Below are 65,977 nucleotides of genomic sequence, written 5' to 3'. Positions count from 1 at the left end.
CCTAGGACCACAGAGTCTCCTTGATTGCTAGCACAGCAGTCTGAGATCAAACTGCAAGGCAGCAGCGAGGCTGGGGGAGGGGCGCCCGCCACTGCCCAGGCTTGCTTAGGTAAACAAAGCAGCCAGGAAGCTCCACCTGGGTGGAGCCCACCACAACTCAAGGAGGCCTGCCTGCCTCTGTAGGCTCCACCTCTGGGGGCAGGGCACAGAAAAACAAAAGCAGGAACCTCTGCAGTCTTAAATGGCCCTGTCTGGCAGCATTGAAGAGAGTAGTGTTCTCCCAGCACGCAGCTGGAGATCTGAGAATGGGCAGACTGCCTCCTAAAGTGGGTCCCTGACCCCTGAGCAGCCTAACTGGGAGGCACCCCCAAGTAGGGACAGACTGACACCTCACTTGGCCGGGTACTCCTCTGAGACAAAACTTCCAGAGGAACAATCAGACAGCTGAAGTTGTGGTCCACGAAAATCCACTGTTCTGCAGCCACTGCTGCTGACACCCAGCCAAACAGGGTCTGGAGTGGACCTCTAGCAAACTCCAACAGACCTGCAGCTGAGGGTCCTGTCTGGTAGAAGGAAAACTAACAAACAGAAAGGACATCCACACCAAAAACCCATCTGTACATCACCATCATCAAAGACCAAAGTAGATAAAACCACAAAGATGGGGAAAAAACAGAGCAGAAAAACTGGAAATTCTAAAAAGCAGAGCACCTCTCCTCCTCCGAAGGAATGCAGTTCCTCACCAGCAACGGAACAAAGCTGGATGGAGAATGACTTTGACGAGTTGAGAGAAGAAGGCTTCAGACGATTAAGCTACTCCGAGCTACGGGAGGAAATTCAAACCAATGGCAAAGAAGTTAAAAACTTTGAAAAAAAATAGATGAATGTGTAACTAAGATAACCAATATAAAGAAGGGCTTAAAGGAGCTGATGGAGCTGAAGGCCAAGTTTAAAGAACTACATGAAGATTGCAGAAGCCTCGGTAGCCGATGCGATCAACTAGAAGAAAGGGTATCAGCGATGGAAGATGAAATGAATGAAATGAAGTGAGAAGAGAAGTTTAGAGAAAAAAGAATAAAACGAAATGAACAAAGCCTCCAAGAAATATGGGACTATGTGAAAAGACCAAACCTACATCTGATTGGTGTACCTGAAAGTGACGGGGAGAATGGAACCAAGCTGGAAAACACTCTGCAAGATATTACCCAGGAGAATTCCCCAACCTAGCAAGGCAGGCCAACATTCAGATTCAGGAAATGCAGAGAACGCCACAAAGATACTCGTCAAGAAGAGCAACTCCAAGACACATAATTGTCAGATTCACCAAAGTTGAAATGAAGGAAACAATGTTAAGGGCGGCCAGAGAGAAAGGTCGGGTTACCCACAAAGGGAAGCCCATCAGACTAACAGCTGATCTCTCGGCAGAAACTCTACAAGCCAGAAGAGAGTGGGGGCCAATATTCAACATTCTTAAAGAAAAGAATTTTCAACCCAGAATCTCATATCCAGCCAAACTAAGCTTCATAAGTGAAGGAGAAATAAAATACTTTACAGACAAGCAAATGCTGAGAGATTTTGTCACCACCAGGCCTGCCCTAAAAGAACTCCTGAAGGAAGCACTAAATATGGAAAGGAACAACTGGTACCAGCCACTGCAAAAACATGCCAAATTGTAAAGACCATCGAGGCTAGGAAGAAATTGCATCGACTAACGAGCAAAATAACCAACTAACATCACAATGACAGGATCAAATTCACACATAACAATATTAAATTTAAATGTAAATGGGCTAAATGCTCCAATTAAAAGACACAGACTGGCAAATTGGATAAAGAGTCAAGACCCATCAGTGTGCTGTATTCAGGAAACCCATCTCACGTGCAGAGACACACATAGACTCAAAATAAAGGGATGGAGGAAGATCTACCAAGCAAATGGAAAACAAAAAAAGGCAGGGGTTGCAATCCTAGTCTCTGATAAAATAGACTTTAAACCAACAAAGATCAAAAGTGACAAAGAAGGCCATTACATAATGGTAATGGGATCAATTCAACAAGAAGAGCTAACTATCCTAAATATATATGCACCCAACACAGGAGCACCCAGATTCATAAAGCAAGTCCTGAGCGACCTACAAAGAGACTTAAACTCCCACACAATAATAATGGGAGATTTTAACACCCCACTGTCAATATTAGACAGATCAATGAGACAGAAAGTTAACAAGGATACCCAGGAATTGAACTCAGCTCTGCACCAAGCGGACCTAATAGATATCTACAGAACTCTCCACCCCAAATCAACAGAATATACATTTTTTTCAGCACCACACCACACCTGTTCCAAAACTGACCACATAGTTGGAAGTAAAGCTCTCCTCAGCAAATGTAAAAGAAGAGAAATTATAACAAACTGTCTCTCAGACCACAGTGCAATCAAAGTAGAACTCAGGATCAGGAAACTCACTCAAAACTGCTCAATTACATGGAAACTGAACAACCTGCTCCTGAATGACTACTGGGTACATAACGAAATGAAGGCAGAAATAAAGATGTTCTTTGAAACCAACGAGAACAAAGACACAACATACCAGAATCTCTGGGACACATTCAAAGCAGTGTGTAGAGGGAAATTTATAGCACTAAATGCCCACAAGAGAAAGCAGGAAAGATCCAAAATTGACACCCTAACATCACAATTGAAAGAACTAGAAAAGCAAGAGCAAACACATTCAAAAGCTAGCAGAAGGCTAGAAATAACTAAAATTAGAGCAGAACTGAAGGAAATAGAGACACAAAAAACCCTTCAAAAAATTAATGAATCCAGGAGCTGGTTTTTTGAAAAGATTAACAAAACTGATAGACCGCTAGCAAGACTAATAAAGAAGAAAAGAGAGAAGAATCAAATAGATGCAATAAAACATGATAAAGGGGCTATCACCACCGATCCCACAGAAATACAATCTACCATCAGAGAATACTACAAACACCTCTACGCAAATAAACTAGAAAATCTAGAAGAAATGGATAAGTTCCTCGACACATACACCCTCCCAAGACTAAACCAGGAAGAAGTTGAATCTCTGAATAGACCAATAACAGGCTCTGAAATTGTGGCAATAATCAATAGCTTACCAACCAAAAAGAGTCCAGGACCTGATGCATTCACAGCTGAATTCTACCAGAGGTACAAGGAGGAACTGGTACCATTCTTTCTGAAACTATTCCCATTGATAGAAAAAGAGGGAATCCTCCCTAACTCATTTTATGAGGCCAGCATCATCCTGATACCAAAGCCCAGCAGAGACACAACCAAAAAAGAGAATTTCAGACCAATATCCTTGATGAACATTGATGCAAAAATCCTCAATAAAATACTGGCACACCAAATCCAGCAGCACATCAAAAAGCTTATACACCATGATCAAGTGGGCTTCATCCCTGGGATGCAAGGCTGGTTCAACATACGCAAATCAATAAATGTAATCCAGCATATAAACAGAACCAAAGACAAAAACCACATGATTATCTCAATAGATGCAGAAAAGGCCTTTGACAAAATTCAACAACCCTTCATGCTAAAAACTCTCAATAAATTAGGTATTGATGGGACATATCTCAAAATAATAAGAGCTATCTATGACAAACCCACAGCCAATATCATACTGAATGGGCAAAAACTGGAACCATTCCCTTTGAAAACTGGCACAAGATAGGGATGCCCTCTCTAACCACTCCTATTAAACATAGTGCTGGAAGTTCTGGCCAGGGCAATCAGGCAGGAGAAGGAAATAAATGGTATTCAATTAGGAAAAGAGGAAGTCAAATTGTCCCTGTTTGCAGATGATATGATTGTATATCTAGAAAACCCCATTGTCTCAGCCCGAAATCTCCTTAAGCTTATAAGCAACTTCAGCAAAGTCTCAGGATACAAAATCAATGTACAAAAATCACAAGCATTCTTGTACACCAATCACAGACAAACAGAGAGCCAAATCATGAGTGAACTCCCATTCACAATCGCTTCAAAGAGAATAAAATACCTAGGAATCCAACTTACAAGGGATGTGAAGGACCTCTTCAAGGAGAACTACAAACCACTGCTCAATGAAATAAAAGAGGAAACAAACAAATGGAAGAACATTCCATGCTCATGGGTTGGAAGAATCAATATCGTGAAAATGGCCATACTGCCCAAGGTAATTTATAGATTCAATGCTATCCCCATCAAGCTACCAATGACTTTTTTCACAGAATTGGAAAAAACTACTTTAAAGTTCATATGGAGCCAAAAAAGAGCCTGCATCGCCAAGTCAATCCTCAGCCAAAAGAACAAAGCTGGAGGCATCACGCTACCTGACTTCAAACTATATTACAAGGCTACAGTAACCAAAACAGCATGGTACTGGTACCACAACAGAGACATAGATCAATGGATCAGAACAGAGCCCTCAGAAATAATGCTGCATATCTACAACTATCTGATCTTTGACAAACCTGACAAAAACAAGCAAAGGGAAAAGGATTCCCTATTTAATAAATGGTGCTGGGAAAACTGGCTAGCCATATGTAGAAAGTTGAAACTGGATCCCTTCCTTACACCTTATACAAAAATTAATTCAAGATGGATTAAAGACTTACATGTTAGACCTAAAACCATAAAAACCCTAGAAGAAAACCTAGGCAATACCATTCAGGACATAGTCATGGGCAAAGACTTCATGTCTAAAACACCAAAAGCAATGGCAACAAAAGCCAAAATTGACAAATGGGATCTAATTAATCTAAAGAGCTTCTGCACAGCAAAAGAAACTACCATCAGAGTGAACAGGCAACCTACAAAATGGAAGTAAATTTTCCCAACTACTCATCTGACAAAGGGCTGATATCCAGAATCTACAATGAACTCAAACAAATTTACAAGAAAAAAACAAACAACCCCATCAAAAAGTGGGCAAAGGACATGAACAGACACTTCTCAAAGAAGACATTTATGCAGCCAAAAAACACATGAAAAAATGCTCATCATCACTGGCCATCAGAGAAATGCAAATCAAAACCACAATGAGATACCATCTCACACCAATTAGAATGGCGATCATTAAAAAGTCATGAAACAACAGGTGCTGGAGAGGATGTGGTGAAATAGGAACACTTTTGCACTGTTGGTGGGACTGTAAACTAGTTCAACCATTGTGGAAGTCAGTGTGGCGATTCTTCAGAGATCTAGAACTAGAAATACCATTTGACGCAGCCATCCCATTACTGGGTGTATACCCAAAGGACTATAAATCATGCTGCTATAAAGACACATGCACACGTATGTTTATTACGGCACTATTCACAATAGCAAAGACTTGGAACCAACCCAAATGTCCAACAATGATAGACTGGATTAAGAAAATGTGGCACATATACACCATGGAATACTATGCAGCTATAAAAAATGATTTCATGTCCTTTGTAGGGACATGGATGAAACTGGAAACCATCATTCTCAGTAAACTATCACAAGGACAAAAAACCAAACACCGCATGTTCTCACTCATAGGTGGGAATTGAACAATGAGAACTCATGGGCACAGGAAGGGGAACATCACACTCAGGGGACTGTTGTGGGGTGGGGGGAGGGGGGAGGAAGAGCATTAGGAGATATACCTAATGCTAAATGACGAGTTAATAGGTGCAGCACACCAACATGGCACATGGATACATATGTAACAAACCTGCACATTGTGCACATGTACCCTAAAACTTAAAGTATAATAATAATAATAATAAATTTTAAAAAAAGGTAAATGGAATAAACACTGCAATAAAAAGTTAGAGGTTGAGAGATGGACAAAAAAAAAAAAGATCCACCTCTCTGCTGTCTACAGACACTCTTTACATTCAAAGACACAAATAGGTTGAAAATAAAAGGGCATACCATGTAAACAGTAACTAGAAGAAAGCTGGGGTGGCTATACTGATATCAGACAAAACAGATTTTATTTGAAGCCCTTCAAGGTAAAGAAGAAGCATGAAATATAATTCCTGAGCTATTGATCACTTCATTCTACAGTAGTAGTTTAGAGACCAAGGAGCATCTGCCACCAATTCCTGTCTCTTGATTATTGTCCCTTCTTTTGCTGTCGCCTTGGAAACAGAGGCTTCATAAACAGGTAAAATTGATTATACATTCTGTCTAAAATGTAGTTGTGTTTATTTTATCTTTAAATAAAATTTGATTATATTTTAGAATAAATTGATCTTATTAAACACTTACGTACACAAAATAATACAAAACAAATGTAAGCTCAATTAAAAAGTGTTACACACTCATGTAACCAACATTCAGGTTAAGAAATGGAACATTATCAGCATTCCAGGACCTACATTCTTATCCTCTCTTTCAGTCATTTTTTCCCTCAAAGGATAACCACTACCCACCCAAATGCAATCGGTAACTTTCGTCTGTTTCTAGGTATCACATAATGTAATTGTATAGTACGTGCTTCTTTGTGTCTGGCTTCTTTCATTTGATTACATGTTTATACAGTACAACCATATTGAGGCTGTAGTTCTAGTTTGCTCATCCTTATTGATGTATAGAATTCCATTATGTGATTATACCATAATGTATTTATTAGTTCTACAATTGATAGACATTTGGTGGTTTCCAGATCGAGGCTATTATTAGTAATCCTGCTATGAATATTTTTGTAGATATCTTTTGGTGGATAGATGTACACATTTTTCTTGAATATCTTTTGGTGGATATATGTACACATTTTTCTTGAATATCTGACTAGGTTTAAAACCATCGGGTCATAGGATATACAAATGTTCGACTTTAATTAATACTGTCAAATATTTCCCAACGTAGCAATATACGACAGTTAATTGCTCTATTTGCTCACTGATATTTCATTGTCTGTTTATCATTTTAGCCATTCTTATGGGCATGTAGTAGTATCAAATTATGATTTTTCATTTTCATTTCTCTAATGACTGACAAAGTTGGACACCTTATCGTATGTTTACTAATCATTTCGAGATCTTCTTTTCTGGATGCTCATTTTTACATTTGGATTTTCTGCCTTTTACTTATTGATTTGCAAATATTTTTCCCAGTCTGTAGGTTGACTTTTGTTTTCCAAATGGTCTTCTTTGGTGAACGGATATTCTTAAAATGGTAACAGTTATCATTCTTTTTCTTTTGTGGTCATTGATTCTGGTATTTCTTTAAGAAATATTTGCCTAATCAAGGATCTTTAATATATTCTTCTATATTTCTTCTAAAAGACTTATTGTTTTGCCTTTTACACAAGTCAGCATTTCATTTAGAATTTTTTTATGTGTAATAAGTGATATGTGTAGAGACCTATATTTAGATAAATATCCAATTGACCAAGCACCAATTATAAAATGGTCATCTTTTCCCCCTTGACTTCTAGTAACACTTTTGTTGTTTAATTTCTTTGTCCTCTTTTATTTGGTCAACTCTAGTTCTAGAGAAGTTATCTCGTAAGCATGGATGTATAGAAAGCCAGGAGTCTAGTGCAAGAAAAAAAAAAATCATGTAATTATTTCTACCATTTCTGAGCGCTTTATAGTCTATCCATGCTTAATAAATGTTTTCCTTTTCTCATGTTTCCTCTTTTACCTTTGCCAAATAACACGTTACTGGTAGAATAAGTAATATTGTTCATAGAATTTTTAAAAATTGTAGCATACAGAAAATAAGAATAACCCACAATGTCACCACCCAAATGAAAACTACTAAAAAGTTTTGATGAGATTTCTTCTCAGTCCTTTTCCTAACAAGCCTATTCTTAATTCAAAATCTCTAAGTACATGAAAGCAAAGGGTTTGTAATGAAAACCTAAAAGATGACTTCTGGCTTATCAAAATATGTATTCAAGAACATTTAAAAATGCAGAAGAAAAACATCTGATATGAACAAGATGGTGCAGATTCTTCTTTCTCTGTTTCTCCCCAACTAAGTACAATTACAAACCCTGACAATTACATAGAGCAACCATAGAATGACACAGAAAAATGATAAAAGAAAGGTGAACTGGCTAGAGGCCCCACGAATGAAGGAAAAACACAACAGCCTGGCATCTTCTGAACACCACACCCTTCATTCCATTTGCAGAAGGAGAACCCAGGCCCAACATCCTCTGACCTAAACCTGTGGCAGAATGTTGTCCAAGTAAGTAGATTCCATCCCCCACTCCCTGCAGATTAAATAAGAGTCTCCAACAATAAGCAGCCTCGGAAATTGTTCTCTGCTTCCATGGTCAAGACTCTCCTTCTTCCCTCTCCCTGACCCCCCATTAGAGACACCAGGCAATCATGTCAGGTAGAAATTAAATGGGTACCCTACCAACAACAGAAGTCCTATGAAACTGCATCAAACCCATGACCGGGGGTCTCCTTCTCCTTGCTTAAAGACTCTAGGTGGCCTGGCCTGGTGGCCAGCACAAAGAGAATCTCAGGAGGCCCAGTAGCACCAAGCAAACCAAGGAGACCAAAATTGACTATTAAGGCTCAAAAAGCTAAGTCGGGAGAGTAACTGTAGCCCACAAAATGTAGGCTAGGGCCTGTCACTTATAGAGGATGACTGCTTAATATAGCATAAAAGTTAAATAGGATCCAGAGTATTCTAACATAACCACCAAAATATGCAGGATATAATTTAAAATCACCTGCAATACTAAGCAATAGCAACAGGAAAATCATGACTTGAATGAGAAACGACAGCAGTTGACAACATTGAGAAAAGTAGGATATTGGAATTAACTAACAATAATTTTCTCATAGTCATCATAAAGGTTATTCAGCAAACAACAATGAATACCCTTGAAGCAAATGAAAAAAACAGAGTATCTAACTAAAAATCAAAAGACTAAAAGGAAATTATAGAACTAAAACTACAAAAACTGAAATAAAAATTTCACTGGCAGTGCTCAGAAGCAGAATAAGCATGACAGAGGAAAGAATAAGTAAATTTGAAGATGGAACAACAAATTATTCAATCCAAACAACAGAGAGAACACTAACATATACACACTTACACACATACAAGACTTCAGCCTTCTGTGGGACAATAATAAAAGATCCAGTACTCACGTCATCAGCACCTCATAAGAGAAGAAAGAGTGGAATGAAAAAAATATGTGAATAAATAATAGCTAAAAATTTTTAAAATTTTGTGTAAAACATCTATCAACAATTTCAAGAAGCTAAGAAAAACTCAAGCAGAATAAACTCAAAGCACTCCACACCAAGACACATATAATTGAAGTTCTGAAAACTAAAAACAAAGAAAAAATCTTGAAAGCAGCTAGAGAGAAACAGCACATTACCTATAGTGGAGCAATTAGAATGACAGCTTTCTCATCTGAAACCATGGAGACCAGGAAGAAGTCTGATATTTTTCAAGTGCCTAAAGGAAAGAACTGTCAACCCCAAATATATCCTTCAAGAATGAATGGGGAAATACACACATTCTCAGAAAAAGTCAATCTAAGAAAAGTTATCATCAGCAGACTTATCCTTAAAGAATGGCTAAAGGAAGTTCTCCAAACAGAAGGGAAATGATAACAAAGTAAGATTTGGAACTCCAGAAAGGAAGGACAAAAAATGCAATGGGTAAAAATAAAAGTAGACCAGCCTCCTCATGAGTTTTAAAAATAGTATTTGATAATTGAAGCAAAAATTCAATTAATAAAGAGAAAATATTCAAGTTAATTGTATTTCCAACGTGGGAGGCTAAAGAGACCTAAGTGGAAATAAGGTTTCTATACTTCACTGGAAGTAGTAACATGTCAATACCAGTGGTCTGGGTTAAGTTTTATATGCAGATTATAATATTTAGAGCAACCACTAAGAAAACTATACATTGGCTGAATGCAGTGGCTCACGCCTGTAATCCCAGCAGTTTGGGAGGCCAAGATGGGAGGACTGCTTGAGCTCAAAAGTACGTGACAAGCCTCAGCAACATGGCGATACCCCATCTCTACAAAAAATACAAAAATTAGATGGGAGAGGTGGTGTGCACCTTTAGTCCCAGCTACTCAGGAAGCTGAGGTGGGAGGATGGCTTGAGCCTGGGAGGCAGAGGTTTCAGTGAGTTGTGATCATGCCACTGCACTCCAGCCTGGGCAATAGAGCCAGACCATGAGAAACTTTAAGGAGAAAAAAAAGACGAAGAAGAAGAAAGAAAGAAAAACTATACAAAGAAATATTGTATTAATCAGCTGAGGATGCCATAACAAAATATCATAGACTAGGTGGCTTAAACAACATGAATTTATTTCTTACAGTTCTGGAAACTGGGAAATGCAAGATCAAGGTGCCAGCAAGGTGATTCCATTCTGAGGTTTCACTCTTCTCTTGGTTTGTAGGCAGTGATCATCTTGCTGTGTATTAATGTGACCTCTTATTTGTGCAAGAGGTGAGAGACAGAAAGACAGCTTTCTCTCTTCCCCTTGTAGAAGGGCACTAATCCCATCATGAGTTTGTTGTCACCTTTATGACCTTCTCTAAATCTAATAACTTCCCCAAAGTCCCATCTCCAAATACCATCACATTGAAGGCCGGAGCTTCAATATATAAATTGGAGAGGACTCAATTCAATCCATAGCAAATCTACTCAAAATCTTAGATAAATCAAAATGAAATCCTCCCAAAATGGCAAACTAACTCACAGGAAGGCAAGAAAAGGGAGACACAGGGATGAGAAACATATGGAATAGAAAACAAACAAACAAACAAACAAACAGTATGGCAGACTTAAGCCCTATCATATTGCCTATAGTGTAAATAATTTAAATATACAATATAGTAACAGAGATTGGCAGAATGAATAAAACATAGGACTCAACTAGATGCTATCTACAAGAAACTCAGTTCAAAAACAACATATGTAGGTTGAAAGTAAAAGAATAGAAAGAGATGCACCATTCAGGCGTGAATTTTCAAGAGCTCAGAAGGAACTTTTTGATCCCTTACACACTCATGATGCTCAAATACTTCTTTAATAGACAGTGAGTCTCAGTCTTCATGAAATTAATAATTACTGTTTGTCAGACTTTCTTAGCTCTTCCTGAACCAGATTATTCAAATATTAATGGAAGATCTTAACAATATATTTTTAAAGGAATAATAGCTAGACAATCATCTAGATAAGCACCCTGAGAGAGGGACATTGCCGATTGGAAGAGCAGCCAAAGCTAAAGAAAACATGTAGGCAAGATCAGTTATTTGAATGACGGTCCTGCTTCGTATTTTGCATTTAGAAGAAAAAAATTCATACATTACAAAAATAGCAATAGAGAAAGGATAAGTGGAAAGATAATTTTTTATCTTTAGTTCTATGGTGTGGCATGTGGTTCTGCTCTTTTTAACATCTGTCAGCCTCCATCAATATATGCCTGCATAAGAATTCAGGCAATTATCATTTGAAAGGTTAAAAAATTGTCCACACAGTGAAATTCACCTTCCAAGTTGTAGTTTGACAGCTACATTGATAAGCTAAATCCAAATAAAATTAGCCTTCGTTAGACGCTCTCATGTTACTGTAATAAACTTCCTGGGACATACAGTGTCCTTTGGAGGACCAGGAACCTTGCCCAAACAGACTTGAAAAACTGTTGAGCAGACTTGACAGCATGCAGTCCACAGAAGTGCCTGAAGCCCCGGGGGCAGGGTGGTGGGAACAAAAAACAAAGCCATTTTTATCTTTTGCATTCTCCCTTTCTCCTCTAGGCCATTGTTGAAAAGGTTAGCTTTTTTTTTTTTTTTAACATAAAAAGAAATATACTATACTTTCCATATTTTGGGCAATTTTAGGATGTTTTGTGGAATCTAGAACCAACCAGTTACCCTGAATGTACTGGAAAAACTTTTGATTGCTCCCAACTTACTTGTAAACCTCTGTGTAAAAGTGCCATAAATACAAACCTATAGATGGCCCTGAACTAGACCCTCTATAATATGATAACAGGAGCCACAAGAGAGCTCAGTGTGACATAGTGTGGAAATAAGATATGACCCTCCCTCATATATCCCTTCCACGATCTTGCATGATCCATCATCATTATCATGAGAAATACTAATTTAGATGTTTAATCTGACTGCATCCTTTTTTCTCTCAGCCACATTCTCTCTGTAGCCAGATGCAGTAAAAGGACATTCGCTATGAACAGACTGATAAGGAAATTGACTTCATATTTCTAACACTAGATTATACAATGACCTTGCAGTGGTTTAGGGTGGGGGTAGCAAAGGATGGGCTTGGATAATCTTTCTCAGCATTATTAATATTCTTCTTTTAATTCAGTTCAATTCTATTCAATTCAACAAACATTTATTAGACACTTGGCATAACAGGCATTCCACAGTGCCAATAAACCAGGGGAAGACTATAAGTAGCTGTCAATCTTATAAAGGAATATATTAAATGCAATAATGACAATATCACAAGATAAATCCCGTTCTCCTCCCTTCTTTCCTCCTTTTCTCTTCCTTTCCTACTTTCTTTCTTATTTTTGTTCTTTTCTTTTGTTCCTGAGGGATCATATTCTTCAATGTGACATTAACAAATTCAAACAAAGGTTGACTTCAACCTGTCATTTCTATAGCACATTTCATTTACCAATCTAAGACATCATACAGAAGATACTAGAAAAGCAGTCACTTCCTTTGCAGAGACCTAGACAGCTAAGAGGACTTTCTCAAGGTCACGCTTCACTTTTCTGATGCACACAAAACAAGCACTAGCACCTTTGCTCTTTGGTTAAAAGCATCTCTCACACTGCAGTTTTCTGTCGCCGACTATAATGCACTACTGGTGATTTTCATCTACCTCTATATGAACACAAGACAGAGTGCGCCTCTTCCCTGGGTTATTTCCATAGCTACTGTATTTATTATATTAATGTTTATCACTTGGATGTCATTTAATGAATGTCGGCAGGGGGGAGGGAGAAGATGGAATGTTCAGGGAAAGAAGCTGTGCTATTAATTCAAATGGATGGTAAAGACAAGCATGTACATTCACATTGCCATATGGGGGCTGTTTTAGGGCACTGAAGCAGTTAATTTTGTTTTAAAGACACAAGCTTAGATAAAATAGATCTTTTTGACTTTGTTGAGAATTGAAATTATAAAGCATGCAAGGTTTCAGATCAAAATGCTATATTATTCTCTCCTCCCCACCTTATCTGAGGAGTGTAATGCCCTTACAATAGCCCACTTCTTGAACTCTTTCCAATTTCAGATATTTCCTATCTCTTTTAATACCTCGTTGCTTTTGCATCAATTACAGCCTGACCTAAAGCTGCACTGGAAGTGGAAGTGATATATAGTGGAATCCATTTAAATGAATTTCTGATGAAAGAATAAAACTGTTAAAAGAATAAATTTACTGCACACAAATTTATACAAATCCCATATATGCTGTGAAATCCCCTGAAATGAAAAGCTGATGAAAGATTAAAACGTTAAATGAATTAAAATCCACCATCCCAGTGAAATATAATGATGATTTGACCTACTAAATGAATGGCCTAAATGAAGATATAAATTTGAAGTGCTCCAATGTATGTCAATTTTAAATGTGCGGTAAGCCAGCATAACACAAAAATATGGCTCTCACTATTAAAGGAACACATTTTTTGTGGAACCAGCCATTATTTAGAAACATCTGTGTTGGTGCTTTACATGATAAGAAAGGCAAAATATTCTGTTGCTCATACAAGGTAACATTATGTATTAACCTTTCCCTCTTTCCTAATCCTTTATCTCTTGATCTCTTCAGATTATATTTGTATATACTGCCTTAGGGATGGGTAAGAATTGGGACACTCCTATGGCAATTTCTACCTTTCAGCAGGGGTCCTTCCTAAACTCAGTTTATATCATGCCTGCAGAATATAGAAAAATAATATTAGGATATACATTTTTAGTGAAACATAGGAAGTTAGCCAAGTAATTTTTATTAGCAATTACTACCCTGCCCATCTAATTCCCAATTTAACGTTAAAAAAATAAAAACTTTGTGGAAAAGCTCCTAGCCGTTAAAATAAGTTTGCAAACTAGTTTATTGCCCAGGCGAATTGTAGGTTCTAACTCAGGTTAGGGCATAGGTGATGTGTGTTTTGTTGATAATAAATTTAAGTTTCAGTCACTGAAAAATCATATTCTCTAATTAGGCACAACTAGAAGATTTTCATCATTGGCAGGAAAAATAAAAAAGCAATTGCACTATGGAGAACTGCACCCAATGATTCTCTGACCTCTAGTAAGATTATGGTATTACAGTGATTTGCAACTGGAAGCTATGGCCAGGATAGAGGTCATTATCCTTACTGGCACCTCTGGCAGTGTCCAAATTTTAGAGCATATGGCCAAACGCACATGGTCATTAATTCGCATGGATCCACTGACCAACATGAAATGATATATAACTTGCCTTGATGGACCAAAGCAGGAGGAGTTTCTATGCTAATTAAGTCTGTCCAGTCCTGAACGTATTTCTCTCTCTCTCTCTCTCTTTTTTTTTTAATATATACGATTTTATTTTACTTTAAGTTCTGGGACACATGCAGAACGCGCAGGTTTGTAACATAGGTACACATGTGCCATGGTGGTTTGCTGCACCTATCAAGCCATCATCTAGGTTTTAAGCCCTACATGCATTAAGTATTTATCCAGATGGTATCCCTCCCCTTGCCTCCCACCCCCCAACAGGCCCTGGTGTGTGATGTTTCCCTCCCTGTGTCCACATGTTCTCATTGTACAACTCCCACTTATGAGTGAGAACATGTGGTGTTTGGTTTTCTGTTCTTGTGTTAGTTTGCTGAGAATGATAGTTTCCAGCTTTATCCGTGTCCATGCAGAGGACATGAACTCGTTCTTTTTTTACGGCTGCATAGTATTCCATGGTGTATATGTGCCACATTTTCTTTATCCACTCTATCATTGATGGGCATTTGGGTTGGTTCCAAGTCTTTGCTATTGTAAATAGTGCTGCAATAAACATATGTGTGCATGTGTCTTTATAGTAGAATGATTTATAATCCTTTGGGCATATACCAAGTAATGGGATTGCTGGGTCAAATGGTATTTCTGTCCTAAACCGATTTCTTTTTTTTTTTTTGAGACGGAATCTCACTCTGTCGCCCAAGCTGGAGTGCAGCGGCGCAATCTCGGCTCACTGAAAGCTCCGCCTCCTGGGTTCACGCCATTCTCTTGCCTCAGCCTCTCCGAGTAGCTGGGACTACAGGCGCCCGCCACCACGCCCGGCTAATTTTTTGTATTTTTTTTAGTAGAGACGGGGTTTCACCGTGGTCTCGATCTCCTGACCTCGTGATCCACCCGCCTCGGCCTCCCAAAGTGCTGGGATTACAAGCGTGAGCCACTGCGCCCGGCCCTAAACTGATTTCTAAGGAGAAATAAAGTTGCTACTGAACTTACAGCTTCTTAAATTTTTATCAACTCCACATATTTTTTGGTAGAAAACTGCCCAAGCTTTATTGGAATTCCTAAAGAGGAAGGATTCCTAGGGTACAGCTGTAAATGGCCCAGGATAGTCTGCAATGATAATTGGTGTAGCCTTGAAATAAATATCTTGGGTGCTGCAACACCCCTTAAACCTTAAACTCGTCTAAAAGGCCACGTGTTTTGCCTTTAGGGGATAACTTTGTTGTGGTTGATCACCTGCAGGAGTTTCCATACCAGTGTCTAAATTCTTCAAGAGGAAGCACTTAGTCTTAGTTATCTTTGCAATTCTAAAGAAACCCACAGCACTCAGTGTTTGATGAATTAAACTGAAACAGTAGAGAGCAATTTTACTCTGGCTACAGTTATAAGTAAACAAGACTTGGGGTTTTAGCACCCCATGGGGATGCCATAGTTGGCTCCCCTTACCTTTCTTTATGTATTCCAGAATACTTTTGGAGTGCCTCTTCTGAAGTGTTAGGTACCAGGAATGGGTTTCCTATCCTCAGGAGGCTTACTAGCTGTCAGAGATGCTCAGGTGCCTTGGCTGATTGTTATCTGGTTATTATTTATCAAGGAACAATTACTACCAAGGCCTGTAGGAGGCATAGATTTACGTAGAAAACAAGGTGTAGTTTCAGTGTGAGGTAGAACTGATGGGTAAAGAAGCAGTTAAAATTGAATACAAGAAGTTACCTAAAGGGGTAAGCAGGGAATGGGAAGGAGGAAGTCATATCTAAACTGGAACCTGAGGCCAGGTGCGGTGGCTCATGCCTGTAATCTCAGCACTTTGAGAGGCCGAGGCAGGCAGGTCACTTGAAATCAGGAGTTTGAGACCAGCCTGGTCAACATGGCAAAACCCCATCTCTACTAAAAATACAAAAATTAGCTGGTCATGGTGGTGCACACCTGTAATCCCAGCTACTCTGGAGGCTGAGGCAGGAGAATTGCTTGAACCTCGGAGGCAGAGATTGCAGTGAAATGTGATTAAATACTTACTGGCATTACTCTTATCCCTAATATCACCTTAAAACTTAAGGACTGTCAATACTTGTTAGAGTCAGAGTGAAAAAGAATTCTGACATCACTGAGTTAAACATAGTGGAAATTAAGTTGTTGAAAATAAAAAAATGTACATTCTTTAAATGATAACTAAAAATATGCATACATACCCTTATTAGTTTTTAGGGGTATTCATTGAAAATGAGGATTTATCTTCACTCAATTTTAACATAAAATCTAAAGATTACTTAGAATTATAAAACATAATTTAAATAAAATAAAAATTATATATAAAATAAACATTAAAATCAACATAAAAGGCAACTAGGAAAGTTTAACAATTAATTTCTAACATTTCAAAGACTTCTTTTTTCCCTTATTGTTTTTTCCTTATTGTTTGTCAATTTCTAATTTAAATACATTAAGAATTAGGGCCAGGCGTGCTGACTCATGCCTGTAATCCCAGCACTTTGGGAGGCCGTCACGGGCGGATCACGAGGTCAAGAGATCGAGACCACCCCAGACAACATGGTTAAACCCCGTCTCTACTGAAAATATAAAAAATTAGCTGGGTGTGATGGCACACACCTGTAGTCCCAGCTACTCGGGAGGCTGAAGCAGGAGAATCACTTGAACCCAGGAGGTGGAGGTTGCAATGAGCTGAGATTGCGTCACTGCACTCCAGCCTGGGCCACAAGAGAGAGACTCTGTCTCAAAAAAAAAAAATTAGAAAATCACACACATCTCAAATTCTACATTACAGATCAAACTGTCTTTCAATAATTCTTTGGTTTATCTTTATCTTAGTCAATAATTCCTCTTTTATCTATTGTTATTAAATTCCATTTGATTTTCTTATCTTTTGTATCCAATAGAATTCGCTTCTGTTGTATATAATATACTAACAAAAAGTAGCACAGCTTAAACAAAATAGTAGTATATCTCCCTGCAATGTGAAAAAATCCACATGTAGCTAGTCGTTATCTGCTTAGAGAGGGTACAAAAAATTATCAGAGTTCCTGATGACTTCTGTCTCACAGCTCTGTCAATTTTATATTTGCTTTTCAAGATAGCTTCCAGGACTCTGACAGATGTGAATATTCTGTTGACTGTATAGCTACAAAATAGAAAGTTTCCTAAGAGTTGTAAAAATATAGTAATTTGTACGTTCCTGGTGCTGTATGCCCTAAGGTCAAAAAGACTTTTCTTTTTATTTACTTATTTTTATTTTTTTATTTTTAATTTTTGTGGGTACATAATATGTGTATATATTTATGGGGCACATGATATATTTTGGTACAGGCATGAAAAACAGCTTTCGTCAAAACAATTTATAACCTATTTCTATATGCATATCATTGCTAATATTATATTGCTCTTCTTAGATTGCTTTCTGGGTAATGCAGGATAAAGCAAAGAGACTAATTGGTTTTTGCTTGTGGTAGTTTGATTTTGCTCATGGTATTTTGATTATAGTATCTGTAACATACCTAAGAACTAGGATTCTCTGTGCGGGATAAAGAAAATATATAGTTCAGATGGAATAGGTTACATATAAACTGATAATTGTGAATTTGAATTAGAATTAAAAGTACAAATTCTTAATGTGTTTTGTGTTTAAAATACATATATTATAATATATAATACATAGATATGTATTAAAAATACATATATATTTAATAACTCTGAAACTGCCTAGAAAAAAATGTCCCACCTGGTAGCAATAACTACCTCTACTGGGCCAGGCATGGTGGCTCATGACTGTAATTTCAGCACTTTGGGAGGCTGAGGCAGGAGGATCACTTGAGGTCAGATGTTCGAGATGAGCCTGAGCAACATAGCAAGATCCCATCTCTACAAAAAATTAAAAAATAATTAAAATCACCTCTATCATGGTCTACAGATACCATTTCCTACAGGCTGATTCCAGACCTAGGGCAGAAAACGTACAAGATGAGCCTGGATACTGTATCATACCATAGAACAAGAACACTATTATATATGACTACGGTCTCATCAAGAGGATTTAGGAGCTGACTTAAAAGGGCTCCCACTGACCAAAGATTGTTATGTAAAAGAATAAAAACTGCAAATGATTCAAATACATTATATATATTTGTTCATGAGTTCATAATGATGCAAAAATACATACATACACGTGCACAGAGAGAGAGAGAGAACCAGAGGGAGGGAGGATAGAAAACATCTATTGTGTCATCCTTACCGGATTCTAGGGAAATAATTTATTATTTTGAGAACCAGTAAATAAAGAAAAGAAACAAGGCATTTGTTTGCCTTGTCTACATAAACTATACCACTGGATAATCTAATAAAAGATCAGGAGATGTTTTTCTTTATACAGATATTCTAACTAATAAATAACAAATGAATGATAGATTAGAAATTCGCAATTCACCAAAAAATGCATTTATGACTTTTATGAGACTACTGAGAATTTGAACACTGGATATTTGATTATGTTAAGAAATTATTAATTTTAGGTGAGATACTAATATTTTGGCTATATTAAGGGAGTCATTATTAAAGAATCACAATAAATATTTATGGACGAGATAATATGGTCTTTGCAACTCACTTCAGGATAATCGGAGGGAGAAAATGGAAGAAAGTATAGAGGGGCAACATTGGCCTTAGCCTCATATTTCTTGGAGCTGAGTGATGGAACTTCATTATATTAGGTTGATGTGAAAGTGATGGTGTTTGCCATTAAAGTAGACAAAAACCACAATTACCTTTGCACCAACACAATACTATGCTATCTCCTTTTGTATGTGATTAAAAGTCTCTATGTTAAAGGAAAATGTTAAGAGAGAGTATAATCATGACTTTTATAAAACTATTAAATGAACCTAGGTCAAAGATTGTTTGTAGTTTATTAATTTATAAGGAAACCAATAAGATGTTACTATTAATTTTTAAGGAGATTATATAGTTTATAGGAGATGTCAAAGAAGTAAATCTTTGTAAGCATTAAGTGTGCAGAAATGAATTTACAAAACTCGCTTATTCTATGAAACGTGTGGTTGTGGTGGTGGTAACAGGAAAGGAATTGTATTTCCTCTGGACAAAATATGTTTACATGTCTATAGTCAGGAATCCTTTGTTGGTATCACTTATTTGTAATTTACAGAGTGGGTAAAAAGCTTAAAGGCAACAAAAGTTGTAGAAACACCATAGAATCAGATGACCTGAAAGAATATGTTTAGGCAGCACTTACTTTTCATTCTTTCTCACTTTTCAGTGATCTTTTCGGTCTTTCTCACTCTTTCCTATGGTCTCTGTGCTAGGCAGAATAATGCCCACTCCCCACAACCCCCAGAGCCTGTGAATATGTTAATTTACATGGCAAATGAGACTACGCCGTTGTGATTAAAGAGGATCTGGAGGTTGGGAGATTATCCTGGATTATCTGGATAGGCCCAATGTAATCACAGGAATCCTTATATTGAAAGAAAACACAGGAAAGTCAGAGTAAAAGACGGACATGTGATAATGGAAGGAGAGATTGAATTTATGCAATTGCTGACTTTGAAAATGGAGGAGGTAGGCCATGAGTGCAGGAAGGCAGGTAGCTTCTAGAAACTGCAAAAGTCAAGGAAACCAATTATTCTCTAGGGCTTCCAGAAGAATGCAGCTCTGCATTCTGCAAAATGGGTCTCAGTGAGACCCATTTCTGATTTCTGACCTCAGAACTGCAGGATAATACATTCACGTTGTTTTTAGCCATTAAGTTTGTAGTAATTTTTTACAGCAGCATAAGAAATTAATACAGTCTCCAACCACGCTGAACTTTAAGATCATATTTATCTCAAACAATGAGTATTCTTGATCACCAAAATACTTGGTCCCACCCACGATTTTTAGCCTGATTGATTGCTAATAAGATGCAGCAAGAGTGTTGACAAATCTCTTTGAGACTGTTTTGAGAATCTAGAGCTATGCAATGTGGAACAACCAGTGAGAACACAAACTTAACTTCTGTCTGTAAGTTTCCAGAAGAAATAATTTCTTTCTCAACATTTCCAGCCTCATGCAAGTACCAACATTTGTCTCATTATATCTGGATTATTTAACATACGACTAATTTCTGTATTTCTCTGTATCAACTATTGTATTTGTGCATTTAGAAACATCTCATATTCGTTCTAAGACTAGAAAATCAAGCCCAAGCAAATACCTATATCACATTTCATCTGTATAATTTACAAATCTGAGGGAATTCCTCTCTTCTAGGGGTCCGTCAAATTTTTTAAAGCTTTCGCTCTATAAAGAAGTGACCGTCTTGCCATCTGTAAGACCAAAACCCTGTAAGCCAATACTTCTGGGTGGGCTTGGTAGGCATTAGCTCCACACATAAAATCAACATTAGTTCCTTAAAAGTGACTTATCCTATCTAATTACATTTGTATTATTTTCAAAGATGATATTCACCTTGGTTACACAGTTGATTTGTCTAAACATAACCTGGTAAAACAGAGAACAGATTCTACTGAATCTTTTCACGTTAACTATGTTACTATGAAAAGTAATGATGCTTAGTAAAAGCTTTGAAATACAAAAGTCATTATAAATCAGCTACCATTTACAAATTTTTTTTCAGTTTACAAAAGCAGTTTATTAAACTTCTGTGGGTTGTTAATGGCTTAAGAAAAGATAGGACTTCCTCATATATTCAAAAAATTGAAAAACAGAACAACACTATTTCAAACAAACAAATTACTACAATAAAAAATTCCTCATTAGCTCATTTAGATCTATTTAATTAATTCTTGTGCTGCTGAATCTTGCGTTACCAGTTTCACAAAGCGGTCTAGTTTCCAACCTAAAATAATATGAGAAACCCAGCCCCATCCACTGGTAGAATCTGAGAGCAAATTATCTCTGTAAAATCTCAGATAGTAACTATTTTAGAATTTGCAGGTCAGGCCAGGAGCAATGGCTCACATCTGTAATAATGGTGCTTTGGGAGGCTGAAGTGGGAGAGCACCTTGAGCTCAAGTTCGAGACTTGCTTGAGTTCGAAACTAGCCTGGACAACAAAGCAAGATTCAGTCTCTACAAAAAATTAAAAATTAGCCGAGCATGATGGCATGTGCCTACAATCCTGGCTACTCAGGAGGCTGAGGCAGGAGGATCTCTTGAGACCAGGAGTTCAAGGCTGCAGTGAGCTGTGACTGCACTGCAGCATGGGCAAGAGAAAAAGAAAAAATAATAATTGGCAGGCCAGATTCTCTCTGTCACAACTGCTAAGCTCTGCCATTTTAGCAAAAGGAAAGTCACAAAAGACGATACAAATATAAGTGGACATGTTGTGTTTCAATAAAACATTTACAAAAACAGGCAGTGTCTTCCTGGGGAAGCAGGCCATCCTTTGCTGATCCCTGCTCTAATCAATACCAGATCCTCTTTGATAAGTCAACGGGTTGCAGTACAAGCCTTTTCCTGAAGGCTCCAAAGCTCTCGTTCTTGGCTGAACTCACAAAATCTTCCCTGTAGCTTATAGCAGAGACTCCATGCGATCATCAGAGTGAAACAAATACTATCTGAAGATAGAAGAGAATTAATGGCTGTAGTTAATTTATTACTAATAATTTTCAAATGTGAACATTTTATGAGTTTTTCTGTATAGTATAAAACAACTGTAGAGTTGAATAATGCAGTTGACAGGAGTATATGATCATTTCAGTGACATGAAAAACAAAGATAATAAAACCATTCCAAAAAAAAGTTCCTGAGAAAAATCATCAAATCTATTTTCAGAAACATCACTGAATGCCACACCTGATTTACAAAATTGGATGAATGGCTTTAATGAGAAAAAATCTTGAAATATAGCATGTAATATACACAATAAGCCAAGAATGTCAAGTAAAGAGATTCGGTAAGTCTGGTGTGGGGCCTAAGCATGTAGGAAACTCCTTGGGCAATCCAGTGTGCACCTCCAATATAGAACCACTAGCCTAGAAGACTCTAGCTTTTGTTGGGTGTGGGAATTGATTTTACTCTTCTTAGAAACCACTAAGATAGCTCTAAGATATGCTCTTACTGTTTCTTGGGTACTAACAGAAGACATGAGACTCTAGATGAGAGACAGAGGACTTTATTACTTACATCACAGCAAGCAACACAAACGCATATAGTTGCATTTAGTTTCTCTTGTACCTAAGTCCCACGGGGTGACAGAGAGGGTGCAGATAGATGCTGTGCATGCATAGGGTGTATGTCACAGTCTGAAGAACACTGAGTTTGAGGAAATCCATCACTTCTGTAGTAAGCAGTAAGCAAACCTAATCTCTGCCTCAAATGGAAGTTTTATTTCATCCCTCAAAGAAACTTATGAGAACACAGCCTTGGAAACTGGCCCAGGTAAACGAGCAACCAGGGCCTTGAAATCTCGGCAAGGAGTATGAGAATCCCATGAACAGCTATGTCTCCCAACAGATTCAAATGAAAAAAGTAAGGCTGTAGACAAGTGAGCATTTGAAGTAAAACCTGAAATTATAACAGGTAAGTATATATTGTTATTGCTTAATGTCATCACATAAAGCACAATAGGACTCTGATAAATATTCAAAAATCCGACAGAACTAGTTCATAATAATCTTGATCAGGGTTTCACCAGAGTTGAAATATATTATGGAAAGCAAGGCACTGACAAATCTCCAAGGACTTCACATAATGCATACAATTTCTGAAATATTTGGATTAATAACATTAACCTTTACAAACTTAACCTGGAGAAAAGTGTGTCTTTCCAAATTTGACCATTTTTCCCATGCAGTTGTTATAATAGTAGCAAATCAAACAAAACTCAGTATTTCTAGTGCCTCTTTTTATGAGCAAAAGAACACATTTTTGTGATTGTTTTCCAGGAGGCCTCTGGGAAACCTCAAAGATAGTTTATGTGTAAATGATAGTCTGAATTTTTATTTTATTTTTTCCATACTTAGGACCTGAATTTGAGAAGGCTAAATCACAATGTCTTCAGAGATTTGGAACCAAGATTGAGACAAGATGGTGGGTGCCTGAGAAATAATAATTAGTTACCTATTTAAGTAAAACGACAATAAAACAAAAATAAACATTTAAATTAGCAGGGTGGTGAAAACCTTAGTTCTAGGCTGGGCATGGTGGCTCATGCCTGTAATGCCAGGACTTTGGGAGGTCAAGGAAGGTGGATCACCTTAGGTCAGAAGTTCGAGACCAGCCAGCCTGATCAACGTGGTAAAACCCTGTGTCTACTAAAAATACAAGAATTAGTTGAGCGTGGTGGTGTGCTCCTGCAGTCCCAGCTACTTGGGAAGCTGAGACAAGAGAATGACTTGAACCTGGGAGGCAGAGGTTGCAGTGAGCTGAGATCATGCCACTGCACTCCAGCTTGGGTGACAGAGCAAGATTCCATCTCAAAAAACAAAACAAAACAAGCAAAAAAAACAAAAAACAAAACCTTAGTTTTATTAAAGTGAGGAAGCTTTCTTCTTTTTTTTTATATTACAGAATTAAGAAATTTAGTCAACAAAAAGCACATAAAATAATGCTGGTAAAATAGAGAATCTCTGCTGCTATCCACATGGATTACACAGAAGGTAAAAAAGAACCTGTCAAATTGTTGGCAAAGATAATCAGTAACCTAAAAAAGGAAACTCATCAAGATTTGGTATATTTTGTTAAAATTTCAACACTTTTAATAGCTTGTTTTACACTCAAGTATTATGAACCATAAGGAAAAAAATCACTTTTCTTTTTTTCGTTTGTTTGTTTGTTTTTGAGACAGAGTCTTACTTTGTTGCCCAGGCTGGAGTGCAGTGGTGAGATCTCGGCTCACTGCAAGCTTTGCATCCCAGGTTCATGCCATTCTCCTGCCTCAGCCCCCCAAGTAGCTGGGACTACAGGCTCCCGCCACCATGCCTGGCTAATTTTTTTGTATTTTTAGTAGAGACGGGGTTTCACCGTGTTAACCAGGATGGTCTTGATCTCCTGACCTCATGATCCGCCCGCCTCGGCCTCCCAGAAGTACTGGGATTACAGGCGTGAGCCACTGCACTCAGCCTAAAAAAAAATCACTTTTAAAATTTCGATCTTCTTTATATTCTTTCACATTCTGGAATAAATTGGCATTTTACTTTAGGACAGATCTCAGGAGGCTCATGAGTAAAAACTTACTTCACAATAACGCTAAGATATTTATGTTAGCATGCAATGTATTCATCATGACTATATTTAAATAAATCCATAAGTCTTTAAAACTTATTTAAATTTTGAATATGATAAATATTGATATGTATAGCTCACAGAAGCAAAAGCTGAGTTCCTCAATAGGTTCCAAAAGCCTGAGAATTGTTACCTTAAAACAAAAGTACTTTTTTTCTTCCAAAATACATACACAGTTCATTTTTGGGTCATCATGCTCCAAGGGTAGTTTCTATTACTCGTGTTAATTTTAACATTTAATAAACTCTCACAGAGAAAACTAGAGTAGCCGAGTGTCTGTCATACAAAAGTATTTTAGCCAATTAGCAAAGCTCATGGACACACAGAAAATATCTTTCAACAGCCACACAAATACATTTTATACTTTCCTTTCTTTTCTTTTCTTTTTTTTTTTTCTGGAGACAGGGTCTTGCTCTGTCACCCAAGCTGGAGTGCAGTGGTACGTGGCTCAATCATGGCTCACGGTAGCCTCGACCTCCCGGGCTCAAGCAATCCTTCCATCTGAGCCTCCTAAGTAGCTGGGACCACATGCATGCACCACCAAGCACAACTAATTTTTTAATTTTTGTAGAGATGGAGTCTACCTATGTTGCCCAGGCTCGTCGCAAATTCCTGGACTCAAATGATCCTCCTGTCTTAGCCTTCAAAGTGCTGGGATTATAGACATGAGCCACCTCACCCAGTTTACTTTCTTAATTAGGCAAAAATGAATACATCCATCAACAGGGACAAAGATAATAGCCTTTCTGTAGCATTAAAAAGGAATGCACATACAGTCAGGCTTGGTAACCATTATTTCAATACTCCACATTACCTCAAAATTTCTGGGTATCCAAAGATTATCCACGCAAATCAATCCAATTTAATCAATTTAATGCAATCCACTCAGTCCATGAGCTTGGAAATTGTCTTCCAGCTGGCACATTATAACACAATTACTGTTCAAACAAAACTTTGTTAGAATAATTAAATTTATACAAATGTGTCCTTTTTACAATATTAAACATTATATAATAGTAATGTTAGCTTATTTGATCAATAAACTTGGGTAAGTTTAAGAAAAACAAACGTAAACAGAATAAAATGCATGCTTATATATTAGCCTTGATAAAAAGGAGAAGACTGCTGTTGCTAGTAAACTAAAATTATAGATCTAGCTTCATTTACCAAAGATTTACCTTTATTATAGAAATTAGAGTTCTTAAACCATTTCCAAGTTAACTCATGTAAGAATGTTTTCATTCAAGCACATTAAAAGTATTAAAAGTTTATTTTTATTATTTTTCTGGACATTTTAGTAATATTCATTTTTATGTATTTTTAATCTACTCAGAATACAGCTCCTATAACTTTAGAGGCTTTGTAGTCTAATTAAATATCATCTAAAGATAGGAAGATCTTTTTTTTTTTTCGAGACGGAATCTCGCTCTGTCTCCCAGGCTGGAGTGCAGTGGCGCGATCTCAGCTCACTGCAAGCTCTGCCCCCCGGGTTCACACCATTCTCCTGCCTCAGCCTCTCCGAGTAGCTGGGACTACAGGCACCTGCCACCACGCCCGGCTAATTTTTTGTATTTTTAGTAGAGATGGGGTTTCACCGTGTTAGCCAGGATGGTCTTGATCTCCTGACCTTGTGATCTGCCCGCCTTGGCCTCCCAAAGTGCTGGGATTACAGGCGTGAGCCACCGCGCCCGGCCAGGAAGATATTTTACATTAGCACAAAGAGGCAACATTTTTTCTGAATTATAGAAATATAAACATACGGAGTCACTGAGAGTGTATAGTTTCAGATTCAAAACTTGAGCCACAGGTTAACTGTAAACAGAGAAACACAAAAATCTCAGTCCAGATCAAATAGCTGCACTCCTTTCTAGTAAGCACAAAATTCTTAAGTATTCTAAGCACAAAAATAAACAAATTAACAAATAAGCAAAAACATTAGTAAACTAGTTTACCTCTTGTCTGTTACCCAACAGAGAATATATCTCTATCTACCATCTACAGAGATCACAAATAATCAGACCATAAAAACAAATTTCCAATTATTGCTACCACCAGTGCATAACTCATTGGCCATGCACAAACCAGAAACAAAAACAAAACACAGGATCATTAGAAAGGAAAAAAAATTACAGAAACAGAGGTTAAGTAAATTTATAGTTCTATTGCTGCTTGTGATTCACTTCTGGGAGTCAAGAAGAGAGGTGTCTGGGCTTAGGCTGCCTACGAGGTGCCCTTCTCCAGCAATGTGGCTTACCAGGCTATGTCACATGAATTCATTGGGCATCTTGGTGGAAACTTCAAAACTATTAAAGGGTAATTTTTAAAAGAGGACATAATCATCACTCTCATACAAATATCAAGTGAACAGATGCTCAGCCAGTGGAGCCAAGAGTCTTGATGACATTTGAGTACCAGGTTTTCATTATTCCTGGTCCCAGATAAATTTCTGTTCTTGGGGTCTGTGAGTCACTGTGTATCTTGACAACTTCTTTTTTTTTTTTTTTTTTAATATAGTTTGAGTCAGGTTTCAGTTACTTCATTTAGGAAGCATTTTTACAGGGGCCGTAATGCAGCGCTACTCTAGGAGGTGCTGTCCAATACAGCAGCCATCAGCCACATGTAGCTATTTAAACTTAAATTAATAAAAATTAAATAATATTTAAAATGTACTCACATTAGTCATATTCCAAATGCTCAATAGCCACATGGGGCTGGTGGCTACTATGTTAGATACCACAGACCCACAGGGACCTTCTCATCCCCAAGCCATATTGTAAAGCAGAGTCCACAGCAAATAGTTGCTGAATTTACATCTCAGTTCAGTAGACTGAGCAAGAAACATTCTAAGAAATGTAGAACAAACTGTGTTCAAAAGATGGTTACTTTAGTAATAATGTAAAAGAGAGTTTCTATATAAAAGTGGATGCAAACAAAATCATATGTCAAGTACAACCAAGATTTTTATTAGATCAAAATCATGGAGATACTATCAGATTTAGTGTCTGTGAGGTTATTTAAATTATTTTCTTACATTGCAATGGAAAGAAATAGATTGTATGAACCAAGTGTCTAGTATAAGAAATTGTTACAGGTTGAATTGTGTCCCCCAAAAAGTATGTCGAAGTCCTAACCTCCAGCACCCTCAGAAAGTGACCTTATTTGGGAATAGTGCCATTGCAGATGTCATTAGTTAAGACGAGATCTTGCTGGAGTAGAGTGGGCCCTTAATCCAATATAAATAGTGCATTTAAGAGAAGAGACACAAACAGGGAGAAAATGGCCCTATGATGATGGAGGCAGAGAATGATTGGAATGATGCATCTATAAGCCAAGGACAACCAGCAAATAGCAGAAGCTAGAAGCAAGGGAAGATTCTTTAGGTTTCAAAAGGAACTTGGCCCTGCCAACATCTTGATTTCAGAATTCTAGCCTCCAGAACTGTGAAAAAAAAAATTTCTGTTGTTTAATCCATCCAATACAATAAAATAAACATATCTGAAAGATTTTATTTAATTCATCAATTAATGAGGAAACCTCTACAACGTCACAAGCCGTTCAAAGACTAAATCAAAGTATTACACATGTAAAAACAACAATGCTTAAATAAATGTATAAGTGAATTCAAAAATGGCTTATTTTGTGGGAGTGAGAAAAGGATTTGGAGAAGGAGATTAATTGTATTTCCAATGGAAAAAATTTACTTGTATGGCTATGGATAAGAATCATTTGCATTGCTGTTAGTCATAGACAATTGAAAGAGTTGTAAAGTAGCTCAAAGACAACAAAAGGTACAGACAATCCATGGACAGTCGTGGAATAGGAGAACCCAGAATGTACCAGTAGACATAACCTTTTTGGCACATTTTAAAGTCTTTCATCATTTCTTCCTTTATCCATAACAAAACATTTTTAAAACTAACATTCATTTTGAACTTTATATTCTATTTTAGAGGCCAAAATGATATAGAAACTTCAAAAAATTATTTACGAAGGAGTAGTCTAAATTATAAGAAACTATAAGTTTTCTGAGAAACAGAAATTAAAACTCAGGGGAGTGGGAAGGTCTCGTTTCTTAAATTAAATCCATTTTCCATTTTTCTTAAATTTCACTTATGATGTATTTCAATTCAAATGTAGGAAGACCCAGTTAAAATTATAATAGCTAAATGAATTTACAGATAGTCTAAGACAAAAATATGAGTTTGAATGAAGTTTATTTGATTACTATATTAAGATAGAAATGTTAGCTGCTCTAACAAACATCTGTATCTCAGTTTTAATAAAATAACATTTTATTTCTTGCTCATAGAAAGTCCAAACGTATTGGGCAGCTTCCTTAGATGTCTCTCCTTCAAAGGATAACTCAGGAATCTAAGTTCCTTTCATTATATGGTTCTGCCATTTGGGAGCCTTTCACTTCCACACACACAGAGCGAGCAAATGAAAAACCTCATGAGAGATATTAGGTACTAAGCCTGGGGTTGACTTTCAGTTCTTGTCTGAACTAGGCACATGGCCCTAACTCAACTGCAAAGAATTCTAAGAAATATATTCATCCTGAGTGCACTGAAAAAGACAACAGTTTTCTCAGCAGCTAGCCTATTACTTCCATTATCATTCTTACTTATATAATTAATTGCCAGTTAAAACTCTTCCTCGTAAACCATGATAATTGATTTGACTTATCTTTTTTAAATTCTTTTAATTTATCTCTATTAATTTATAGGCAATGGAAAGTTACCCAACTTTCTGACTTTGTCACTCTGAAGACCCAGTATGGAAGGTTCTTAACAGCAAAAGCTGTATCACATTCAGAAGAGGACAACCACATGGAAATAAATGAGCAGTGAAGCTGACACGGGTATCAATGTGTCTTTCAATGCTTCGTGCATCATCAGCTGTTTATTTCAATATTTTGTATGTCATCAGCACTTTGTCTGACAGCTCCATTTGTTCACTTTTCATACTTCTTTTGAGTAAACAGCATGTATAAGAGCTCCATTTTGGAACAGCACATTAATCTTCCCTAGTTAAGGGATGACTTGTTCTCACACTTATCATTGCACCTCTCTTGTGATAAGACATCACCCCCTCATTTGCTGAGATAAATGCCAAACAAAAACATCAGACTGGCATCTGAATTTCTACATTGTCTATTTGATTTGTATCACAACTTTGAAATATAAGGAAAGGAGGACACTAGTCATTAATGAAGCTACTTTTTTTTCTTGGCACTTTTATATTTTCTACAAGATTTGTACTTACTATTGAGAAACTCAGACAGTCCTAAGCCAATTCTGTGGCTTGCCCAGTAGGCTAAATCAAGCTGTGCCTGAAAACCCAGACGTATACCCATCTCCCACACAATGGAGTGGCAACCAGCCTCCCTTGTCCTTCGGCACCCATGGGAAGCTTGTCCTCTAGAGCACTGAGTTATATAAGCCATGAGCCAATGGCTGCATTTAAAACAATTCTGGAAGGTTTCCTTATAGAAAAAGACCTGTGAAAGTTGTAATTCATTTACAAATAACTCATGAGTTCAGTCCTGTCCAGAAGGTGATGCTGAAATACTGTACAATAACAATGTTTGTTTGCCTAAAAAGGACATTCAGCAGGGGTGGTTCTCTACAGGTTAGGCACCATATTTCAATTCCTAATCAAATTCTATTTGGACCTTTCATTTCCTGAAATGACCCTGAAAATATTATCTCTACTCTAGCTGTCACCCTTCCTGTTTGTGATCTCAGCTTGAAATCTAAGTATTGGAAACTGTAGAAGACTGTGACTGGATTTGGCATTATTCCAGTTCACTATGAAGACATATTTAAACTGAAAAGCCTACAGTAAACTAAATGAGATGAACTGATCTCCATAACAGGAGAAGGTAATACGATGATGGCTTATAATTTGGAATAAAAATCATGTAGTGTCTTTAATATCTTTCACCCACAAGACATTATGGGTATAAAGACTTAGAAAATTACAAAATTACGGGAAAACATCCAAATGTCCACGAGCAAGAGAATAAATAAATAAATTATGCTATGCTCAAATAATGAAATAATATGTGGCAGAGAAAAGCAGTAAACTACAGGCATGACTGACAATGTGTAGGATTCCTATGAACAAAAACGTTGGAAGAAAATGTCAAATGAACACAGAACAATATGGTGTAAGATTTTGTATACAAACTTTTAAAACGTACAGAAGGATATTATACACAGCTAAGAGTACCTGCAATTATTGTACTAAAAACACAGGGGAAGATAAATACTGGTGGCTCCCTCTAGAGGCAAGGAAGAAATGAGACGTGATCAGAGAGGAATACTTAACGGCACTTCAAATGTGCAGGCTGTGTTTTATTTGCTAAGCTGGTGTTCACTTTATTTTTCTTTATACTTTCCTTGTATGTGTAAATATTTGCAAAATAAAATGTAATAAAACCATGTAGGTGGCGATTCCTGCCCTTAGAAATTAAAAAATCTTATTATGGAGAAAAGACACTTGCACATTTTTTCAACTTTACATATATTTTATTGTTGCAATAATATAGACTACAAGAAATTAGATTAAGTAAAATCTACCTTCATTTATATACATATATATACATATATATATGTATATATATATATATAATACTTTGAGTTCTGGAGCACGTGTGAAGAACGTGCAGGTTTGTTACATAGGTATATGTGTGCCATGGTGGTTTGTTGCACCCATCAACCCTTCATCTACATTAGGTATTTCTCCTAATGCTATCCCTCCCCTAGCCCCCCACCCCCCAACAGGCCCCGGTGTGTGATGTTCCCCTCCCTGTGTCCATGTGTTCTTATTGTTCCACTCCTATTTATGAGTGAGGACATGCAGTGTTTGGTTTTCTGTTCTTATATTAGTTTGCTGAGAATGATGGTTTCCAGCTTCATCCATGTCCATTCAAAGGACATGAAATCATCCTTTTTTATGGCTGCATAGTATTCTATTGTGTATATGTGCCACATTTTCTTTATCCAGTCTATCACTGATGGGCATTTGGGTTGATTCCAAGTCTTTGCTATTGTGAATAGTGCTGCAATAAACATACGTGGACACCTGCACATTTTTAAAAAGGTAGATGACAACACAAGGTGACAAATGTGTAAATTCCAAATGAATCTTACTGATAACCTGATAATATTCCTGGAGTCCTCAGGGAAATTTTATTTGTGGAAATAAAATGTCTTATTATCAAAGAAGCAGATGGAAACAGGGAGAGGACTAAGAAGAATATGATCCATGTCCATACAATTATAATGTATATCTTCTTACTGGAATGTTATCTCCATGAAGGCAGGATCATCTGTTGTGTTCAGTGCTGAATGTTGAGTCCCTGGTATATCCTAGGTAAAACCTACATACAATAACTTTCATGGAGAGAAGACTGGCATTCTCTAATACCAGTAGTCTTGAGATAGAAAACACGTAGAAATTCTGACAGGTTAGTAATATACAGTGTTTTACACAGCAGTTCTCAACCTCATAGAACTCCTTTTTCCAGAGAAAACATATGGTAGATATTTTAGGTTTAACATTTGTGGCTGATAGATCATAGAGAATGTAAGGGTGTATCTGATAAAGGAACTAGTTTGATCCTTTAACCTGAACCATGATGCTCCTGTAGCAAATAAAAATTAAAGTGGAACAATAACAACTAAATCTAGGACACTTCAACCATTGATGTCAAAAATACTGAATTGAGAATTAGTACACGTAAAATAAAAGTTACTCTATTGTTTGCACTTGATCTAGAGGTTGTATGAAAAAAAAAAAACAGAAACAGAAAATAGTGATGGGTTTTAAATAGTTCTTTGTGTCCTTAAAAGCCAACCAAACAACAACCAAAAATGTAGATCTCAGCGGCCTTTGCAGGCTGTACATTTCAAGATCAGATAAAAGGTGAGAGGTCTCAAGTGACAGACCAAGGTGGGTCACAGGATGCCTGAGAAACCACATGATTAGGTGCAGTCAGACGAACAACTGTAGAGTCAGTGAAAAATCAATCTGGTAGTGGCAGAAGCCTGTGAGTGAAGTGTCTTTTCCATATTTTTTAGCTATCACTCTGTCAATACACGCACTTGAAATTGGATTCACTTGAGAGTTAAAAGATATTAGATCTATAAAGCATTAGAACCGTGTCTACTAGGTACTAATGTCTCAATAAATACTGTCTACTTTGCTGAAGTAATAAGTATATTAATAACAAAATTTTTTAATATTGAATACAATTTTTTTATTGTATATACAGAAGCTTCTTCAATGCTATCTTTTATTTTCACCATGGCTTCACATTACCCTATCACAAAATTCTACTCCTTACCTACGATCTCATTTAGGGGTTCTTGCACTAGGATGTACTAAGAACACCAAAGAATCTAAAGAACTCATGGTTATGGCAATTTCTAAAATGAAGATAAACAGGGATTGTGCAATTTGGTTGACATTCAGGTCCCCAGTATATACTCTTTCGCCTTTCATGGTCATACTATGTGCTGCTGTGCTTCTATTTATATCATCTTCATCAAATAACAGGCCTAGTAGGAGAATTGGAGGCAGGGGTGAAGGAAAAAACAAAATGTATGAAACCTTCAACCAAACACATCAACTTTATATTACCAGTACTGTTGGGAGATTTGTTATAGGACTAAAAAAATGCAGAAGAATTCATATAAGAATCAGGGGATCCAAGGCCTACTCTAATTTGCCACTAACTATCTGGGTCACCATGGGACTAATTCCTTAACATCTGTGAGTACAATACTATACTCAAATTAGAATATCTTCCAGATCCCTCCCATTCCATATTTATGATTTGTTGATGTTGCACCTTCCCAGATAACCAAGAATCACCTATAAATAGGAAGGGGCAGGCATTTCGCCTTTCTCATCACATTCTCTTTTCCAATAGGTGTTACTACCCTCTAATTTTTTTTTTAATAAAATCCTCTAGCAAAGGCAGTGATTCCTTTATTACTCATCATGAACAAAAGGGCCAGATATGTTTCCTGAGTCATAGAAATATCTAAATAAACACGTGGTGCAGTGTCAAAAGCCCTGGACATGGAAGATCTGGGGCTAACCTCTGATTTACTACTTACTAGCAGTTTTACTTCAGAAGTGATATAGAAATTATAATATTGGTGGCTACTGTCTTGGAGATTTTGTCTTTGATTTCACTCACTTTAGAGAAGAGCAAACACCCTCAGTGAGACCGAGGATAGATACTGCCAGAGACATCGTGGGAACCTAGCGATTTTTCCCCCAAGACTTTGAAAACAATTTTTTGGTTTCAAAGACTGAAAAAAATGTTATTAATTATAACAAAAAATTCTTCAAGTAAAGGCCCATGTGCGACTTTAATATATTATCAGCTCGAAATGATATCGTTGTGGTGAAGAGAAGAAGCAAGAACCTTAGGTACTTTCACCTGACTTCTCCCACCTCCCTTCCCAGCCCCACAAGGCAAGAAAAACTCTGACTCCTAGGGCTCTTCCAAAGCTCCTCCTCAAAGTGGCCATTTGCATCACCTGAGAGCATGAAAGCCTTGAAAAATCTCAGGCCCCATTCCAGGTTCAGTGAATCAGACTCTACCATGTGACAAGATCCCCAGGTGGTATGTGTACACAGTGAACTTGAGAAGCACTGATCTAGAATACAATTTTAAAACTACCAAATTACCCCATGCTGTTCTTCCTAATTAAAATCTCTGGCTTAGCTTTCCCAATGCCTACTTCGCAGTGTTGTTAAAACCAAGAGTGTGAACTCATTTTGTAAAGTACACATTCTATAAACAAAAGGTACTCTTATTCGTTCCAAGTCCTGGAAATTTCTGCTACCTCTCTGCTTGTGTTCTAGCATAAAATCTTGAAATTTCCATTAAAATAATTCTATATGATAATGCTATCCCCATGTCTTAGCAGATATTCACTAGGAAAACAATCCTTGTTTGATTTGCTTATAGAATTTCTGTGTAACAAATTCCATATGAGTTGTTTCTCTGATCTCTGCTTATCTAAGTCACTTTCTACGATTGAAATATTTAATTGTGTGTTACTTGCACTGTGTACTGGGTGAGCTGTATTTGATAAGTCAAGTGCTTTATCCAGTAATCACCCTTAAATCCCCTTCCCAATTAGTACACCCTACCTTAAATATTTCAAATAATGAAGTAAAGTCCATTTTAAAAAATTAATACAGCTAAACAACATATGAACCAATAGGTTATTAATAAATGATGGACACTCAAATAAATTGAATGAATGAATTAAAAATTTGAAGAAATAAATTTCAAGGAGGTTCAGCAAATTCCTCACCAACTATTGTATTTAATCCTTTGTTTTTATCTGAAAATTCATTTCAACGAGGCTACTCTGTAATGCTAGTTTTTTCCAACTTATAATGTGATACATAAAAACTTATTTTGGCAAGTTTCCAAAAAGCTCAAAACTATGCAGCTAACCTAAGTTTGTGATGAAAAGATTTGACTTATTGAGCTTTTTGTGTGTACCCTCCCTGGTTAATTAATTTAAGAAGAAGTCTCACTTACGTAACTGAGATGTTAAATGGCTGGATGATCTCATGATTCCCATTTCAGTACATTGACTTTAAAAAAAAAAAACTTAATTATAAGAGTTGTCATTAGATTACTTAGAAACAAGAATATTAGAGTGTGGATTGATTCCTCTCTCTGTTTTCTTTCTATAAAAACTGTACAGATAGATGCATCTCCTGGAAGGAAAAGAAATAAAATTAACCCCATATTTATGTTTAATTGTCTTAATGTGAAATATATGATATTTTCAACCACCAGTAGATTGTATATTCAATCATGTCATTTTATAGCTGGATCTTAGAGATTACTATTACATATCTCACACTCATGCCCTATTTTCTCTCCAAACTGGTTGCATTTCCTTCCCTGTTTCTGTATATTTTATTTTATTTTTTGCTTTCTTGCTCTCTTTTTACAGTACTTTGGAATTTTGAAAACGAACATTAAGGTAGCACTAAGGTTATGAATTTAAAATGCTGGAGGTGAGCATAGGCAAAGGGTAAGTTTCTTCAAGTAACACTATATATGATTAAAAATAAACTATGTGCTTTCAAAAATGCATGCCATAAGGAAGAAATAAGGGGTGGGATGCTCACTGTTATATTGAATGAAAAGAACACATTAAAAAAGAGTCATATAATTTGTTTTCTAGGATATAGAACCATGAAAAAGGTATACTTAAACTCTTAAATGCAGTACATGATTCTTCCCTATCAAATACTTTAGTAAAATTTAATCCAAATATCCAAAAAATATTTAGTTTATTAAGATTGTAAGTGGCTAATAGCATCAGACTCAGAGGGAACGAAGGGGTAGAGGGACAGCCTTTCATAGGCAGCTAACATTTAAGTGTCCCATTGTCATCCTTCGTGTCAGGAGAGCTAGGACTTTTAGGTTACAGAGGATTTTCCAAGTAAATAATACTGAGTAACTCTGCCAGCTGAAGTCTACACGATCTGAAGGAGAAAATAACACAGAAGTCCCCCTTTAGGTTTAGTTTTAAATACAACATCCACTGAGATGATAAGGAACTACCAGTGTTCGAGAAGTGTAGAGCCTAGAGCAGCTCGATGCTGTCTCACGATAAACTGACAGAGTTCATCTGGAGGAATTCAAAATTGTCTCAGAAAAATTTCTGAATCTACTAATTTTTTTCAAAGACTATAACTTGTGATTCTAGCATAAAAGATAAAAGACAAAAATATCAAAAATAACTATAGCTACAACAATTTGTTAATGGATTTATAAAATTAAAAGATGTAAGGTGTGACATAAATAGCATAAAATATGGTGGGGGTGCAGAGTGAAAATGTAAAGACTTTGTATGCAATTGAAGTTAAGCTGTTATTAGCTTAAAATAGGATGTTATAACCATAAAATGTTATGTATAAACTCCATGGTAACCACCAAGAAAAAACTTCTAGAAGATACAGAAAAGATAAAAAGAAAGGAATCAAAGCATAACACTATAAAAATTCAACAAATCACAAAGGAAGACAGCAAGATTGGTAGAAGGGAACAAAGGAAATAGCAGTAATAAAATGGCAACAATAAGTTCTTGCATGTCAATAATTATCTTAAATGTAAATGGATTAAATTCTCAATCAAAAGACACAGTTGTTAAATGGAGTAAAATTTTGTATAAGTCCATTTTCACGCTACCTGGCCAGGCACAGTGGCTCACGCCTGTAATCCCAGCACTTTGGAAGGCCAAGGCAGGCAGATCGTGAGGTCAGGAGATCAAGACCATCCTGGCTAACACGTTGAAACCCCATCTCTACTAACAATATAAAAAAATTAGCTGGGTGTGGTGGCATGCACCTGTAGTCCCAGCTACTCAGGAGGCTGAGGCAGGAGAATCGCTTGAATCCTGTAGGCAGAGGTTTCAGTGAGCCAAGATCACACCACTGTACTCCAGCCTGGGCAACAGAGTGAGACTCCATCTCAAAAAAACAAAACAAAACAAAACACCTACCTGAGACTGGGCAATTTATAAAGGAAAGAGCAGTTCTGCAGGCTGTACAGGAAGCATGGCTGGAAAACCTTAGGAAACTTACAATCATGGCAGAAGGCAAAGGGGAAGCAAGCACATCTTACCATGGCAGAGCAGAAGAGAGAGAGAGAGAGAGAGAAGAGAGCTCAGGGGGTAGTGCTACACACTTTTATACAAACAGATCTTATGAGAACTCCCTCACTATCATGAGATCAGCAAGGGGAAATTCTGCCCCCGTGATCCAATCACCTCCCACTAGGTCTCTCCCCCAACACTGGAGATTTCAATTCAACATGAGGTTTGAGTGGGGGTACAGAAACAAACCATATTATTTCACTCATGGCCCCTCCCAAATATCATGACCTTCTTACATTTCAAAACCAATCATGCCTTCCCAGCAGTCCCCCAGAGTCTTAGCTCATCCCAGCATTAACTCAAAAGTCCAAGTCCAAAGTCTCATCTGAGACAACCCTTCTACCTATGAGCCTATGAAGTGAAAAACAAGTTACTTCCAAGATACAATGGGAGTACAGGCTTTGGGTAAATGTTCCTGCTCTAAATGGGAGAAATTGGCCAAAACAAAGGGGCTACAAGCCCCACACAAATCTGAAACCCAGTAGGGCAGTCATTAAATCTTAAAGCTCCCAAATAACCTCCTTTGCCTCCATGTCTCTCATCTAGGCCGTATGGATGCAAGGGGTGGGCTCCCAAGGCCTTGGGCAGCTCTGGCCCTGTGACTCTGCAGTGTCTAGCCCCTGTGGCTGCTTTCTCAAGCTGGCATAGAGTGCCTGTGGCTTTTCCAGATTTGTGGTGCAAGCTGTCATTGGATCTACCATTCTGGGGTCTGGAGGACAGTGGCCTTCTTCCCACAGCTCCACTAGGCTGTGCCCCAGTGGGGACTCTGTGTAATGGCTCCAACCGCACATTTCCACTTTGCACTGCCCTAGTAGAGGTTCTCCATGAGGGCTCTGCCCCTGCAGCAAACTTCTGACTAGACATCCAGGAATTTCTGTACATCCTCTAAAATCCAGGTGGAGGCTCCCAAACCTCAACTCTTGCCTTCTGTACACCCGCAGGTCCAACAACACAGGAAGCAATGACCCAAGCTGTACCTTCACCCCTTTTAGCCATGGCTGGAGCTGGAGCAGCTGGGATACAGGGTACCATGTCCAGAGGCTGCATAGACCAGCAGGGCCCTGTGCCTGGCCCATGAAACCTTTTTTCCCTCCTAAACCTCCAGGCCTGTGATGGAAGAGGCTGCCACAAAGTCTCTGAAATATCTTGAAGACATTTTCCCCACTGTCTTGGCAATTAACATTTTGTTCCTCTTTACTTATGCAACTTCTGTAGCAGGCTTGAATTTCCCCCCAGAAAATTGATTTTTCTTTTCTACCACGTGGTAAGGCTGCAGATTTTCCAAAGTTTTATGCTCCTCTTCCATTTTAAATATAAGTTCTCTTTGCTTATGCAAATGGCCATAGGATTTTAGAGGCAGCCAGGTAAACTCTTAAATGCTTTGCTGCTTAGAAATTTCCTCTGCCCAATAACCCAAATCACCTCTCTCAAGCTGAAAGTTCCATAGATCTCTAGGGCAGCGGCAAAATGCTGCCAGTCTCTTTGCTAAAGCATAGCAAGGGTGACCTTTGTTCCAGTTCCCAATAAGTTCCTCATCTCCATCTGAGACCACTTTAAGCTGGACTTCATTGTCCATGTCACAATATGTGTTTTGGTCAAAACTACCAACAAATCTCTAGGAAGTTCTGAACTTCCCTCATCCTCCTGTCTTCTCCTGATCCCTCCAAATTGTTCCAACCTCTGCCCATTATCCAGTTTCAAAGTCACTTCCACATTTTCAGGGATCTTTATAGCAATGCCCAACTCCTCTAGTACAAAGTTTTTATATTAGTTCATTTTCTTTTCTTTTTTTTTTTTTTTTTTTTGAGATGGAGTCTTGCTCTGTCGCCCCGGCTGGAGTGCAGTGGCACGATCTCGGCTCACTGCAAGCTCCTCTTCCTGGGTTCATGCCATTCTGCTGCCTCAGCCTCTCTGAGTAGCTGAAACTACAGGCGCCCACCACCACGCCCGGCTAATTTTTTGTATTTTTAGTAGAGACGGGGTTTCACCACGGTCTTGATCTCCTGACCTCGTGATCTGCCCGCCTTGGCCTCCCAAAGTGCTGGGATTACAAGCTTGAGCCACTGTGCCCGGCCATATAAGTTCATTTTCACACTGCTATAAAGAACTATGTGAGACTGAGTAATTTATAAAGAAAAGAGGTTTAATTGACTCACAGCTCAATATGCTGTACAGGAAGCATGGCTGGGAGGCCTCAAGAAACTTACAATCAGGGTGGAAAGTGAAGGGGAAGCAAGCATGTCTTACCATGTCAGAGCAGGAGACAGAGAGAGAGTGAGCAAACAGGGAAGTGCTACACACTTTTAAACAACCAGATCTCCTGAGAACTCACTCACTATAGTGAGAACAGCAAGGGGAAAATCCACCCCCTGATCCAATTACCTTCCACTGGGTCCATCCCCCAACAATGGGGATTACAATTTAACATGAGATTTGGGTGGGGACACAGAGCCAAACCATATCACCTTTTAAGGATTTATTTTTAGAAGTAAGATCAAAGGGTATAAACATTCTTATGACAGAGGGCATGACATAAGAATTTAGAAAACAGAGAATTTAGAAAATAGTCTAGAATTGCTGTCCAGAAAATATTAACTATTGAAAAGAAAATAAGCATTTGAGATAGAAATATAAAGTTAAGCATAAAAGTATTAACATCTAATTATTGTAAACTTTCTGTAATTGAACTGGAACTGTTAGGACAATTTTTAAAGGCAGTGTAGTGGTTCAGCACTGCTTTGAAGCCATCCTTTATGGGTTTAATTCCATTCTGCTATTTGCTCGATGGGTATTGTATAATTTTGCTATGGTTAACATAACAGAATACCACAGATTTGGTGGCATAAACAACAGGATTTTATTTTCACAACTCTGAAGGCTGGAAGTCCATGATCATGGTGCAGGGTTGGGTTCTAATGAGGCCTCTCCTCTTAGTTTGCAGATGGCCGTCTTCTTGCCGCACCCTCACATGGTCTTCTTTTCTGTGCATGTGCATGCCTGGTGGGTCTTCCTCTTCTTAGAAAGTCATGGGTCCTATTGGATTATGGCCTCACACTTCTGACCTCATTTAACCTTATTAAGCTCCTTAAAAACTCTATCGCCAAATATAGTCACATCAGAGGTTAGTGATTCAACACATGAATATTGGGAGGACACAATTCGATCCATAACAGGTATGCTTGGCCAAGTTACTCGATGTCTGCATATCTGAGTTATCTCATCTGTAAAATCAAGGTAATAATACTTTATTGGCTATGATGGGATTAAATATGCTTTTATGCACAAAGCATTCAAGAACAGTGCCTAGCACATGGTAAGTATTCAATAGACAAATAGTGTCACATTTAAAAATTGAAAGTGTACATGGACATGGTATGCATTAATCACAATACACTATAAAAATATCTTCCATAGCAGGATTTCTAAATTGGATACAATAATAATTCTTATAATTATTAGGAGTAATTAGTATTAATGGAGAAGAAATAGAAACATTAAGCAAGTAATCCAAAATCATATAATGAATTGACAGCGTGATTAAGAATAAGTACAAATGTTTCAAGAAAAGTTATATCCTTTTAATTCCTTTTAAATTAAAATAACTGTCATAAAGAAGACAAGTCATCTTCTATAGTAAATATTTTTGAATTTTAGTAGGTGGAAACATGGACTTATAAGTTTTTTAAATCACTTGGAAGATTTCACTTATTTCAGCTTTTTTAAACTGCTCCATCCACATAGAAAATAAACCTCCCAATACAACTAGCTCCAAAATGTTTAGTAGGATGTTTAAGAATAAGAAAAATAGGCCAGGCGCAGTGGTTCAAGCCTGTAATCCCAGCACTTTAGGAGACCAAGGTAGGTGGATCACCTGAGGTCAGGAGTTCAAGACCAGCCCCACCAACATGGTAAAACCCCGTCCCTACTAAAAATGGAAAATTAGCTAGGTGTGGTGGCACATGCCTGTAATCCCAGCTACTCGGGAGGCTGAGGCAGGAGAATCGCTTGAGGTTGACGGAGAGAGGAGGTTGCAGTGAGCCAAGATCGTGCCATTGCACTCCAGCCTGGGCAACAAGAGTGAAACACCTTCTAAAAAAAGAAAAGAATAAGAAAAATAAGTGTCAAGATACTAAGAGCATCCACATTACCCCCTTGTTGAAATAAACTTACTGGAAAATGAAGCAACCCACAAGTAATATCTGAGTTGTATTTTGTGAGGAGTAGTGGGCAAGGTAACATTGAGAATGCAAAGGAAGGTATGATATGTAAACAGATAATTAAGATAATATAGATATTCACATAATATCCTTGAGTATAGCTGAAGGACACCTAACTCAGCATGGCCGGGAGAGATTGGGCAAGAATTCCAGCATCATAGTGGTCATCTTGGAATAAATGGAGAAATGGCATTGAGCTGAAGATGACTACAAGATAGCTACCAACAGGGGCAGTGGAAAGGGATAGCTTAACCAAGCAGAGGTGTAGAAGACAGGCTTAAATGTGACAAAACTAAAGGCAGATAGAGTAGTAAAGACAGCTGTGATGATCTAGCCAGAATGAGGTAGTGGGGATAAAAGAAAAAGAACAGAAAAGGTTGAGAAACACTTAAGCATTAAAAGTATTAGAACTATGGATGGGTAGGTATGGAACTGTGGGAGAGGAAAAGGATTAGACAGCAATTCAGGAAGAAGAGCAATTTAGAGGGAAGATGACACATTCAGATTTCAAAATATTAGGATCAATGTGATGATAAGTGGTTGACAGAAGGTTGAATATATAAATCTAGAGCATGGGGATTAAGGCTGGGCTGCACAGCAGTTGAAACAAGAGACTGGACAAGATCACCCACAGAGTATTAAAAATGACAAGCAGGTAGGGAGAAGAAACGGATAAAGTTAGGTATAAAAATATAGTCAGATAGAAGAAATAATCCCTAGTATTAGGTAAATCAGTAATTATAGTAAACAATAACCTATTGCACATTTCAAAAGGGCTAGTGATGAATAATTATAATGTTTCTAGCATGAAGAAAATATAAATGTTTAAGGTGATGGATATCCAAATTACCCTGATTTGATTATTACACATTATGTGAATGTATCAAAATGTCACACGTACCACAAACACATTTAAACTTATCATGTATCAGTAAAAAATATTTTGACCAATGACTTAGAGACAGAAGCCTGGAAAACATCAATATTAAAGGAAAAAACACATAGAAGAAACCCATGAAGGATCTGGAGGAGAGATGAGAACCAGCAAAAAACTGAGTTACAGAAGATAAATGTGCAGAGATTCTAACACAGGGGAGCCTTTGATAAAAGCCCATTGAATACGCCAAAAAGAAATTAATTTGTGATCTTAGAGATGACAGTGTCTGTATGGTGAGGGAACTAGGAAGATGAAGAGATTGTAGTGAATTCCTCTGAGTAGGAGATGAATGTCTAGAAATACCTTAGAATATTTCTCAGCATATACAGCAAGAAATAGTGTCTCACCTAAGGTAATATCTCTGTAGTGAAACAAACTTAGACAGAAGTGTTCAAAGCAAATGATGTGCAGAGACTAGATGGAGAAGTCTGGCCCAGACAGCAGACTACAGTTTAAGCTAGGATTATCAGCCTAATGAAATTTTTTACTTGGGAGAAAACAGAATTTCAAATGGAGAACTAACCAATGAGAAAAGAAAACGCATCATTATTTCAAACAGAAAACGAAGGAACCACAAGCAGAATTGGCAGTAATGTTGACTTTTGATGACATGTCCTGCAAATTACTCAGAAAGGATTCCTTAAATACCCTAGACTAAGGGCAGGACAAGTTTCAGAGAATGAACTGGGCTTGAATGTGTCAGTAAAGATCAAGTTGCTCCAACAAAAGGAGAGGAGTATGGGCACAGGGAGCTTGGGAAGCATAGGAATAGATTGACAGGGGAAAACAAGATTATACAAGTTTAATCTGCATAGATATGCAAGATGGACTTCACGGCTAAACTTCTAGGACACATGAAAGAGTCAGGGAAGTAAATTATCCAATGGAATAAGAAATGGACAACGGAAGAAAGAATAGCATGTCAGAAGTCAAATACGTGAGAGTTTCCATGCCTGGCACATAAGAATGTGGTAAAGTTTTATTGAATGAAGAAATGAATGAGTAAACAAATTAATGAAAAAAATACTGAATGCAAAGACTGGTCACAGTTTTATTGTTTCACTTTATCTAAATTAAGATAGAAAGACAGTATCCATGCTTCATCTAAAATTTCCATTTTTAAATTATGCATGGATTATTCCCCTCACCCCCAAATTTCTCTAGACAAGAGTTGACTTTATAAAAGAAAATTAAAAGTTAATTAAATTTTATTTATTTGGAAAATTGAAAAGAATTAGTGGGAGCCATTGATGAAAATCACAAACATAAAGAATTACTTTTCCTTTACTATTGTCTACTTTTCAGTTTCCTCTCAGTAGGAAAGTCATTAATCTGTTGTGTTTTATTGCAGAATCATAATTTTACATTTAATTATACATACAAGCTGCACTAAGCATACCCTCACTAAAGGGCATACCTTAATAAAGATGATACAACATGCCTCTATAACCTAGCAAGGTCAATCCGTGAGAAGAATAAATAAAAATGTAATTTAGTAACTGCTAGAATAATCTGAGAAGATAAAAAAGAAGATTATTTCTGGAGGACAAAATGATTTTTTAAAAATAGAAAATGATGAGGTCACAAGGTAAATGATTTTTAAAAAAGGCTGGATTTGGCGTCAGAAGACAGTTCTTGTTCTGTGACTTGCTTTGTAGTCTAGGACAAACCATTTAATGTGTCTTGCCTTGTTTTCCTCATCCACTATGCAGAAGCCATAGTGATCTTTTTAAAACATAAATCAAATCACATCGCTTCCCTGCCTAAAATCCTCCAATAGTCTCTTCTTACAATTGGAATAAAATCTAACACCCTCCTCGTGACCTTCAGCATTGTGAACATGAACGAAACCCTGCCTACCTCTTTAAACTCCTGTCTTTTCCTTTTTCCTTTTATTCACTGTGCCTAGATTGTTCTTAAACCCTGTGAAGCTTACATTTGCTGTTTGTCTGCCTGAAATACTGAGTCCTAAGGCCTTTTGTTGACTATTTCTTATTATTTAGGTGTCAGCTCAGATGCTACCTGCTCAGAGATGCCTTACTTTACTTTCTATAGAAAAATAGCTACCTTACTCTCATCTATCAATCTCTTTCAAATAATTATAACTTATTTTGGTTAAACTAAGTATAGAAAATAATATATTATTTACTATTTATGTCTTTGTATATTGTGTGTGTCCTCCTATCAAACATCTCCTTGCCTATCTTGTTCATCACTGAAATCTTTGACTCTGGCTAACAATTTATGCTTCACAAGAATTTGTAGATGAAAGGAGAAAAAAGGAAAAAAAAGGAGAAGAGAGAACAGGAAAGGAGAGAAGAGGAGAAGAAAGGAAAGGAATGAAAGGGGAAGGAAAAAAGAGGAAGAAAGGGAGGGAGAAAACAAATAAATAAAACACTTTGGAAATAAAATGAGAAAAAAAAATGAGAAATTATACTAGGAAAAAACCATCAAGGCATTGTTTAAATATCACTTCATGCTTGAATATATTTAAATACCACAAACTTGTTATGATTTAAAGGAACTCCAAAGACTATTGTTTTCGTTTTCTTGATATTTCAGTGAAGCCTGCAAAATGTATATGTGGGGAAGTGAGAGTAGATGTGTGATTTAATTTCTGTGCTTTATTTGGGTGAAACTGGAGTAGGAAGAAACACAAGAGACACCCTCAGAGCACAGTCAAGATGTCAGCATTCACAAACCCATGTGCTACCCCTCTAAATTATACTCCTCCAGATGGCTTGGTTAATTTTGAAGTGGATAAAGCTAACAGTGCCAGATCACACCCAAGCAGTATAAAACTGTATAAGAACACAATAAAACAGTAATAAACAATAGATTATTTTAGTGGCATATGGCAGATACTGAGTCAGGCCAGCCTCAAATGTAATCTTTGGATTCTGTTTAAAAATCAGTGTCTGAATTATAGCATTAGCATTCAAAGCACTCTTGTAAGCAGTAAGTAACTATTCTAAAGAAGAGAAAGGGAGGGTCAGATAAAGGAGAAAAAGAAAACACAGTGGTCACTGGAGAAGAAAGATAAACAAGAAATAATAAGCAGTGCTTGCATGACAATCTACAAGGGGAAATATAAAATTCATGAAAGCATTCAACAGGAAGAGATGGCAACAAGTAGACCAATATGAAGGAAATGGATATGGGAACTCCCAGCAAGAAGGAGAGCAAAGGAGAAAGGGGAAAATGCACACAAACAAAATAACAATTCCTCCCTTTTCTGAATATCTGGACATAAAATTTATTAACTTCCATTAAAATGACAAAAATTGTATGTTGCATCATAAAAGTTGGAAATACATCGTTAAAACCTTAACTCTGCAATCCCTCAATAAAAAGTCCCTCTTCTGAACATATCTTCACCCCTACACTAAACCCAACCATCTTCTCCTGGGAGAAGGATGTTGCAGAACAATGAGAGATCTGTTCAAATTGCTGAAATTAAAGCTTCCAAGTGAAGAGCCCAGGATATAGCCCCCTTTTACCTACTTATATCCTATATATAGTACATATTTCAACGTAAACAAGACTTCCTCCATACCAAGTGAGAGATTGTACACCTAGACACTAAATAAAAAAGTATTTTTTCCAGAAAAATACTTTTCAAGTGAGAGTTTTGTTAATGGACAGTTTCTTGATAAGATGAGTGATCTGAATAAAGTTAGTTATCCACATAATTAACTATATGTGGCTGAATAGGAAGCCCCAGCCTTCATTCCCACACAGAAACACTAGCTGCCCACAAATGTACACACTAAACATTTTTATAAGAATTCCAGATTCCAATTAAGATGTTGCAGTATTCCAAGTGTGCACAAAGTACAGAATAGTCAAATTGAATTGAGTAAGAAGAGCAATTTCATTTACCTGGGTCCGCCTCTCCCCCAAGTTAGCACAGCTCAGTGCCAAGACAGAATGCCCCTTCACATCTTTTTCCTCTGGGAGAAAAGAATGGAGCATGCCTCAAATGTTCCAGCTTTTCAGAGAGCTGCGCAAGAAACTGGTCTCTTACTTCCTTGATTGGTGTGCCAACAGAACTAGCATAATTTGAATGTCTGGGGGTCACTGAGGACAATGGAAAGCAGCAGGTGGCTTGATATGGTTGGCACAGCATGGCACAATTGGGGGAGGAAGTGCACAACTTAAGACTTCTTCCTTGGCAAGGAGGGAGAAGAGTGGAGCATGTGTTGGCATTCTGGCTCTTCAGAGGGCTGCCCGAGGGACTAGTTTCTGTCTTGCCTCACTTGGAGCACTGATGGAACTAGCATAGTTTGGATGCCTTGGAGCCACTGAGAGCAAAAGTTAAAAAAAAAAAAAAAGCAGTAAGCAGTTTGCTCAGTTTGCTATAGCTACCATACCTCAGTAAAATCAAGAGAAGATGCACAACTCAAGGCTTCTCCTTCAAGAGGGAAGGAGAAACAAGCAAGAAATGAGTCTGTCATTCTAGCTTCTTGGAACACCAGCTTCTGAGAAACTGATATCTGTCTCACCTTACTCAGTGTACTGACAGGAAGCTGGCATGCTCTGGATGTTTGCCAGCCACTGACAACAAATGAGAGTGGGAAACTTGCAGCTGTAGAACCAGAGAACTTGTGGTGGCACAGGCAGACATCAGAAAAGATAATGAGTTCCTGAGGGGAAACAAAAAACACAGTAAGCCTCTCTGAGAAACTGCATGCACAGGCCCAGATACCCCAAAAAAGTTTCAGAGGATTCCAGAATCTCTTTCTGGGCTACTTAGTGGGAGTCTTATCCAAAGAAAGCCAGTCTGAAGACTGAGAGAAGTGACAGATCCTAATACAAAGCTACAAGGTGCGTGAAAAACAAGGAAACATGCCTCAATCAAAGGAATAAACTAACTCTCCAGAAACTGGACCTACAAAGAGGTATGTGGACAACTTGAAAGAGAATTCAAAATAATTGTCATAAAGATGGCCAGTGAGCTCAAAGAAATAACAAATGAACAGAATAAAGTATCAAGAAAGATACAGAAAATATAAAAAAGAAGTTTTGGAGCTGAAAAAGAAAATAAACTGCAAAATTCACTAGAGAAGTTTAATGGCAGACTTGATATTGCAGTAGAAAACGTCAGCAAACTTGAATATGAGTTATGTGAAATTATCTGCTAGAGGTGCAAAATGAAAAAAGAATGACAAAGAATAAAGAAAACCTAAGGGACATATGAGGCACCATCAAATGGGCCAATATTTGCATTATTGTTGTTTCAGAAGGGGAAGAGAGAGAGAGAATGGGGCAGAAACATTACTTAATAAAATAACATCTGAAAACTTCCCAAATGTAAGGATGGAAATGGACATCTAGATTTGAGAAACTACATGTTCCAACTAAGATGAATTCAAAGAAGTACACACCAAGCAACATCATAATCAAATTGTCAAAAGTCAAAGAGAAACAATTTTGAAAGCACCAGGAGAAAAGCAACTTGTTATGAACAAGAGACTATCACCAGATTTCTCAGAAGAAATCTTCCAAGACAGAAGAGAATTGGGATGATATATCAAAACACTGACAGAAAAAAAACCTGCCAGTCACGAATACTGTATCCAGAAAAACTATCCTTTAGTAATTAAGGAAAAATATTCTCCCAGATAAAGAAAAGCTGAGGGAATTCATCATCACTAGACTGCCTTACAAGAAGTGCTAAAGGGAGTTTATCAAGTTGAAACGAATGGATGCTAAACAGCAGCATGAAAGCATACATAAATACAAAGCTCACTGGTAAAGGTAAATACATAAAAGCATAAAGAATACTATTGCTGTGATCTGAATGTTTGTGTGCATTCAAAGTTCATTTGTTGTAATCTTAACCCCCAATATAATGGTATGAGGAAGTGGGGCCTTTGGGAGACAATTAGGTCATGGGAGCCAAGCCTTCATAAGTGGGATTAATGCTTTTACAAAAGAGGCCCCTGTGATCTTGCTTGCCTCTTCTACTATGTGAGAACACAGAGAGAAGGTACAGTCTATGAATAGGAAGTGGGCCCTCATCAGATACCAAATCTCTTGGCACCTTCACATTAAACTACCCAGCCTCCAGAACTATGACAAATAATTGTTTGTTGTTTATAAGCTACACAGCTTATGGCATTTTATTACAGCAGCCTTAAAAACTAAGACATCTGTAATATTGTAACAATGCTGTATAAATCTTTTAATTTTTGTATAAAAGTTAAAAGATAAAATTATAAGAAATAATTATAAAAATCTAGCAATGGGTATACAATATAAAAAGATGTAATTTGTGACATCAATAGCATAAAGTGTGGGGGAGGTGAGTAAAAGTTAAGCGTTTTTGTATGGAATTGAAGTTATCAGTGTAAAGTAGATTATTTTAACAATAACATGTTTTACGTAAGTTTTATGGCAACCACAATGAAAGTACCTATCTAGCAGATATTCAAAAGAAAATGAGAAAGAAATCAAAACATGCCACTACAAAAAAGTCAGAAAAATACAAAGTAAGACAGTGAGAGCAAAAGTGAGTCAAAAAGCTACGAGACAGCTAAAAAGCAATTTAAGAAATGGCAATAATAAGTCCTTTCCTATCAATAATTACTTTAAATGTAAATAAATTTAACTCTCAATTAAAAAGACTGATATAGTGGCTGAATGGATTTAAAGAAAACAAGACTCAACTGTATGCTGTATACAAGAAACTCACTTTGGACTTTAAGACCCACACAGGCTGAAAACATAGAAAAAATAATCCACACAACTTCCAGCACTATGTTGAATAGGAGCGGTGAGAGAGGGCATCCCTGTCTTGTGCCAGTTTTCAGAGGGAATGCTTCCAGTTTTTGCCCATTCAGTATGATATTGGCTGTGGGTTTGTTGTAGATAGCTCTTATTATTTTGAGATACGTCCCATCAATACCTAATTTATTGAGAGTTTTTAGCATGAAGGGTTGTTGAATTTTGTCAAAGGCCTTTTCTGCATCTATTGAGATAATCATGTGGTTTTTGTCTTTGGTTCTGTTTATATGCTGGATTACATTTATTGATTTGCGTATGTTGAACCAGCCTTGCATCCCAGGGATGAAGCCCACTTTATCATGGTGGATAAGCTTTTTCATGTGCTGCTGGATTCGGTTTGCCAGTATTTTATTGAGGATTTTTGCATCAATGTTCATCAAGGATATTGGTCTGAAATTCTCTTTTTTGGTTATGTCTCTGCCAGGTTTTGGTATCAGGACGATGCTGGCTTCGTAAAATGTGTTAGGGAGGATTCCCTCTTTTTCTATCGATTGGAATAGTTTCAGAAGGAATGGTACCAGTTCCTCCTTGTACCTCTGGTAGAATTCAGCTGTGAATCCATCAGGTCCTGGACTCTTTTTGGTTGGTAAGCTATTGATTATTGCCACAATTTCAGAACCTGTTATTAGTCTATTCAGAGATTCAACTTCTTCCTGGTTTAGTCTTGGGAGGGTGTATTTGTCGAGGAATTTATCCATTTCTTCTAGATTTTCTAGTTTATTTGCATAGAGGTGTTTGTAGTATTCTCTGATGGTAGATTGTATTTCTGTGGGATCGGTGGTGATATCCCCTTTTTCGTTTTTTATTGCATCTATTTGATTCTTCTCTCTTTTCTTCTTTATTAGTCTTGCTAGCGGTCCATCAATTTTGTTGATCTTTTCAAAAAACCAGCTCCTGGATTCATTAATTTTTTGAAGGGTTTTTTGTGTCTCTATTTCCTTCAGTTCTGCTCTGATTTTAGTTATTTCTAGCCTTCTGATAGCTTTTGAATGTGTTTGCTCTTGCTTTTCTAGTTCTTTTAATTGTGATGTTAGGGTGTCAATTTTGGATCTTTCCTGCTTTCTCTTGTGGGCATTTAGTGCTATAAATTTCCCTCTACACACTGCTTTGAACGTGTCCCAGAGATTCTGGTATGTTGTGTCTTTGTTCTCGTTGGTTTCAAAGAACATCTTTATTTCTGCCTTCATTTCATTATGTATCCAATAGTCATTCAGGAGCAGGTTGTTTAGTTTCCATGTAGTTGAGCGGTTTTGAGTGAGTTTCTTAATCCTGAGTTCTAGTTTGATTGCACTGTGGTCTGAGAGACAGTTTGTTATAATCTCTGCTCTTTTACATTTGCTGAGAAGAGCTTTACTTCCAACTATGTGGTCAATTTTGGAATAGGTGTGGTGTGGTGCTGAAAAAAATGAAGTTCTGGCCAGAGCAATCAGGCAGGAGAAGGAAATAAAGGGTATTCAATTAGGAAAAGAGGAAGTCAAATTGTCCCTGTTTGCAGATGACATGATTGTATATCTAGAAAACCCCATTGTCTCAGCCCAAAATCTCCTTAAGCTGATTAGCAACTTCAGCAAAGTCTCAGGATACAAAATTAATGTACAAAAATCACAAGCATTCTTGTACACCAATAACAGACAAACAGAGAGCCAAATCATGAGTGAACTCCCATTCACAATTGCTTCAAAGAGAATAAAATACCTAGGAATCCAACTTACAAGGGATGTGAAGGACCTCTTCAAGGAGAACTACAAACCACTGCTCAATGAAATAAAAGAGGATACAAACAAATGGAAGAACATTCCATGCTCATGGGTTGGAAGAATCAATATCGTGAAAATGGCCATACTGCCCAAGGTAATTTATAGATTCAATGCCATCCCCATCAAGCTACCAATGACTTTCTTCACAGAATTGGAAAAAACTACTTTAAAGTTCATATGGAACCAAAAAAGAGCCCGCATCGCCAAGTCAATCTTAAGCCAAAAGAACAAAGCTGGAGGCATCACGCTACCTGACTTTAAACTATACTACAAGGCTACAGTAACCAAAACAGCATGGTACTGGTACCACAACAGAGACATAGATCAATGGAACAGAACAGAGCCCTCAGAAATGATGCCGCATAGGTACAACTATCTGATCTTTGACAAACCTGACAAAAACAAGAAATGGGGAAAGGATTCCCTATTTAATAAATGGTGCTGGGAAAACTGGCTAGCCATATGTAGAAAGCTGCAACTGGATCCCTTCCTTACACCTTATACAAAAATTAATTCAAGATGGATTAAAGACTTATATGTTAGACCTAAAACCATTAAAATCCTACAAGAAAACCTAGGCAATACCATTCAGGACATAGGCGTGGGCAAGGACTTCATGTCTAAAACACCAAAAGCAATGGCAACAAAAGCCAAAATCGACAAATGGGATCTCATTAAACTAAAGAGCTTCTGCACAGCAAAAGAAACTATCATCAGAGTGAACAGGCAACCTACAAAATGGAAGTAAATTTTCCCAACTACTCATCTGACAAAGGGCTAATATCCAGAATCTACAATGAACTCAAACAAATTTACAAGAAAAAAACAAACAACCCCATCAAAAAGTGGGCAAAGGACATGAACAGACACTTCTCAAAAGAAGACATTTATGCAGCCAAAAAACACATGAAGAAATGCTCCTCATCACTGGCCATCAGAGAAATGCAAATCAAAACCACAGTGAGATACCATCTCACATCAGTTAGAATGGCCATCGTTAAAAAATCAGGAAACAACAGGTGCTGGAGAGGATGTGGAGAAATAGGAACACTTTTACACTGTTGGTGGGACTGTAAACTAGTTCAACCATTGTGGAAGGCAGTGTGGCGATTCCTCAGGGATCTCGAACTAGAAATACCATTTGACCCAGCCATCCCATTACTGGGTATATACCCAAAGGACTATAAATCATTCTGCTATAAAGACACATGCACACGTATGTTTATTGCGGCACTATTCACAATAGCAAAGAGTTGGAACCAACCCAAATGTCCAACAACGATAGACTGGATTAAGAAAATGTGGCACATATACACCATGGAATACTATGCAGCCATAAAAAATGATGAGTTCGTGTCCTTTGTAGGGACATGGATGAAACTGGAAAACATCATTCTCAGTAAACTATCGCAAGGTCAAAAAACCAAACACCGCATGTTCTCACTCATAGGTGGGAATTGAACAATGAGAACTCACGGACACAGGAAGGGGAACATCACGCTCCGGGGACTGTTGTGGGGTGGGGGCAGGGGGGAGGGACAGCACTGGGAGATGCACCTAATGCTAAATGACGAGTTAATGGGTGCAGGAAATCAACATGGCACATGGATACATATGTAACAAACCTGCACATTGTGCGCATGTACCCTAAAACCCTAAAGTATAATTAAAAAAAAAAAAAAAAAAAAAAAAAGAAAAAATAATCCACACAAATTGTAGTCAAAAAAGACAGTAAGAGTGGCCAAATTTATATCAGACAGAGTAGATTTTAAGTCAAGAACTATCCAAAAAGGCAAAGAAGGACAAGGACATTATATAATGATATAAGGGTCAATCTGCTGTAACAATTATAAATATACATGTGCCCATAATCAGAGCACCCAAATACAGGAAGTAATCAATGAAATAATTTAATAGAGAAATAGACAACACACAATAACAGTAGGGAATTTCAATATACCACTCTCAATAATTGATAGAACATCCAGACAGAAGATCAATAAGGAAATAAATAAGAGGATTTGAACCAGACTATAGATCAAATGGAACTGACAGACATTTGCAGAACATCCCACCCTACAGCAGCAGAATACATATTCTTCCCAAGCATGCATGAAACATTCTCCAGAATAGATCACATGTTAAGTCACAAACAAGTCTTAACAAATTTAAGAAGATTCAAACTGTGTCAATTATATTTTCCAACAACAATGGAATGAAATGAAAAGCAAAGGAAAATGGAAAAGTTCTTAGATATGTGAATATTAAACAACACACTCTTGAATAACCAATGAGTCAAAGAATAAATCAGAAGGTAAACTTTAGCAAAATATTTTGAGACAAATAAATATGAAAAGAGAACATAACAAAATGTATAGGATGAACCATGACCAAGTCAGATTTATCCCTGGGTTACATGGATGGCCAAAATACAAAAATAATCAATATGAGACACCACATTAACAGAATAAAGGATAAAAATTACATTATTATCTCAATATATGCAGAAAAAGCATCTGAAACATTTAACACCCTTTCATGATAAAAACACTCAATAAACTAATAGAAGAAAATTATCTCAACATAATACAGGCCACAGTTAATGCCATGCTATACAGTGAAACACTGAAAGCTTTTCCTCTAAGATCAGGAACAGTTAAGGATGCCCACTCTGACCACTTCCATTCAACATACTACTGGAAGTCCTAGCCAGAGAAATTAGGCAAGAAATATAATAAAAAGGCATCCAAATCACAAAGAAAGAAAAACAAATTTTCACTGTTGGCAGATAATATGACGCTATGTGTAGAAAACCTTGACAATTACACACACACAGACACACACACATACACAAACCATTAGAACTAATAAACCAATTAAGCAAAGTTGCAGGATACAAAATCAACACACAAAAATCAGTTGAGTATATGTACACTACCAATGAACAATTGGAAACAAAAATGCAGAAGGCAGTCCATTTACAACTCAATCCAAAAGAATAAAATTCTTAGGAATAATCTAAACTGAGAAGTATTATAAAATATGTAGACACTGAAATCTATAAAAGATTGCTAAAACACGCACACAGACATACACACACACAAATAGGGGGCGTGATGCCATAAGGCAACCAACCCACAATGTCAAGTTTATCATCCAGAACACCAATGCGGCAGTGGCCATTTTGATTCGGAGTGTCTTCTTCTCTGAGGTGCCCATAATAGTCATTGTCTGGGTTCAAATTGATGCCAGTTCCTCAGTTCTTCATGATGAGTTCATGGCTCACAAACTTAGATTAATTCTCCTCATTAGTGACGACATTGTGGACAAGCTGCTATCCTCCCGGGACTGCCCATGTGAAGAGTTCTGCTGAGTGCTTGGTGGAGTTCACCCTCGATGTGCAGTGCAGTGACGACCAGATTTGACATATCACATCTTGAGACCTCATCTCCAACAGCCCCCAGGTCATTCCAGTGCACCAAGATGATGACCCTAATGACTGTGTGGAGCAGGATGACATTCTCATCATCAAGTTGAGAAAGGACCAGGAGCTGAGACTTTGAGCCTATACAAAAACGTGTTTCAGCAAGCAGCATGCCAAGTTGAACCCTACTGCAGGGGTGGCTTTTGAATACAATCCAGACAATGCCATGAGGCATGCAGCATACTGCAAACCCAGGGAGTGGCCAAAGACTGAGCACTTGGAGCTGGATGAGGATAAATCACAGGTGCCCTGTGACCCCACGGGCAAGCCAGAAAGTTTTGCTACACCATGAATTCCTATGGCTCTCTGTGTCCTTAAACCATGTCCTCTTAGCCCTCACTGGATTGAAGAAGAAGCTGAGTGACTTACAAACTCAATTAAGCCACGAGATCCAGAGTGACATGCTAACTATAAACTAGCTGCAGCTTGCTGCTTCAGCAAGAATGGAGATTCAAGCCAGCAGCTGGATTTGGGGGGTCTCTCTTGAGACTCTTCTAGTTTTTGGAAATCTAGTCTACTGTTGCTTGAGCTTCTTGGCAGGTCATCAGTACCAACTAGAAGCGGGTGATAGATTACTAGGGATGCCAGCGGCATTTAAGCAGGACAGATTTTTACTGGCCCTAACTGCTAATTGCCAGCAGTGCTCCACAGATCCCAAAACATCCCTTTTAGCCTGTTTCCTAATGCACCTGTAGGGGAGCCAAACGGACTTCTCTCCTGGTTAGTTCAGCTCTTTACTTTAAACGCTTTCTGTCCAAAAGGAATAATTTCAGTTGTACCTTAGATTTCCGGTATTAGGATTGAATGTCACAGCCTTCATTCAAAGGGCCTATAAACCCTTCCAGTTCTTTCCCCAAGGCTGTCCTACCAGCACTTCAAATTCCCAGGTGTCTTTAATTTGAGAAGTAACCTTCTGGGAATAGCATCAGGCCATGGCTGTGCCCTCTCCCCTATGTAAACATAATATTTCACTCTCTACCCAGCAGTTACAAACCCCTTCACCACCAATACCTGATTATTTAGTTTGTTTGTGGTGGTGGTGGTAGAGGTGGCAGCGACCAGCAGGAGCACGGCCCCTCCCACATACACAGAAGTATTTCATTTCTCCCAAATGAAGGCTCTGGCCCTGAACTCTTAACACTGTCTCCAGGGAGGAACATACACAAAGCAGTTAATTAGGCAGCCTGGAAAAAACACAGAAAGAAAGAGATATTTATTGATTAACAGAAGTTGTGTTTTTAAAAGTGTTTATTTTTGGCAATGAAGAGCACAACATAATCTCAAAAAAGTTAAAAAAAGAAGACACAAATAAATGGAAAGACTTCCCATGTTCATGGATTAGAAGACATTGTTCAAATGTCCATACCATCCAAAGTCTACACATTTAATGCAATCCCTATTAAAATCCTAGTGACATTTTTTGCAGAAATTGACAAAACAATTCTAAAAACTGTACAGAAGTACAAATGACCCCACAGTAGCCTAAACAATCTTGACAAAAAGAGCAAAACTGGAGGCCTCAAACTTTTTAACTTTAAAACATATTACAAAGCTATAGTCATCAAAAGACCATGGTACTGGAATAAAGATAGACATATAGGCTAATGGAACAATACTGAGAGTCCAGAAATAAACTCACACATATACAGTCAAGTGATCTTTGACAGGATGCCAAGAGTACACAATGGGAAAATGATAGTATCAGAAAATTGGTGCTGGAAAAACTAGATATCACATGCAAAAATAATAAAATTGGATCCTTATTTTATACCATACACAAAAATCAACTCAAAATAGATTAAAGACTTAAACATAAGACATGAATTTATAAAACTCCAAGAAGGCAACATAGGGTAAAATCTTCAAAGCATTTGTCTTGGCAATTAATTCTTGGCTATGACACCAAAAGCACAAGTAACAAAAGCAAAAATAGACAAATGGATTTACATCAAACAAAAAAGCCAGAAACTAAAAATCTTCTGCATAGCGAAGGAGATAATCAACCAAGTACAAAAGCAACCTACAGAATGAGAGAAAATATTTGTAAACCATATATCTGGCAGGGGGTTAATATAAAAATATACAAGAAACTCAATAGCAGAAAATAAAAATAAAAATAACTATCTTCAAAGAAGAGATACAAATGACCAACAGGCATATGAAAAGACATTCTTCACTAATCATTGGAGAAATACAAATCAAAACCACACTGAGGTATCATCTCGCACTCATTACGATGGTCATTATAAAAAATTAAAAATTAAAAAAATAAAGTGTTGGCAAGGATGTGGAAAAATTTGAACGGTGTGCACTACTGGTGAGAATATAAAATTATGTTGCCACTATAAAAAAAAGCATAGAGATTCATAGAAAAATTAAAAATAAAAACTACCATTTGATCCAGCAATCCCACTTCTGGGCATTTATCCAAAAGAGCTGAAATCAGGACATGGAAGATATTTGCCCTTCCATGTTCATTGCAGCATTATTCACAATAGATAAGAATTAGAAACAACTGGTTGGGCGCAGTGGCTCATGCCTGTAATCCCAGCACTTTGGGAGGCCGAGGCAGGCAGATCATGAGGTCAGGAGATTGAGACCATCCTGGCTAACATGGTGAAACCCTGTCTCTACTAAAAATAAAAAATAAAAAATTAGCCGAGCGTGGTGGCAGGCAGGTGCCTGTAATCCCAGCTACTCCGGCGGCAGAGGCAGGAGAATGGCGGGAACCCAGGATGGGGAGCTTGCAGTGAGCCGAGATCGCGCCACTGAACTCCAGCCTGGGCGACAGAGCAAGATTCCGTCTCAAAAAAAAAAAAAAAAAGAAAAAAAAGAAAAGAAGAGAATTAGAAACAACCTAAAAGTTTATCAGCAATATGTATGGATAAAGAAAATGTAGTATATATTTATAGAATAGAATATTATTCAGCCATGAAAAGAAGCAAATTCTGTTACATAGATATACCTTGAGGACATTATGCCAAGTGAAATACGCCAGTACAAGAAAGACAAATAGTACATGATTCCACTATAGGAAGTATCTAAAATAGTGAAACTCATGGAAATAGAGTAAAATTATGGTTTCTAGATGCTAGGGAGAGGGATAAATGGGAAAATTGCTGTTCCGTGAGCATAAAGTTTTAATCATACAAGAGGGAAGATTTTCACAGATTTGCTCTACTTATGCTTACAGTTAACAATGCCGTACCATACACCCAAAATTTAAGAGGAAAGATCTTACGTGTTTTTTACCACAATAAAAAAATTTTGTAACATTCACAGAAAAAAAATTTTTTTACTCTATTTGTACATATGATAGAAACTTTTGATCTATAGCTCAAGGCAAAAAGTAATCATTCCAAATTAAATTATCTTGGTTAATATGGCTGTTTACAGTAGGGAATATGGCTCATCACACTCCAACTGAAAAATAAAGACTTTCTAATCTCAATAGCCTGGCCTGTAATAAGAATATAAAATTATAAACGCAAACTTTCAACTCCCAAGTGAAGCATGAAATTCCAGAGCCACTGTATATTGAGAGTGGGGAGAAGTGTATGCTTAAGGGTAAGATTCATATTTTATATTTTATCTCCCTGGAGGAACAGCATCTTTCCTCAAAGAGAGAGCCATCACAGTGTAAAGCATAATACAATGGCAATCAAAGGGACATCCACAGATAACCATGTTCATTACATTGCCTTTAATTGCTTTAGCCTAAAAGACAGCAGCCCAAAAGTATAGATCCATGGCAGATCATTGTACTTAAACAGTCAAATATGTATCCTTCATATTTTAAAATATAGCCACTGGCCCACCAAACAGGAGTTCTACTGTCCACTTCTCTCACACTGCCGTCTACACAGTATAAAACCTTTCATCTTGACATAATTAGAAGAATCTTCCAACCAAGTAAAACTATGACTTGCTCACATGCCTACTTTTCCCACATGACCATGGCAAAATCAGATATTGTCAAATAACTGGAGGACCTCAATTCACCATAGAATTTTCATAAAATGGTTAAGAGGTAGGAGCCTATGGTTCATGGAGGAAATTTGGGAAGAACTCATGCTTAGTCTAATAAAAAATACAGTTCATTCATTCTCCATGAAGACAGGAAAACTATGCCATCCTGATCTTCACTATATCAATGGTCTGTAATTGTTCAGTAAAAATTCTTCAAATGAAGGAATGTCCAAAGTTGTCTGGATTCAGTCTGTAAAAGAGTAATTAAGCTTTTGCTTTTGCTTAATTTACATGCCTTGACAGTATATTAAAATGCTTAATTAAGCAGCTTTTTTATGGTCACAGAAGTCTCTGTGATGTTTAACATTATGAAATCTACATATTCAGAGCCACCTGTAGTCTATAAAATTTAAGTATTTACGTATAATTTAATCACTTATATTTTCTTCATAAAAGGAATTATTTAAGATATGGCAACTAAATCAGAGAATTCTGGATAATTACTTTTATTCATAATTTTATCCAAATGATGAAGTTCATAATTGCACAACGTTATAGTTATTAATATATTAAGGCAGACCTTAAAAGCTCACAGCAAAAGAGTAACACAGTGACTGAGATTATGCAATATACCAAAGAGGATATTGACTTTACTCTGGGTAATATGCAAACAAATTTACATTTATGTCTTAAACTTAACCCCAACCTTATAAATGATTGAATGCATCCAGTGGCTTATTTTCTGTAAATCAGTAAGTAACCTCAAATGAATGCATCAATTTTCATAATGCATGCCTTGTTAGTATCATCTAATATTTTTATTTCAAGTAAATAACCATATTATTCATGCTAGTAGCTGGTACAAACCTTTACCATTCTTCTTAAATTACTTAGCTGGACTCACCCACTCATTTGTAACAGATGGCCAAGCCTCCTACCTCACAGAGAAAATAGCAGCCATCAGTCACAAACCACACCTCTTGTATTATCTGCATGTTCCCCAGCTTTCCCTTCTTCCCTTCTGTCCCAGAAGATGTGTTGCCTCTCTTCCAAAGATAACACTTTAATCTGTACTCCTGATTTCATCTTCTTCCTTTCTTCCTCTCTATATTTATTGAGTGCCTTCTGATGCCAGAATATTCTAAGCCTGGGGACACAGTGGGAAACAAGACACAAAGCCCCTCTCCTTGCGGAGTTTGCATTCTATTATGTGTCCTCCAAGGCCTTTTCAATATTCACCACCATTTTTTGAATCTTCACGGTATCCTCTGTCATGGCTGTTCTCTTTTAGCTTACAACCCTGTTTAACTTGTCCTCATCCTTAAAATGAATCTGCTTATTTTGCTGACCTTGAAGGCATGTATCTCCTTCCCTTACTGCTGCACTTCTAGAATCAGCTGCAGTTTCTGTTTCTACTTTCACTTCCCTTTTTCACTCCTCAGTGCACAGCTATCTATTTTTCTTTTGTTCTCTGTACTCCAGTGAAACATTTATCCTCAGCCTTTGACAAGTCTTCCTTCCCTTGAGTCCTCATGAATCCTAGGACAGAATATAGTTTATTCTCTTGGCTACACTTTTTGCTACTGCTTCATTCTCTGCCTGCAACCTTACTGTTTGACTCCCTAAGATTTCATCTTTGGCCTTCTTTTCTCATTCTGCTCATTCTTCCTGAATCATCCTACTCACACCCATGGTTTCAGCTACTACGTATGTGCTAACAACTCCAAAATTCTGTTTTCAGAGCCTTCTGAATTCCTTATCTATATTTTCAAGTACTCCAAAAGCATTCTCATTTAAATAGCCATATCATGTGCTAAATATGTGGTACGTATTGCTACAGAGAAACATAGAGAAAATATTACTAGCTGTGATTATAGAAAAGCTCCAACATCTCAGTGGCTTAATAAAATATGAGTGTTTTATTGTTGGTGGTGGTGGTGTTGGTTTCGTTTTTGCTCATGTAAGGTCCAGTTGGAGGTGGTGGTGGCGGCAGTGTGGTGTGGAGGGTAAAGGTGGTTCTGAGACCCAAGTTCAGGAAGAATCTCCCCTCTCTTATGTCGCTTGCCAGGTCATTCAAGAAAGTTTTATCCAGTCAGTGGATGGGAAAAGAGTTTGGAAGTGGTGGAAGATTTTATGTGACAGTTTTGGAATTGTTATATTTTCACCCACATTCCATTGAACAGAATTCAGTGACAGGGTCCCACCTAGATGCAAAGGGGTTGGAAATGATAGTCCATGTCTGGGCAGCCACTTCATAGCATCCTCTATATTATGCAAGAAGAGCAAATCTTTAGTAGTTGGTTAAAAATGTTTGCTACAGAAATCCATGGGTGACCTTTCTAGACAGAATTTTGTTTCTGATCAGTTGAATAAGGATTGCGAAGAGTGAAAGTGGAGAGGAACAGGGTGATTCTTTTCTGGAAGCACAATGTTAGTGTTTAGGTGCTCATTTAATGTTCTTAGAACCAAAACTTGGTGGTTAGGGAAATGACAAAGCTCAGGAAGCAACTGATTTCTCTACCTTCTATTTTTATTCCTTTAATCCAAACTTCATATAATTTGAATGTCAGAGTGTCATATGTTGCTGGATGTAGTTTGGATGTTCGTCCTCTCCAAATCTGATGTTAAAATGTAATCCCCATTGTTTGAGGTGGGGCCTCATGGGAGGTGTTTGGGTCATGGTGGCAGGCGCCTCATGAATGGCTTGGTGCCATCCCCATGGTAACGAGTGAGAGTTCTCGCTCTGGTAGTTCATGCAACAGCTGGTTGTGTAAAAGAGTGTAGCACCTCCCTCCTCTCACACCATGTGAGAGGCCCACTCCCTCTTTGCCTTCCACCATGATTGTAAACTCCCTGAAGCCCTCAGCAGAAGTAGAGACTGGCACCATTCTTCTTGTACAGCCCACAGAAACATGAGCCAATTAAACCTCTTTTCTTAGTAAATTACCCAGTCTCAGGTATCTTTATAAGAACACAAAAACAACACTAACACATTGCTCTCCTTCATTCTTTATTTTTTTCCTTTTTAAATATATAGTTATTTTTCTAATAATAAAAGTATAGATTAATCTTTCCAAAACTCAGTTATTTAATTCCCTGAGTTAAGACATTCAATAATATCTTCAATGATTCCAAGAGGAAGTGCAAACACATATGATGTCATGAAAGCCAGTACAATGGCACTCCAGCCAGCCTTACCTGCCTTTCACTGAGCTTTATTGTCTGCTATCATTTCTGTACCACTTTAGCGCCCATAAGGTCTATTTTCCACTGCCAGAAAGCAGATGGCAACAAAGAAAATGCTGGGAGTGCTCTTCCCCATGTGGTTTTTGTTTAGAGTCACTATTGAGAAGCATCACACAAGACGTGGAAAGCAAATGCCTCCAAATCCAAATTCCAAAGATTGGGAGGGCATTATTCCCCAGATATTGTGAGCAGACACATGGGTGGTCATGAGATTTGAAGCACATTCTGAACGAACACTTGAAAATCACCTCAATAAATATTCTGCACTGAGATAGTCTTTATCTCCCCGAAAGACTTCCAATGAGAATAAACTTCTAATTCCCTGCATTAAACATTTCAAACTTGCAATACATAGAGTAGCTGAGATTTCCTTGAGCAAACCTTGACATACAATGTCCATCATTATGCCATAACGATCTCAAGTGGGGGCACACACACACACACACACACACACAAAAACCCAAATTCTTACCATTATCAAAATCCAATTCATTGTTTTGATACATGCTTTTCTGTATGGCATGTCCTTTTCCTGACATGCCATTTCTGTCTGACAAAAGTCCTGTTCATCTTTCGAATTCAAATACCACCATCTAACTGAGTCCTTCCATAATTCATGCTCTTTGGGGAGCCCATAACATCTTGCTCATACCACTTACATGGTATTTGTAACATCATTTACATGCCCTCACCTTGTAGAAAGAAATTATGTTTCATTACACTCTGTGGTCTTAGTTCTTAGTACAAACATTGTCATATAGTAAGCATTCAGTAATGTGTTGGATAAATGGTCCATTTTGAAACAAAATGTTATTAATGTAGGTGAACATTTTCTTCACAGCATACTCGGAAAATTGGGAGAGTAAACCTACATGCTGGGAGTATACTTAAGGCTCACTGAAGCGTTTCAGGAACCACCCCCTCTCTCCAGTAGGACACAAGCATGAGGGACAGATAAATGAGCAATGGGAAGACACACGCCATCTTCCACCTCTCCCTCACCTTTCTCCTCTGAACCTCTTATCACTTATAAAATCAGTTACTTCATTTATTGGCCTACTGGGAGTAGGTTTTATACCAATCCCTGACTCCAGTATCCACCATTACAAGCTTTTTCCTCCTGAAGACTTACTGTAGAGAAAAGGGCCTCTCCAGGTTGTCACATTAATGGTTCTACGTGTCTGACCTTCCTGTAGGAGGTGCCCTAGTTGCCCAGACAAGTGGTGCCACCTGCCTGCGTGCGGGGGAACATGCTCCTGACGCATGGCAAGGTAGGAGCAGCACTGCCAGGAGCTGAGCCCCAACTGCAACATCCGTTTTCCTTCATTAACATAGGGTCAAAATGGCTCCACTTTTTAAAATGGCTCCTTTTTAATTAAATTGATGCCAGCTTCTGTGTTTCACCCTATCCCAGGAATTTTCAGTCCATGACTTAAGGCAAAGACAGAGAAAAAATAAATAATAATTTGATTAGCCCTTTCGCTTGGATTTTAATCTCCAGAAGCTTTGTTCAGGTCAAATACCATTCAACAAACTCACAACCACATATTCCATTGACTCATGCTGCAAATACGGCATTGATTGCGCAGTGAAATTACTGGGGTTTTTCTGGGGGCTAGAGTAGACTGATAAAATAAGCGTGCTCTTTACCCTCTTGGAGCTTACAGTTTTTGGAGGAAGTAAAAGGAGAAAATAAATAAAAAGAAATGTTCAATATAATATAAGGTAAGAGGTAAGTTCTATAAAGTAAAATAGAGCAGAGCAACAGGATAGAGAGGGTGGGAAGGGGCAGATGGAGCACATTATTTTAGATGGTGTGGGTAAACGTCTCCAATGTGATGAGGAGCCTTCTGTGCTAGACCTGAGTAAAGGAAATAAGCCGTAGAAATGGAAAGATCTATGGGAAGAGCATTCCAAACAAAAAAGAACAGAAAGATCCTGAGGCCTGGAGTGTCTAAAGACACTCCACAAGAAGGGCTGATGTGGCTTCAACTGAGTAGGGGGAGACAAGCTGGAGAGGCGGGCAGGAGCTAGTTCTGTGAGAGTCTTGCAACAGGAGTCAAAACTTCCACGTAGGTCTAAATTATTGTGACACTTGTGACAAGACTTTAATTAGGGCCATGCTCAATGTTCCTTATTCCTCTTGAGGAGTGAAAATAAATTAGGCAATCTAGAATAAGTAAAACCAAGAAAGTTATTTCTGGTGCCAATTGTCCTGTTATTTGTCATGCTACCTGTTTTCTAAAAGAAATTACCTTATTAAAGCATCTCATTTATTTACACCCAAAGGGCTTTGCATAAACTGAAATTAAATCCGTGTGAGGGCTTTTACAAAGTTGGGGGAAATTACTTCTCAGCCTGAAAGTAGTAAGGGAGATTTTGACAATGACCTTATGAAATCTTTTTAACTTCCTAGGAGTGCAATCATGTTTTCAGATCTTTCTGAAGAAACCTTAGAGAGATCTATTGTTTTAGATATGAGAACACTGTTATTTCTGCAAAAATCATCCAGGTCATTAGTGGCTGATTCATTCACATTTCTGCAGTAGCTCAGTATGTAGAGCAGGCTTTGAACCAGATACAACCAGACTTACAATCTATTCTCAATCTTTCTACCACTCTGAACCTCAGTTTTACAAATCAATTGATGATAGAATCAAATGTAGATACCTGCTCTAGTGCCTGGCACATCACATAAACTTTAAACTAGTGTTTCTTTGTCCTTAGCCAGTTGTATTTCATGAAACTTGTGGACAAGAACATTGCTGTACTTATTTCCCTGCAAAATATTCTCCAATGCCATAGCATATTTTGTCCCCTTCATTCACTTTTGCCTTTCAATTACCATGTTTCTTAGAGGTTAAGTCAGTTTAAGAGCCCTCCTTTCTCCCCAAATATGAAAGCCTTCAAACTGGAATGGGCCTCTGAGGTAACTAGGAACTGTGTCATATCATATAAACAACAAACAAATAGATTGCAAACCTATCCGACAGGACTTGAAACATATAATCTGAGCCTATCTATTTCATCTCACAGACCCATGTTTTGATTTGGAAGACATTTCAGCACATGTAAATTCACTCCCATTGATGAGTCAGACACTTAACCTCAGAATATGGTGTATGAATGCTGTCTGCTTCCAGGATCTATAGCAGCAATGTGTTACTTGAAGAAAGAAAATATATAGTAGAACCTATCACACATTTGTTTCTGGCTTCTTTCTGTAACGGAGTTTTCAACTTCTAAGCTCCTGAGGAGACATCCTTGACAAAATACACACACACACAAGCACATGCATGCACTAACACGTGCACACACACACACGCACTCATACTTGCTGTGTGTATGTAAGGGAGCATTTTGCGGATTATTCCAGAATCTGCAAATCATTAAGATCAGAGGCAAACCCAGAGTTTACTGATTGGCAGTTTTGTTCACTTGCTTCCAATGCATTGTCACCTCTATATAAAAATGATCTATCCCGCCAGGCACAGTGGCTTACGCCATAATCCCAGTACTTTGGGAAACCAAGGAGGGTGGGTCACCTGAGGTCAAGAGTTCGAGACCAGCCTGACCAACATGGTGAAACCCGGTCTCCACCAAAAGAACAAAAATTAGCTAGGCGTGGTGGTGGATGCCTGTAATACCAGCTACTTGGGAGGCTGAGGGAGAAGAACTGCTTGAAACCGGGAGGTGGAGGTTGCAGTGAGCCAAGATTGTGCCATTGCACTCCAGCCTGCGCAAGAGCGAGACTTCATCTCAAAAAAACAAAACAAACAAAATGATCTATCCTACACAGGATACAGACCTATCTGCCTATTCTGTAACGAACTGTCCCAGACAACGAAGCCTGAGACAAGCCCATAGCTGGGTTTTATACTAACATATGGCATCACTCCTCAGTCCATTCTTGCCACAAATTGGTTATATATCATTGTCAGTTTATTAAAGCTCATCTCGAAACACATGTATAAAATTTAAGTAGTAAAATTGCACATAGATCCTAGACTTCCTTAACAATCTCAACATGTGACACACATTTGCCTTCATCCGTGGCCTTTGGTGCTTTTTCTTCTGAATATGCGTGGTCAGGACATTGGGGCAGACTTATCTGAGAGTCAGATTTCCTGAACTTCAA

The 65,977-nt window shown here is 37.7% G+C and overlaps 1 protein-coding gene and 1 pseudogene across 1 annotated transcript; one reads left to right on the top strand and one right to left on the bottom strand.

Annotated features, from left to right (window-relative positions):
• Nucleotides 1-39,807: 39,807 nt before the first annotated feature.
• LOC134736738 (protein FAM193A-like) lies at nucleotides 39,808-59,934 on the bottom strand. The gene is made up of 3 exons (XM_063640001.1): nucleotides 59,571-59,934; nucleotides 41,404-41,529; nucleotides 39,808-40,661 (listed from the first exon to the last, which is right to left on the bottom strand). Exons 1-3 carry the CDS (start codon nucleotides 59,677-59,679, stop codon nucleotides 40,504-40,506), a joined length of 393 nt encoding a protein of 130 aa, XP_063496071.1. The 5' UTR covers nucleotides 59,680-59,934; the 3' UTR covers nucleotides 39,808-40,503.
• LOC129481603 (DNA-directed RNA polymerase II subunit RPB3-like) lies at nucleotides 45,279-55,043 on the top strand (annotated as a pseudogene).
• Nucleotides 59,935-65,977: the final 6,043 nt, after the last annotated feature.

The sequence above is a fragment of the Symphalangus syndactylus genome, chromosome 5 (genome assembly GCF_028878055.3).
Source record: "Symphalangus syndactylus isolate Jambi chromosome 5, NHGRI_mSymSyn1-v2.1_pri, whole genome shotgun sequence".
NCBI classification, from domain to species: domain Eukaryota; kingdom Metazoa; phylum Chordata; class Mammalia; order Primates; family Hylobatidae; genus Symphalangus; species Symphalangus syndactylus.
The sequence above is the reverse complement of the archived record's forward strand: the minus strand, read 5'-3'. Positions and strand labels throughout refer to the sequence as shown.

Coding starts and splice junctions, on each gene's coding strand:
- LOC134736738 (XM_063640001.1), bottom strand. CDS start 59,679: ATGAAATCAGGAGTACAGATTAAAGTGTTATCTTTGGAAGAGAGGCAA. Junction 41,530..59,570: donor ACATGCAGATAATACAAGAG/GTGTGGTTTGTG, acceptor TTCTTTTTTTAG/AAGGTGTTTCACTCTTGTTG. Junction 40,662..41,403: donor CCGAGTAGCTGGGATTACAG/GCATGTGCCACC, acceptor TTGATTTTACAG/ATGAGATAACTCAGATATGC.